Genomic DNA, 72089 nt, shown 5'->3' with positions numbered 1-72089 from the left:
GAAAAGGAGGAAAGGTGGATCTGATGGATATGGGAAGGATCTGAACTGAGATTTGAAGCCCATGGAGACTGATAATTCAGGAATCCAGCGAAAATAAGAAAATCAGGGGTGGTGACCCTTCTGGTTTGGCAGAAACAGCCAGAAAGCCATGCAGCCCTTCTGTGGGCTGGTACAGGCCCTGCTGGCTGGGGGAGAAGCTGCAAGGAAGCCGAGAAGCCTCCCAAGTACGCCAGCAGAGGCCCTGCACGCTGGAGAGAAGCAGTAAGAAGCTACCTCCACCTTCCTAACAAACCCTGTTGGCAATTGGACTCAGCTCAGGCTGGGATGAGAGCAACTGAACTGAGGAGCAACCTGACCCTTACGCTGTTCGACTGACTTTGTAAGCCTTGGGTCAGTAGTCTGAGCAATTATTTAGAGGATAACAATTTAGAGGATGCAATATTACTATTGTGAATTTCCTACTGCTCCTATCATTGTTTTGTTTTGGTTCCTTTTACTGTTCTATTTTACTGCCTCTTAAAAAAACCCCTGATTTTCAAAGTAAACATATGTCTTGCTCACTGAACTTTATTTGAACACGTGTGCCAAGCAGATTCATATAGCTTTTAAGATAGAGTTATTTGGAAAAACAAATCTCTTGTAATCCAGATCTTTCTGTTTACTGTCTCAATGTAAGAACCCAACAATATAGGTAATCAGTGTCGATTCACTCAAGAGCCAGATAAACTTAGATGACGGTGATTGTTAACATTGTTCCAGAAGTAGATAAATTTGTAATTTGTGCTACTTCAGAATTCCAGTTCCACTTTTAACTACAGGTCAACTTTTTCCCTTTTTTTTGGTACTAGAAATCAAACTCAGGACATTGTGCTAGCCAATCAGGCACGGGTCTTCTGAGCTATACCCTCCACCTAACTTTTTACATCTTATTAGGAGTACTTTAATTGAAAAGCTGAATAATCCTAGATCAGAGATAGGAATAACGGGGAGTGAGAATTGGTTAAGAGAGTCCTGGTAACCAAGGCAACAGGGCAGGGAAGATGCACCCCAAAGAAAGGCAAGAAGGAAAGAGAAAGGACCACATGTCAAGGTTATGCTAGCTGTAATCTTGGGCGAGGACAAAGGTGTGGCAATGTAGAAGGAAAAGAGCTACATTTAAGGTCCTGCACTGCTGAAGATTAACTAGGGGATCTTCAAAAAATTCTGTATAGGCCTGTGCATCTCAGTTTCTTTGTTAGTGAAACAAGGTAAGAATAGCACTTACCGCCTGCTGCATAATATGCAGAAAATGCTCTGTTAATCTGGGAAGTATCCCAACACAAATGGTAGCGGTGATTGTCACAGATGATAGGGGATTTCATCTTTAAATACTTTAAATATAGAATATCATTTAAAATTGTTTTCTTTACATTTTAAAACTTTATGATCCTTCAGGGTTAAGACTGTTTTATGTGGAATGTTAAAGTTTGTGTCTGGATGTTCCTCCAAAGCCTCATTTGGTCATGGGAGCAGAATTTCTAGAGTTTGTGAATGATTCATGGGTCCACTGCTGGGATTATGGATGTGAGTGCTACACCCAAGTGGGTGTGGCCTATGTAAAGTACAAGGAACAGAAAGTCTTCTTTGAGTGTTCCTCCATATTTGCTCTTGTGGTTTTTGCTGTGTTCCACTGCCATGAAAAGTTGTCCTTGTGCCATGGAGCCCTCTGATTATGGACTAACAACCTCCACAAACTGTGAGCCAAATAAAACTTTCCTGCCTTAAAAAAACCAGAAAGCAGAAATCAATCAGTAAGTTTGATCCCTGATACAAAAAAAAAAAAAAAAAGAAAATCAGTCAATAACAAATGTTGGTGGGAATGTGGAGGAAAACAAACTCTTCTCCATTGTTGATGGGAGTGTAAATTGGTATAATTACTATGGAAATCTTTGTGGAAATTCCTCTAAAGGCTAAAAGTAGAGGTTCCATTTGACCTAGTTGTTTCCTGTTAGGTATCTTTCCAAGAGAGTTAAAAGTATCATATCACAGTGATTTATGCATAACCATCTTTATAGCAGCACGATTTACAATAGCTAAACAGCCTATATGCCCATTAATAGATGAATGGATAAAGAAAATATGGTATTTATATACAACAGAGTACTACTTTGCTATAGTGCAGGGTAAATTTGAGTCACTTGTAGTTAAATGGATGCACCCTTGAGACCATCATTTTGAGTGAAGCAAATCTGATACATGAAATAACATTGTTTCTCTTGTGTGAGAAACCCAAAGTGTAAATAAGGAGCAAAATGGAGGACAGATATTGGGAAATAGAAAGAATATGTTCAGATGGGAAGGGGAACAAGAGAGGGGGAGAAGGAAAGAAATGAAGAGAAAAAGATTTAAAAAGGGAAAGGAAAAATGGAAATAAAGCTTTTGTAAATGGAGAGGATAAGAAGCACTAAACAGGGGTGTGGAATGGGGAAAAAGAATTAAGCTGTATTTTATGTATAAGTAAAAATTCCCTATGATGAATGAAATCATTCTGTATAGCATATGTATTAAAAAGCAAAGCAAAATAAAATGAAACAAAACAAAAAACCTAGATGTGTGATTGGAATTTTGGCTCTAATGTCCATGTGGTTCCCAGTTTACACTGGTTCCATAAAATGTTCAGGTATGGGGTTGAACACCCTTGGGTTATAGGATAAGAGTGTGAAGGCGAGAGTATTCCAAAATCCAGACTGTTACACTTGACCTAATTTGGTGAGCATCAGTTGATTTCACTGAGGAACTTTAGTCTCCTCTTTTGTTCAACAAAGGAATAATAATAGGACATTAAAATCCTTTCAGGGGCAGCAATGAAAGATGATTTGGGCAAATTAGCTTTCCTGATGTGTGGATTACTGGTTTCTGGTGGAAAAGGCCTCCTATCAGGGTAAAGTATTTAGCTGGGAGTTTGGGGCCAACTCTGTCACATGTTCTACTAAAACATCCCTGGAGTTCAGGTTGTCTAGCCAAGTAATACTGTAACGCTGACTTTATGCTTAGATACTTTGCAGCTATGGCATCATTCATTGCAAAATATACTTAACTAAAATTTATTACCTGTTTTCCTCTAAAAGAAAGGGGGGAAAACCTTAAAAATCTAGAAAAAAATCAGTTTCTTGGAGTGCTGTGATTTTTTGACTGTGTCTCATGGATGTACCCTTAGGCTTCTATGATGCACTGATGTGAGGGACAAGGCTATGAATGAGACAGAGCCATGTAGCTTAGGTAGGAACCATACAGATGATGTTAGTCTGATTTTTCCAGTTGTAAAAACAGTGATCCTTCTAGGTCAACTAAGGAGATAAGTTAATATGAACATGTAACTTTAGTAGAACAGGAAATGCAGGAGATCCCTCAATCTATTATAGGAATAAACATAGGAATCTCACACAGGCCTTATAAAAACTCGATCTCATTGGGACACTGGAAGGTTCAAGACCTCTCCAGAACATTACATGACAACTGCAACTGGGTCAACCACTACCAACAAATCTCTCTTTAATAGCAATCATCCTTACCAAGGCTCAGGTACTGTGCCAAACATTTTCTAATTCTAATTATTTTATTAATGTCATATTGTCTACTGCCTCTTGGATGTTATTTTAACTCCCTTCATGCATTTTTGTTGATTTGTTTCTGGCTATGTCATTAATTTTCTCAGCTTCCCGTGACTGGATTTCAGATGATCATACGAATTCCTGACTAGCTCATCCTGTTGATTCATTTGATCAATATTTACAGGCCCTTCTGTCATTTGACAGTGTTGAGCTAGGTTCTGAGGAGTGAACATATTAAGAATTATGGATCTTGATGTGGGAGAGACAGAGAGAGAGAGATTAGTAAACTAACTGGTCTAATAGTCTAATATTTTGAGGGGATGGTGCTGGATATCAAACTAAGACCCTGCATATAACAGGAATTGCTTTACCACTGAGCTATACCTCCAGCTCTAATGTAATCCAATTTTTATGATTCCTCTTCAAAGATAGAGATGCATCACAGATGAGGAGGAGGCAGTAAGGGAGACGTAAAAGTAGACGGAAACTTCTTCACTAATCAGGAGAGAATGGTGATTTAGATTACAGTGCAGGCAATAAAGATGAAGAGGAGAAAAATGAGAGATAACATTAGACAGTAGCAGAAGCCACTCGCTGACCACTTAGCTGTAGGATAGTAGTGGAGGGTATGTTTCTGGTTTGATTAAGCAATGTTATGGTGACAGATCTTACCAAGGAAGGCAAGTGGGGAAGATGATGAAATAATGAATTATGGATATTTATGATTTACAGTGTCAGGAAGAAAATGTCAAGTAGTTGAATTTGGAATAGCGAAGCTCACAATGTCATTTGGACTTGAGAGATGGATTTGGAAGTTTTGGCACACACTTGGCCTTGAAGCTCTGATGGTTAGGGGAGGGCTAATGGAAGGAAATACTATAGAAAGAGAAGAGAAAACTCCAAAGAGTCCTGAACTGGAGACATGGAGGGACCAGGAAGCTGTATGGCTCCTTACGTGTATGTGGAGATTGGTGCTGTTGGAAAACAGAAGCTCCACTGAGAAAGATGCCCCAGGAGAGTGGGAGGAGAAAACCAGGTGACTGTGGTTGTTGTGAAAGCTGAGAGGGAAGCACATGGTATGGAGGAAAGGATCAACTGTGACTAGCACTGAGAAATTGAGTCAAATGAGGAAAAAGAGATGTTCAGTGGATTTAAAACTATGGGATTGACTAATGACTGTAAGAACAGTCTAGTTGAGTGGTGGGTGTGGAAGCCATAGACCAGAGCACTGACAACAAAGAAGGGTGACACTCAGCTCCCTGCTTGTGCCACATTTTAAGTTCTATTCTACTATCCTTGACATAGTGACCGCTTCCGTTGTGAATCCCTTTGATACATTCATACATTGGCAAATACCAAATCCTTTCTCCATATTTTGAAATTTTCTAGACTAATGTATTATAGTAAAATAGAAATAAGGAGAAGTGAGGACATAGACATTTTGTGTACACATGACTCTTGGGGATTTTGACTGTGAGTGGGGATAAGGAAATCGTGCAGATGCTGGAGGTCTCAGGGTTTGTCTATTGGACAAGGTCAAGCCCTGACACATGTTTGGTTGCAGATGATTTAGAAGAGATTGAAGGGAGATTGGTCATGTTACTGGGGTGAAATACTACAAAGGAAATATTGTCAGTCAGAAGAGATCTATGAAATGGACTTAAAGGACAGTCAACCTTTACTACAGTTCAGGACTCTTCCACCATTGTGGTGGGCTAAAAGTAGAAAATGGTGTGTGGGAAGAAGCTGAGGGTTTATTTTTGGTAACTTTTATCTCTTACAGTAGGAGGTAAGGTCATTAGTTGAAACTGCTTGGAGGAGGAGGTGTGAGAGTCACAGGGAGAGACAACTCATTATGTAAATGAGGGGGAGAGTGAGCCTCTTAGAGAAAGATGGTCAGCTCTCTGGGAAGCAACGGGAGCCACTGATCCTTAAACTATTGTGTTGATGTGAAACTCATTCTCCCAGTTTTGTGATTGTTTTCTCTAGCATCATATAACTGCCTGGGTCAGAAACTCAATAAAAAGAGAGGTGATGACTGGTGTTTGCATGTGAGTATAGAGGACGAGATATGGATGAAAGAGTAGAGGAGTTTTGCCTGGAAACCTTTAAAATGACTGTTTATAGAATCTAGGGTGTGCACGATAGTCAGAGCAGAGGAGTTTAAGCTGATATTCCACAGATGATGTAGTTTCTGTTGATGAGAAGATTCAGGGTTGGCTATGGGTGTGGGTTGCTGAGACAGAGAGGAGGAAAAGGTGTTGGACAGTGGAGATCTGTGGGTTGGATGATTCTTTATGTGACGTTGAGATGAGGTGTTGATGATGAAACTAGGTGAAGGGGCAACTGAGTCAGGAGCTTACGTCTTCAAGATTGGGGGAGAGTGATCAGGAAGTTGATAGGTAAAAGCATCAAGGTGAGGGTGTGAGTTTGCAAGATGCATTATAAGAGTAAGTGGAAGGAATGATACAGAAGAAGAAATGGAGTGCACCTAGTCCATTTTAAGACTGTATGGCTGTGAATATGAGGGAACAAAATGCCTTCCCCCTGAGGTGGCTACGGGAGAAATATGTCTCAGGGAACAGACAGATTTTAGGTAGGCAGAGAGTTGTAAAAATAATTTACCAACGGATTTAAAGTTGTTCTATGGTGGGAGTGGGGGAGCTTATCTTGGAGGGGTTTATGGTGGATTAGGTTGGATTAGCAGATGTACAATCCACATGGAGATGTGAATCCACTTACTGTCTTCCCTTTGGAGCCGAGCTTGCACTTTTATAGAAACTGGATAGTGTATAGGATTGACCAGAGGTAACATGTCCCTAGTTAAATCCTCTGAAAGCCAGCTGAGGATGACTGGAATGCAGAATGATGCTTCCTATCCCTAAGAGTTTATCCAGAACCATTTCCCTCAGCAAAGGCTATGGACAGAGCAAGTACCTTGGGAAATGAGTTCCTGTATGAAATTTAACCAGTCCCAAGAATTTTTCAAAGCAGAAGTCTTCTCTGTAGTGTAGTCAGTAGCTTGAATTTAAAATTATTTAGTTAATGTGATTTTTCTATAGTTGGTCCTATTAGTGTTTCACACAGCACAGATATGTAATTGAGTTATCTTAAAAGCCTCCAAAAAATGTCAGAAATATCATTTCTTTCTCTTATTTAATGGAAGTTTAAAGATGGTAGAATCCATGGGTGGTAAAGACATGGGAAAGACACATACCACTGCATACTTTTGTGTGGGTAGAGAATTTGTTCAAACCACGTGGAGGTTAATTTATGACATCTCCTGCAACTTTTAATATTCATTTCTATTGGTACCAAATTTCACTTCCAGAAATCTAACTGAAAATATTCTCACCGTATTTTAGATGCACAAAGCTTTATTTTTAGAAATGTCAGTTGTAAGACCATTGGAAATAGTGAAACATTTCAAAGAATATGCTTGTACATCAGTGAAGAAATGTTTTGAAAATTACCAAGCTTTTATCAAAAAACAACAACAACAAAAAAATAAGACAGTCATTTACAAGAAAGAGAAAGAACAGCACCCCCAAAAAAGACTGGTAAATATTGATGTGAAATGTTTTCTTTTGCTATATCATTAAACAAAAAAGTCATAGACTAAATATAATAGTATGTGATTGCAGTTTTTGTAAAAGAAAATACATGTGTACATTATATATCTACTTATAAATATATGGTAGATATATTTTGTCTACCTATCTACTTCATCAAGTCTAAGATATATTTTGGTCATAGTTCCATGCCTCTGAGCATTCAGTCTGTGCATCTTTTAATGTGTGATGTGTTATATTTGTTAAATGACAGTAGTGTTTGTTTTGGTACAGAAATTAACGGTGAATTTTACAATTGCCAGAGACATGGATGTAATGGAATAGGGCAGTAAGTAGATTAGTAGAGAGAGGTAGAAGTGGGTAACTATAGGAAGCAGGATACACAGCAAACAGCTAGTAGAAGTTGAGAAATATGTTAACAGTGTTTTTTTTGTCTTTCAAAAATATTTTAAAATTTAATTTAGTGTTTTCACTGAGGTAAAAATGCTCAAATCCTTTCTGAGAAGCCCAGTTGGTTTTTTTTTTATTTAAAGAAAGAGGAAAAACAAAACAAAACAGTAAAAGGGTACAAGTAATACAGAATTAAAAAAAAAAACAGTAAGAACTCACTAGATAATAGATTACATATTGTCATCTTACATATTGTCATCTTTTGTTCAAGTCACAAAATTAAAGCATACAAAGTGGACATTCAAACAGTGAGACTGCAAACAGTTGTGTTCAATGATCCAACAAAAACTTAGTAATATGGTCATCTATCTTAACACACCTAAACACACTTGCAGTTGTATCCTTTAGAGCACTTTCTTTTCCTCTCTTTTTTACAATAACAACTACACATTTTGGATTTTATTACTCCCACAGTTCTTATCACTTTTTTTTGGGAAGAGAATAAAACCAAATGTGACAAAACAAAGCAGAGTCAGTCAAAACAAAGGATGGACATAGTACATGACGTAATCTCAAGTCACAAGCCCAGTCGGTTTTTAAGTGTTGCACGTACCTGAGAAATCACTGAAAACAAATCTGCAAGGTGTTTCATCATCCCAGAAGCTCCTTTACTGGCTCTTCTCAGGTAGTAATTACTCCCCTCAAAATAAATTCTGGTCTGACTTCTATGCACACAGGTTAGTTCGGCCTATTCTAAATAATATATACATGAAATCATACATGAATTTCACTCATCAAATGGGATGCACTATTTTGTAGACCTCAACAACGCATAAACCGCTATGGGTTATGTCTCTCTAGGAAATGAAACGGGAGACCACAGCGTGGCAAAGAGGCCAGATAAGGGGGTGCGACTTGTCAATCACCGAGAACTGGAAAGAAGGTTGGACAATAGGGTGTGATCAGCCAGTCTTGGCAAACTGTGAACCCGCAGCCAAATACACCCACAGAACGACTTCTGAGGGTCCTGGTCTGAGGGCGAGAGAAGATACAAAGACGGCAACCAATGACTTCTCTGCCACTGCCGTCCTGTTCTCCTGGTGGCCCATCCTGTGCGCGGAGACTCATCTCCACCTTTCTTACTTTTTGTGTACTTCACTTCTTTACTACAAATAAATGTTATGTTTTCAAGTCTAAAAAAAAAAAAAGCCAAATTTTTCTGAGATTAAGTCCTCTTACTGTGTGTAATTAATGTGAAGTAGCTTTTTTCTCTTTCTTTATTGTTGACTGGTAATATGTGACGACACACTATTTCATTTACCCAGTTTTCTTCTGTTGGAGATTGGAGTGGTCTTACTTCTGGAATTGTTGTGAACAAAGTTGCTTGCTACCATATATGTGTATGTATATCACATATGTGTGTGTGTGTGTGTGTGTGTGTGTGTGTGTGTGTGTGTGGTCTTGCTGATTTCTCCTAGTATATGCATAAGTATAGAATGGTTGGATCATAGGCCAGACATAAATATTTGGCTTAACTGATATTTGTCAAACACTTTTCCAAAGTAATTAGAATACTTTCATTTCCTCCAGCAGCATATGAGATATGGTTGCCTCACATCCTTCCCAGCAACCACATTAAGCAACTTGGTGGGTGTTTGGTTATATCTCACTGTGGTTTTTATTTGCATTTCCTTCATGACTAATGATACTATTAGGGAATCATTAACTTACTGAACCTCTAAATAATATCTTTTTTGAAGCCCTATTATAACATTAGCTCATTAGACAATGGATGGTCCAAATTAGAATGCTTTGTCTTTTCATTTGCATTATGGGGATCTTTATATATTGAAGATATCAATTCTTCATCATATAGCAAAATCATCCTAACCTATAGATTTTCTATTTATTTGCATTGTGATGCACAGAAATTCTTAATTTTAATGAATATTAAATGTTATGTTTTATGGTTGTGCCTTTTATATGCTGTGTAAAATGTTATCTCTACATTAACATGAATATACTCTCCTATATTTTATCTCAGAGAGTTTATTCTCATTGTTTGCATTTACGTCTATAATCTGTCTCAAATTTTTATATGTTGTATAAGGTGGAAGGATCAAGGATCTTTTTTAATACAGATGTCCAATTATTCTAACATTGTTTACTAAAGAGAACATTGAAATTATGTCACAATTCAAATAATACATGAACTTGTGAACTCATTCTATTTACCTATAGATGTCACGTTTCCAGATAGATCACAGTTTGTCCATTTTCTTTGCTTTTTTTTAATTTTTATTTTTCCTGTTGGTGGAGATCAAATCCAGGGCTTGATTGCGTGCTGGGAAATGCTCTATCACTGAGCTAATCTCTCAGCCCAGTCTGTCAATTTCCATACCCCAAACACAGCTAGGGATTTTAATGGGGATAGTATTCTTTCTATGGATAGAAATTTAGAGATAATTTATATTATTATATTACTCTTTCAACTTGTATACCTTCAGTGTTTCTCCATTAAGCCTATTAGTTTCTTTCAGCAGTATTTGATAATTTTCAGTTTAAAAGCTTTTTTTTTTTACATCTTTCATTAAAATTTATTTTCCAGTATGTGATATTTTGGAATACAACTACATACAATATATTTCTTAATTTTTGTTTCCAATTATTTGTTTGTAGTATGAAGAACAGAACTGATATTTGCATTGACTTTTTATCCAACAACTTTTCTAAATTCATTTCTTTGTAAACCTACTGCAATTTTTAGACACTATTTTTGTATCAGCTGTTAGTAAAAAAGAGTGTTTTACGGATTTTCCTGTCTTTGTGCAGTTTACATCTTTTCCTTACTTTCTTGTTTTGGCTAGACCCTCGAGTTCAGTGCTAAATAGAATGGTGATAACAGACATTGCTATCTTGTTCCCAAATGGAAGGAAGACATTCACTATTTCAGAATTAGTATGATTTTAGTTGTATGCATATATATATATATACATATATATATATTTCTTTGAATAAAATATTCAATAGGCAGAGGAAAAATGCTTTATTTTTCAGATGTCTGTCTCACACAAGGAATGCTTGGCTAGTACAACTCAGTGAGTTTCCTGGTTCCTTTGTCCATTCTGGCCCAGGAAGGTGGAAGGACCGATTGTCCTGGCAGATCTGGGAACAGTGGGAATGCCCCTGTCCACCACTCCCTTTGTTGTCCTTCTAGGAACCTCCTGCTTCCACCCAAGGGTCAGGGATGGGATCACCAGTAAATCTGTCTGGATCTAGCATTTGTCTAGTAGAGCTGCCCTGTTGGGCTCTGAAACTAGGTCACAGCCCCAGACTTGAAGTTGGTGTTGGAGCTGCTCATCTTCCTTAATCTTTGTCTTAATCTTCAATTGGCTCAAGAGTCCAGATACTACTATCATACCATTTATTTTTCTCTCCCTACCCCTGAATCTTTATTATTGGCATTGAATCTTCATTGGTGGTATTAAAAGTTACATCACTTTTTGGTTGGACTAATTTCAGGGTCTTTTTGGACTAAAACTTGTCACAAAGAACTTTAAAAAATGTATCAAGACAACAGTATTTCAAGGTATGACCTTTAAGTGCCCTTTAAACCTCCTCCCCTATTGGGTTTATCCAGCCTCTTCCTCCAACCTTTCCCTTCTCCACCTTCTTTCTGCAGTGACCACTCAGATTTCATTCCTGGCAGAAAATTGCAAACATTTCCCCCTCCTTGAAGCCCTAGGTATCTCCCTCAGCACTGCCACCTCTGCGCAGCTGATTGAGCTTGTAGAATCTATTTCGCCCTGGACCAGCTAAGGGTGAGGTCTCCAAAGCCAAATCCCACAGAATTACTTCCCTGGCCCTATCCTGGAAATCCTATTCCTTAGTCTAATGGTACTTTGAGGTGCTCTGAAATAAATTAGCCATGCAGATCTCATTTCCTTCTCTTTACATCAGCTAACATAATAGAACCAACCTTACAGGAGATCTGCGAAGATAAAAAAGAGTTATTTGAGTGCAAAAGTACTTAGACCAGTGCCTGGCTCATAGCAAACCCATTACTTATTAGCCTTTATTATTAGCTGATACTGCGTGTGTTGGGCTTTTTAATGTATCATTCTATACTTTTATGGGAATGCTTTGTGTACACATAAACTATTTTTCAAATCACTTTCTAAGATTTCATAACAACACCTCTGGGTCTTATACTTTTCTGTCATTTCTTTTGTGCAACTTAAATTTACTGTCTGAGAGTACCATAAAAAATCAGTAATATTGGGATTCCAGTATTTTTTCACATATGTTTTAACATACTGTTAGCATCATCCTTTATGAAGTGCCAATGTTCTAGGGGAAGTGTCTTTATTATATTATACAAAAATTTTACTTTTTGGAGTTTTTAGAGAAAGAGATGAAGAAAGCTTCTATCAAGAAATAGAATGAAAACTAATTTAGCTTTTGGAAATCTGACTTGGAGTCCTAATTCTTGTATTTATATATCAGTTAGTTGATCATCTCTAATTTTCAGTTTCTCTAACTCAGTAAAATGATGACAAAAATGCCTTACTTTTAGTACAATATCTTTCTCTTGTATTTCAATATTTAGATTAAAAATATTGACATAATCATATTCCATCAAAGTACTATTTAAAACACTCACTGAAGCACTTGAATACTCGGCACTAACTAGTGTGAGAATTCGCGTATAGGAATGTGTGGTTGTGTTTGTTTTCATCTGACATTGATAACAATTGCATAAAAGAATGAAGATCAATTTCATCAAAGCCGCTTCTGTAGAGACACTAATAGGAGCTCCTGGATTGGAGGGGGGTCACAAAAATTGATGAAAAACTTGAAAAATGGGCCAATGTCCATAGTGTGAAAATTAGTTCCATTGCGTAGGACACACACTGCATTTTTGTGGGCTAGAATTATTTCCTTTGCTATCGATTTCTATATAGTTTGGAATTCGAGAAGTTCTTAGAAACAATGAAAGCTTGAATTGGCTCAAATTCATGAGAAAGTCAGTATTCTTGTTAAATTTTGAAGTCTCACGATCTCCCCCATGTTACGTGTTTTCTCAAACAGCACGTCACTCTTGTTAATCCTCTATGTAAAAGGGTCCTTGAGTTAATTATTTTACACATACATAGTAGGTCTACACGTATGCAGAAGGTACATAGTTCACTTGACGAGTATTTGCATAGAATGTAGAATAATTTCAACTGGAAAAGAGCTTCAGCCCAGAAGAAAAAAATTCAGTACAGGAAGTTTCAGAGAAAAGTGATTGCAACTCTTGTTCAAATCAAATATTTCATAACTAGTTACCATGAGATTCAAAAAGAGATAATGATATCTTGTCCTTATTGGTCACCTACCATGTTTCCTGCCCACGGCTATGTGGTTTAGCATAATGTTTGACCAGGTCTTGGTGTCTGATAGTATATTTCCAGATGTCTGAGAAATTCAGTCTAGAAAATAGCCATGAACTGGGCTTAGTAATTCGTGTAGAATTCACTTAAGTTCTCTTTTGTAGTGTAAACAGAAGACAAGTTTTCATCTGCTTCCTAGTCACTGTGCTATCTACATTCACTTACAGAACTGATTGAAGAGAAATTATATGTATTGAAGAACAGACAATAATTTTTCTGGAGTGGTACATTCTGTCCTGTTTTTTTTTTTTTTTCTGGTGCTGGTTTGATGCCGGGGGTTGAAGTCACAATCTCATGCTTTCCAGGCAGGCACTTATGCTGCTGAGCTAAGTCCCCGGCCCTGTACTGATATTTTAGAAAAAAATTTTAAAAGAAAATCTTTTCATCACTAAGAAAAATTCAAATCTCTACATCCTTAACCTCTTTTTAGGACATAACCCTTCCTTTTTTTTTACGTATCTAAAATGTATATTAACCTGTTTTTTCCCTAACCAAAAGCACTCTCAATTGCCAAAGACTAATCCAAGCTTCTGTTATTAGAAAGCATTTGGTAATTTTTTTTTCTAACTCAAGCCACCAAGATTAAAAATAAAGATAATAATGCAAAAAACCTGTAAGCCGGCCAACTGATTCATTGAACTGATTCATTGTAAAGGTGAGTAGGCCTTTGCTTCTGAGACAAGGTCTCCAAATTATGACCTTATAATTATTGTTCTTCACCATTTTTCTGTCTCTTTCTAAAACTGGTAGACACTCTTTCTTATTGTTTTGGTGGACTTGCTTTGGAAGCATTTTCCTCCTTCTTTATGTTGCTACGATAGACATAGCAGGTCCATGGTTAAGGCCTGTGTGCTTGCTTACAGAATCTTTGCTGAACTCTCCCAGCCACCTTCTGTACACCCTTTCAACACACTTGGCACCGTCTCACAGCTGAGAGTATTGAGACCTTCAGATGGGGCAGTGGCTGGATGTTCTGTTTGTGGATGAATTTATAGGTTGCGTGTGTCCATAAATGTGTGTGATAAGAGTACATAATCTAAACATACACGGAATCATCAATAATATGAAGCCGAGTAGGCGAACATTTTCTCTAATACCCCTAATAGTCAACACAGGATGTTTTGCAGCACACAAGATTTTGCCTTCCGGGGCAGCCTCTATCACTGTGGTGCACACCCAGCCATGACCTGGGAGTGGGTGATGGACACAGCTATGCTATAGAAGTATGTGCCCTATTTACAATATTAGGCAGAGGCCTCTGGAACTATAACTTACTGACCTCAGAACATAGTATAGTACTGCATAGAAATCAGAAGACTGGCGGCTCCCAGTCTTTCTAGCTGTTAGCACACAAGAACGCAGCTTAGTCCTCCAACCGGTCACTTAAAAGAGCAATTCTATAAACTCATAAACTCAAAAGCGCTATGAGATATCTAAGATGGTGTTCATCCAGTCTTTGATTTAATCGAGAAGTAAATACCAAATGCTCACTCTTTGTCAAGCACTGTCCTAGAATCACAAGGTGATGATAAGAGTGAGTCACATAAAGTTGTAAAAGGTACCACACTGAGAGGGGGGCTGGACAGGGGCCAGTGTTGGATGATTGTCAGGTTGGGGTCATAGGGCAAGATGACAGACTGGTAAGTGGGGGAGGGATTTTCCCCTGAAATGAATTGATATTCACACGGGCATTCGTTTTGGGAAGTGGTTAATTCTGGGCAGGAAATGAGCTGGCATTTTGGGCTGGACATGGTCAAACTTCCCTCTTTGTCTTGGGCCAGAAAGAGTTGTGCCAAAGGGCGAAATCACAGAACAGTCTGGCTGATTCTTTCTGTGGGGATTAAGCTGTTTTTTGGCTATTGGTTGAGTTGAAGTGTCTCATATCATCAAGTTCATGATTTCCCATGCAGTGCTGACTGTGACAAAGGAGAGAAGCATCCTTTTTCTGGAGTGGTCAGGTTTGGGCTCAGGGATTGTAGAGTCCCAAGGCAGTAATGTCTCTTTCCCAGGGCCTGCAGAAGAATGGAAATGTGGGGTCAAGCCAGAATGATGGTAAAGGAGACACATTGTGCTCAGTAGACAGTGTCAGGACAGGTGTGCTGCTGCTGCTCCTATGGAAATGCACGGAATAACAGCAGAGGCAAATGGGTGGTGGTACTATTAGAGTACAGTGTGTTTGGGGGTGAAGGTGAGGGCACCATGGCCCCCGGTGGGTGGCATGTCTAATTTAGCCTGGGAATGATTATTAAGAAGTAACATTTGACTTGAAATTTTATGAAAAAAGGTCCAGTGAACCATGCTGAGATGGTAGCTGGAGCAGGATTTTGCGGATAAGGGATTCACCTTGGACAATGTCAAGTGGCCTCAGAGCACTGCTATATATTGTGACTGGGGGTGTGGCACTGGAGCCAGCCTCCAAAGAGCTCTGTCCTGGCTTGTAAGCTTACCAGCTGCTTACAGTTGGCCATGCCTTCACATTTCTTCATGATTCTGCACCCTGCTCCATAGCACTATGGAGCTGGGAGTTACAGTCTCTGCATCTCTCTCCTAAGGTATTGCAAGAACAAAGTAGGCTATGATTTCTGGGGTGTGATGCCTGGAACCCAACAGATATTAGCAATGATGCGCACACAAGTAGCATAAAGCTGTTTAATGAATCATAAGATAATCCATGAAAGAGGAGCATGGAAGGAGGGCTGTGTGGGTAGGTGTGCAGTGAGAATGGGAACAAAGCTTCCCTGAGCACTGTGGCTTCCTTCTCTTCTTTTGCAGCCTCTGTGATGAATGTGGCCTTCCTTTCCCTTGACTCCTGCCCTTGATGCTGACTGCTTCAGGTCAGCTGGTAAGGAGAAATGGGTGTGTGAGCTGGAGGCAGTCAGGCGGTCATAACTGCTATGTCATCAGTGGTCCTACCCGTGGGAATACAATGTTGAAATGCTTCAGCTGGTTTTCACGCGGAGCTCCTGTTTGTGGAGGAGGAGCAGCCTTCATATCCTGAGCTAGATTAGCTGATGGGCTTGGCTTGCTTCTCATCAGAGTCACATTTCCAGAGTGCTAACTTCATGTCAGGCACTGAAATCTAGGTATTGACTCACAGACGGATCCTACCCTTTGCAGTAATTCTTTCTGTGTGGGCAAAGTGCTCATTTCCAGTGTGTCCTGTGCTGCTTTGAATGAGACACAGGGAGAGAACCCTACCAGTACTACATCACCCCAACAGTCACTTGGCTTATCCCCTCCAGGAGACCTTTTTGGTCCCATGGCTATTTTTTCCAGATGTGGCTGGAAACAGGCTTCGTATGTTTGAGATACCTTCGTTCCTCTCAAACTTGCATTGATTTATTTTTTTTCTGTTCATTTCCATGCAAACTCCTTCACATATGCTCAGTATAATAAAATATTCATAGCTACATATTTTTCAAGTTTGGTATGTGGTATGTTTCTTCTCCCAAAAACTTTGAGAAAGAGCAATTTCATGTTACAGCTGAGGAAACTTAAGTGTAGAGGATTTCTATGGTTTTCCAAGGCCAAAGTGTCAGCAGTTACTTCAACTAGGATACACACTTAAAAGTCCAAATGCCTTGGATACTGTTTTTTCTCTTCTACCATCTCCAGACTTGTTCTCTCTTACTTTGGCTGCAGGGAAAGTACAGTCCCCACTCAAACAGCTGGACTGTATCCAAAACTTTCAACATCCTGGCCAGATTCTTGTCCAGGCTCTTGCCTAAATGAAGAAGAGAGAGAGAGAGAGAGAGAGAGAGAGAGAGAGAGAGAGAGAGAGAGAGAGAGAGAGAGAGACAGAGAGACAGGCAGAGAGAGAGACAGAGAAACAGAGACAGAGAAACAGAGATGGAGAGGGAGAGAGAGGGAAAGAGAAAACATTTCCCCCACTCAAACAGCTGAACTCTATCCAAAACTTGCAACATCCTGGCTAGATTCTTGTCCAAGCTCTTGCCTAAATGAAAGAGAGAGAGACAGAGAAACAGAGAAACAGAGACAGAGATGGAGAGGGAGAGAGAGGGAAAGAGAAAGCAAGTTTAAAAAAATTTGGCGATGTTACAGATAAATAGCAACACACTGATTTAATGATACTTTCTACAGTGTCTAGACCCTCACATTTGCATAAGTAGCAGAGAGGGAAAGGATAATCCATTTACTAAATGAATCTTAGAGAAAATGAGCTTGGGGGAATGAAGTCTAAGTTTTCTTCTCCACTAAGGAAAGTCATGGAAACCAGTACTGTGATGTGCTCAAGGATCTCCTACAAACCTTGTGAAAATGCAGGTTCTGTTTCAGTTTGAGTCTGTATGCCACACATCAGGATAACAATTTATTTATGTTTTGATTTTATTGAGACAGGATCTTGTTATGTAGTTCAGGCTGGTCTTGAACTCATTATGTAGCCCAGATTGGTCTGGGGCTCAGGGTGATCCTCCTGCCTCAGCCTCTCTAGTGCTGGGATTACAGGTGTGTACCACCCAGGCAGGACACACTTTAAACAGCAAGACTTTAAACCACTAACTTGTAAAGTTGCTTTCAAATTTGGGAGTTTAAAATAATCTTGACACCTGGGTTCTAACTCCAGAGGCTCTAATTGATCAAGGAAGTGGCTTGAGATTTCAGAATTTTAAAACGTTGATGGCAAAGTACACCAAAGTTTGTTTTAAACTTTTAAAGGGTAGAAATCTCATGATTTTTCTTACTCTTACTTTTCTTCATCTTCATCTTCTTCTTTTGTGGTGTTGGGAATGGAACCTCGGGCCTCCCACATACCAGGCAAAGCCTGTCCTCCTAAGCCACATCCTCAAGCCTTGTTTCTAATCACAAAATGATTGTAGATAGCCATCGCCGAGGGAAAGGGACACAAATGGATTAGATCGCAAATATGCTGCATCTTCCTCTCAAAAGGAGCTAAAAAGTAAATGAAGATTTGCCCTTTTCCCTGCAAAGTTCTCAGCACAAGTAGATCCTGCTTTTTGAAAAATTCCATCTTTCTGTACCAAACATTCTTACTCTCCTGAGTGCTGAAAATCATTTCTGATAAAAACGGTGGGTTTGGGGCTGGGGATTTAGCTCAGCGGCATAAGCGCCTGCCTTGAAAGCAGGCAGTCGTGAGTTCGATCCCCGGTACCGATAAAAAGGAAAAAGACAAAAACAAAAACAAAAACAAACAACAACAACAAAAAAACCCCAAAATGGTGGGTTTTATTCAGTTGTCTATGATTTGTAGAATTGCTTTTCCCTTTGGGAGGATAGTAGTGGGTGACTTATGTGATATCTTTCCCCTAAAGTGGATCTTTGCCTTAAGTGGCTTTTCAACCATTTATTTGGAAATATTTACCTGTAGGAACTATGCCGTGTATGAGGAATTTTTTTTTTTTTTTTTTTTTTTTTTGGTACCAGAAATTGACTCAGGACCTCATGCTTGCCAGGCAGGCACTGTGCTGTGAATTAGGTCAATGGGATTCCAATCTCTGAGAGTTTGACTATTAAAGACGAGCTGTAGGGAGAATACAAGTGACCCATGAAGTGCTCTGCCATAAAGGATGAAGGAACATGGAAGGAGATAAAAAGGAGTTAGATAGGATCAAAAGAGTTCAGAAGGTATTTATAAGAAGGCAATATTGGAATGGAGATCAGAACAATGATAAGGGTTAATCAGACAGAAAACAGTGAAACATACTCCATCCGTGAGAAAAAGAACATCTGCAAACAGCTGGTGGAAAAGGAAAACATGAGAGAAGCTGAAAAAAAATTCAATGTAATTTGAATGAAAAGTTCAGGCATCTGGATGTGGACATGAGCTGGAGAGATGCACAGGATTGATATGGGGAGGGACCTGGTAGAAGGAACTTTGATTTGGGGAGGTTGTGCTCATGTGACTGGAGCAGGGACTCTGAGAAGACAAACTGGGCCTGAATCGTAGCTCTGCCTCTTCCTGGCCATGCTATCTGGTGTCTGGGGCACTTATGTTCCTGACTGGAGTCAAGGTTAATAATGCCTACTGCATAAAACTGCTGTAAGGGTTGAATGTGTGAGTATATGGAAAATGCATAAACTGTAAGAACTTGATACATGATCGTCAATACTACCAATCCCCAGGACAATGAACAGTTAATCTTGTTGTTTGGAGATGGATTTTTAAGGAGTGAGGCTGCAAATAAGACATTAGTTAGGATGTACTGAGAGTAGGAGTGAGTTAAGGGTGGCTGGAGCTGGAGACTGGAAGGATTGGTGAGATGTCAACCGGATAAGAAAGGAGAAGAAAGATCATTGAAGACTGAGATAGTCCATGAGATTTGGGAGAAGAATAGAAATGAGTTTGAGGTGAGTTTCATGGAGTCACTTGTATATATTGGTGTAGTACCCATGAGGGATCAGAGGCAGAGATCCCTCTGACACAGTAAGGGATTTATCATGGAGTTTTAAATGGCTTGTAAAATTGTTAAGAAGAATGAGGAAATAGATAAACCTTTCAGGAGTGACTTTGTTTTTTCAGTACTAATTGAACCAGAGACTTTGCACTGAGCTACACTCCCAGCGCCAATATCCCTTTTAAAATTTTGAGACACTATCACTAAGTCCCTAAATTCTCAGGCTGGACTTGAATTTATGATCTTTCTGTCTCAGCCCCTCAGATTACAGGCATATGCCACACAGCTAACTCAGTAACAACTTTCAAAGCCTCTCCTAGTCTGAGAGGCCATGGTAACAGCTGTCTCTTCAACAGTGTTGCCACCAGAAAGCTAGACTTTCTAGAATTATAGCATTATTATGGAGAACAGGAAACCACTACAAGCAGGAAGCTGCTACAGCTAGGACCAAAACACTTCTGCAACAGATTATGGTAGCAGAATGGATGCTCCTTTCCCTTCTGCCTAGACTTGCCTCGACTATGAAGCTAGCAGCTGGACAATGGGAATTTTTGAAAGTGCAGCTATGGAAAAGTAAGTGACTGTACAGCTGTGTTTGCAGGCTGAAACAAATATCGCCAAATCCTGCGCGTCTCAGGCTCTATTATACTAGATCCTGAGCTGCAAGCCAACAAGAAATGTACATTTTTAGCTTTGCAACATCCAGAGCAGAGAAAGGCAAACTGAGAGAGCGTTTTGCAAGTGACAGCATGTGACTGAGGAGAGCAGTGTCAAGTCGATTCAGGTGGTAGAAAAAGATATTTTTCTTCATCCTTCCTGTCAGCGCAAGGTGTCTCTGCCTCTGCACCATGGTGAGAAAGAAAAAAAAAAAAAAGCTGTAAGTCCACTGCACTTTGCAGTCTTCATTGCAAAGTCTCAAGCGAGAACTCTGGGAAGATTCCAATAGGTGATTCGAATAGGGTTTTACAAGAAAGTCAAAGCTGCGGATAGCAGATGTTGTTGAAAAATACAGTAAGTGTTTAATTTTTTTTTACAAAGTCATTTATTAAGTAAATGACATTAATGTCAGTAATCCTCCTTGTTTCAACACCCTTGTCTCATTGTTCTGGCCACCTCTGAAGCAGTCCTAAAGTCTTCTTTTGCGAGTTGCATGATCACACCTGCCTTGATATCTGGAACTGATTCAGAATGTTTAACTTTCATGGTCATTTTGACTTTGGAGATGAGCCAGAGGTTGCACAGTGCCAGACCTGGTGAACAGGGTGAATACAATCCAATGTCCCTGTTTTTTTTTTTTTTTTTTTTTGTCTTTTTCCTTTTTATCGGTACCGGGGATCGAACTCATGACTGCCTGCTTACAAGGCAGGCGCTTATGCCACTGAGCTAAATCCCCAGCCCCTGTCCCTGTTTTTTTAAATTAAAAAAATTTATTTACTTTAAAGAGAACAAAACCCAACAAAACAAAATAAAACCAATCAAAACTCAGCAGCTAAAGTGGTACAGAACTTCAAAACAGGACCACAGAAAATCAATAATGGCTATCGTAATATATTTTGCTGTCTTCACCACAGTTGTCCATTCCATTAGACATAGCAAAATCAAACAAAACAACACAGAATAAAACCAATCAAAACATAACATCGAATAAAACAAAACAATAAATTGGAACAAATGAAAACAGTGAGAAAAAGACTACACATTGTTACCTTCAAAATAATTGCTTAGGTTACCAGAGGCAGGAATAAAATGAAACAGTAAAATGGAACAAAACATTGGATTTCAAAAACAAGACAGGAGGAAATCCCCCGCGGTTGACACAATGCACACTGCCTTCCTCCAAGCAGATGCCCAGACCACCAGCCCAGGCCTGCAGTCAACCAAGCAATACAAGCATTGAGCTACTGCCTTTCCCTCAGTTGCTGTCATCACATCCTGAGTCCTCCGAGTCAGCAGCAGCCGTGAGGGTGGGGGCTTGGGGGGTGGGGGGACCCTTTACCATTTTTAGCCTGCCCACTTGCTGGCTCCCAGGAAGGTGTAGTTTCTCTTCTGGCTGAGGCTCTTACCCATCAGCACGGTGGTGCTTACTTCATGGGAAGGCATACATCCTCTTCGGGCTCAGCCTCTTTCCCATCAGCATAGCAGAGCTTACTTCATGGGAAGGGGTAGTTTCTCCCACACTGTCATGGTGTCATGAGCCTGACTTTCTGTTGGACGGTATTCAGCAACAACATTCACTATATTTTTGATACATGAAGGCCCTCATGAAAAAGCGCCTTCAGAGATGCTTCATAAAGTTGCAAGAATGAGGAGACAGGAGTGTTAGAAGACAGGGAGCATTTTGAGGGGGTATTAATAGCAATACATGTTTTGCTGTAATGAATTTTTCAAATACCCACTGTATTTTTTGATCACCTCATGCATATTTACAGTTATTGGAAAGAAGAGGTCACTTACATTTATGGGAGTACATGAAGAGAGACTGGGGAGCCCAAAGAGAAAGAAATCTAGGCTATAACTGAGACACGTGGACATTAGGACTTTGATGGAAGGAATCTCTTTCTGAGCACTGTTTGTCATGTAAGCACATTCTGATTCATACTCACTCTCCAGAAACAGAAGTGGATCCAGAAAAACCAGAATGCCTTTCAAAGTTTTGTTTTAAAAGCACAGACAACTCAGCATCATAAAGTGGCCCTTGGCATGTGTCACTGGCACTTGGGGTGGAAGTGTTGATAGTTAAGCAGACCATAGTAATACTTGGCAGACGTGGGAAGAGCCTCCAGAGTTCAGATCACACAAGCTATGATCATGGAAACGTGAACCCTCACCAGCTCTGATTAACCCCACAGCCTTGGGGCACTATTTATATTTTTCCAGGAGCACTCATTTTATGAGTTTTGTTTTGTTGTATAGAAAAATGGCAACAAAAGGTGGAAGTTGTGTAAGAAGATGTGGTCACTGAAGCATTGTGCTGAATAACAAAAATTGGAAAGCAAATTACACGTTTATTCCTAGGCATAGAGACAAACAATAGTGCATTCAAACAATGAAATACATAGCATTTAAATAATGAGCTAGCGCTATATCTATTAATTCAGATAAGTTTCAAAAGTTTAATGTCATGTGAAAAGTGCAAGGCATAAAATGTTATATGAAGTATGATATTGTTTATTAAACATTTCAAAGCCACACAAAATTTTGTATTATATTTTCTTACAATAAAACAAATATAAGATTAGAAAAATGAAGGGTGTCGACAAACTTCTGGCAATGTCATACAATCTTAGGATAGCAAGTAGGGAGATGGATAGAAGGGTGAGATTTTAGCTCTCTATGGATTATTTTAAGACAAGCAGAAGGAAATATAGAAAAATATTAACAGTTATTAAATAAGTTGATGAAGTACTGAAGAAATATTATTTTCTATTTTCTTCTTAATTAAAAATAAATATAAGCATATATAAAACTTGCAATTACCAGAGCAAGAATCAAGCTTTCTTCCCCGAACTTCCCTTAAACAGATGACTAGGGGAAAATATATACAGTAAGTTCCTGCCTTACAAACATTCAAGCTGTGAACTTTCACAGCTAAGAATGGACCTTGCATTACAAACATTTACAGACATGAACACATGGAAGTAGCTGGACATTGTCACAGCTGTGCTTTTGTTGCTTACTGTACAGTGCAATAGTGTACAGTCTTTTGTGTGTGTTTGGTTTTTTATGCTTTACATTATATATTCGTATATACTTATGTCAAAAGTGTGTAAGACGCACTATGTTAACCCTAACCCTAACTTACAGCTGTTCTCCTAGAACAGAACTTGTTCCTAAGTCAGGAAGTCACCATACATGCACATACATATATACATATATATATACACATACGTATGTATAAAAGCACATATATATATACTTACACATATACACATGCATATATGCATAACTTCAAATTTAAAAAAAAGTTCTACTTTATTGGAAAACATATTGGCTTTATCATAGTTTCTTTCTGAGAGTCATAATATAATTTAAATGTGGTGGAACTTTAACCATTTTCTGGGATTTGATCATGTGACAAATCTATAGAAAACATGGACCTTCTGTGTCTCAAGTAGAACGATGATCTCAGAGTGGAGGTGGAGCAGGGAGGGCCAGAGAACATTGCTGGTTGCTGGGAACTTTTCCATGTAGGGCTGAGAAATTATAGAAAAGCCATAAGAGGAGTCCAGTCAAGGTCAGTGAGGGCCGGGAGGTGGAGTGCACATTCTGGGGAAGCCTCAAGATATGTGTTCTCCATGGGTATTCCATCCAATAGCAATCCATTGGCTTTGCTGATCTCTCTGGAACATTCCAGAGATGATTCTCAAGTGACTTCTCTATCCTCCTTTTAAAATTTCATTGAGCTGGAATACTTACAGGGAATCCCAAGATTTTGGAAAGTTCTCTTATTTGGTAAATGCTACACCGCTTCCCTTGGTACTTCCTTCTTTCTCTGCTTGTTCATACCAAACCCTTTCTGAGCACCCAGCCATACACCGAGCCACTGTCTTTGTGACTGGGAAATTCTGAGGAGGAATGAGATAGTGCAGGAACAGGAGGCATCAGTGGGTGATGGGAATTCAGGTGAAAATGACGTTCCTGAATATAGAGAAAGTCGTGTGATTTTTTCCAGGGGCAGAAAGACATTAGTCTACATTGAGCTTGTTATTTTTCATCAACTCATCCCTCACTTTTCTCTGTAAGTTTGGCGAGTATAATGAGGTGTGTGTGTTTATATGTGTGTGTGTGTGTGTGTGTGTGTGTGTGTGTTGTGTATGCTTTGGGGTTGGAGTGTGAGAGGAAGGGAAGAGGGCAGCCTGTGAGGTCAAGTTCAGTGTTCACTAAAGAGATACATGCTTTAGGTAGCCACGTTTCCAGTAAGAAAAGTGACCTGTTTCACTTACATAGAAGTGTCATTAACTCATAAAATTTCCAAGATCTGGTTAACCTTCCAGAGTAACAGAATCTAGTTTTACACTTTCTGGGTTGTCCATTTTCTTTGCTTTTACCACTTGACTTTTGGTAATTGTCTTCTTTTTTTAAAAAGACAGATTAATCTTTTAAATGATGCTCCCCTGTGTCTTTAGCAACTATTTTTCTGAGCATTGCTAGACAGATTGAAATTAGGCAACCCTCATGCTACAAAAGTCAGGTACTTTTGCTCAGAGAACAGCTAGAAATGAGAATGGGATCTTTCCAGAGTTAGGCTGTGAGAGGGTAGAATGCTTGCTTAGTTTGCATGCACTTAGGCTCCAGTTACCATCAAGAATGTGTGAGTTGATTTAATCAAGATTCTGTTGTGCTGTTCAGTTAATATACAAATCCAGACCCAGGTGTTTCCTTATCTCTAGCTTTTTTTTCTATAAATTTGCCTGTGTTCTGACCACATAGCACTTGGCTTGTGGGATTCACCACCTTTTCCAAAGTCTGATCCTCCCAAAGAATCTACTCACAGAAAGTTAAAGGCCTAGCAGGCTTACCGAGAATTTATGATGAGACCTAGGAGGACGATGCCATAATGCACTGCTCAGCTTGTGACCTAACATTTCTCCTGAGGTGTTCTTGTTTCTCCAAGCCCCTCTCATCCTTTTCTTTAAATATTTTCTAGATTGTAACAAACCTTGCTGCATTCTCAATCCTTTCTTTTCCTTGAGAAAAATGGAATTTTACTTCTTTTGGTATTTTTGCACAGCAGTGGAGGGTCTCTCTTTTCTTCCTGAAGCAAAAACCTCAGAGGCTTCCACTCTGAGCCAGAGGGTTCATTGAAGTACTTCACCAGGTAAGATGCTTCTTCAAAGCGAATGCAGCAGTGTCAAGTTTGATGACTCTGGACAAACCACACAGCAGCCTACGTCAGGATAGAAGGATGTCATTGCTCAGAAGTTCTTCTTGCTGTTTTCAAGTCATCATTGTCTATTGAGGGCTTTTTCTGGGGACTCATAAGCCCTCTGGAAAACTGATTTTCTGAGAGGAGTTTGAAGCAGGGGACAGATGTATCTCATGCAGGGAATGGCAGCTGGTCCCTGGCTAAATGACAGTGTTGCCTTGATCACTACAAATGAATAGACGGTGTGTTGAACATACACGGTCACTCTGGAAAGCATCCTGAACCTTGTCACCATATTCTGACCTGCTGCGGTGACATTCAGTCGATTGTCGCTGATACCATTTGTTGTATATCGATGTGTTATACCTTCATTTGGTTGGGAGCTTCTAGAGCTCTGCTTGGAGTCTCAGCTCACAGATATTATGAAGTGAAATGGATTTTGGAGAGGTTCACACTTAGTCCCCAATTTTTTTAGGCCTGGAGTCTGAGCTCCAGCAAGGAGAAGGAATGGGTCAGAGTGAAGCAATGAATTATTAGTTTGGCTGGGGCAATCCAACCCCTTCTGATTGCCGTATGGGGTTTTATCGCCACACTGTGGCACTTTGTTCCTTAAAAAGATACTTCATTTTTAAACCCTGATAAGTACTTTTCCAAGAGACAGAAGGAGAGTGAGTATATTATTTAATATGTTTTGTGGTTTCTGTTTTGCTCTAACGTTTTCTTGTTGTCCCAGTGTTTGGATAGATGAAGTACTGTTTGGTAGAGAGTTGTTTTCATCTTGCAGTCCAGGAGAAGCTGTTCAGTCTAAACCACTGTATAAGAAGATGGATAACACATTCTCAACAGGAAAGGTGTTTGTATCCACATACTGGAATTTATTCACTGTGACCGATATGGTGGTGTTGACCTGCAAGTAATCCAGCAAGAACTGTGAGAGATTCTGGTATATATTTTTAGTTTGTATTCCAGACTCACACACTGTTACCATGGCCTGTCTTTTGACCTTCGTGTTGACAAGAAGTTCCAACTTCAGGTCCACGGACTGATTTGAGCACTGCACAAGAAACTGCAGTTGACAAATGACGAAGTACAAGCCTGGGAACTGAATCACCAGGTTCCCATCCTGGTATCGGACTCCGTTGAGAATGCCGTCTTGGTTCCAAGAAATCTTGGTACTGTTGAGATGCTTTGACACTGGGAAGAAAAGCATGAAAAGAAGAATTATTAACCAGATTTTATCTGCAGATTGGAAAACTCCATCTTTACTCAAGATTCCCATTCAACAGCTTTATCTTTGGCAGTGTACCTGTTGCACCAGTCACCTGAGTACCTTTCGTTTACACCTTCTTGGTCTGTTTATTGAAGTCGCAGCTAGAAAACCACCTCTTTTCCTTTTCTCCAAGGCCCAAAGACAAAGGGTCAAACATATGGTACTACCTTGTTATTATTATCTTACTGTCTTATTATGCTGATTAGTCTCTTACTTGTTATACTATAAGCTCCTGAACTGTATTCTGCACAAAGTGAGCATTATCGTGTTCACTTATTACAGATGAACAGTCAGTGAACTGCTGCTATTTGGTCTGTGTTACGGAAAGTATCAGAGATAGGACAGTTAATATTGTTCAGTTAATAACCACTTATCAAGTTGCCCAGGAGAATCTCCATTAACTTTCATATTCAGATATATCTTTTTGTGGGTTATCATCTGAGATTCTGGATGCTATCTTTTTTTAAAGGGCAGCCTGGCACAGTTGCATAGGCCATCGTGCGTACAGGAGGGAGCTCTGTCATCTGTGATGCCTAGCAGAACCGCCGAGCAGACGTGTTTGTGTCAGAAGGCTTGTCTCTGAGTCCTAACAAATGAAATTTAGCACTACTTATTAAGGATGCCTTCAGAACTGGGAACCTTGGCACGTTTGTTTTAATCGCTTTTATACTTTCCCTTTAAAGCTCATGGACATTCACTTGAAAGGTAAGAACTAATCTAACTGCAAAGTTGAATTTTTAAAATGAGCAGAATGGCTGTTCAGAGAATCTTGGCCACCTCCTCCGTACCTCATCCTTTGGCCATGTAAGTGCCTCTTGTGGCTTCACTTATGAGGACCACTTACGTGAAGCACACTGTAATGTGCAAAAAGCACACTGCAATGTGAACTGTGTCAACATGTTCATTAAGCTGTCATTCTGGGGACAAGGCAGTTTTGTGGTTCCCTTGTGGATAGTTTCATGGAGATTAACAGCCTTCTTCCCTTGCTTTGGGCTGTGCACTTGGTTAAGGCTGGTATGTAGGAGTAGGAAAGGTGGTGGAGGTGCAGAAGAGGCAGGGTGGTGGGGAGAGCAGTTAGAAGGGAGAAAGGGGCTGAAGAAAGAGCAGCCTTGTAGCTTGGGACTGTAACACTTGCCCCTGCCTTGCAAGTATGCAAGGTCAAGTTATAAAAGAATATTCAACTATACAGAAGAAGACATTTGCAGGTTCCCTCCAGTCCTGGGCTCTCAATGGATCTTCTGGCTTAAAAGTGACTGAAAGGGCACAGAAAGGAGTTCTCATGTCCTTGAGTTGGTTACTGACCTCTGAGATAGGCACTTGACTTCTTGAATGGAGCCTTTTCCAGGATACACAAGAGGTCATCTGAGCAGTTTCCTAGAAACAAAGAGATCAAACATAGTTCTCAGGGTTAACCAGTTCAAGGTCAAGAAAGCTGGTGGAAATGTAAGTTTCTGGAAATGTAAATCTGATTCCAGAGGTCAAGTTTCCTCTTTAAGGCCATTTTGTTAGGTAACAAAGACAAAAGCCTCTTTGCACTCAGCTTTAAGAGACAAAAGATGACAATATCTCACAAGAAGCCTACTATCTGGAGCTTTTTTGGGAGGGTCAAGGAGAGCATTCAAGAAATAAACATATTTTTAGTATCTTCACCAGGGATGATAGCTGAGTTTTTTCTTATTATAGTAACTATTCTGTATGTGAAGAACCGAATGATACATTTTCTGTGATGACTTGTGAACTCAGTGTATAGTATTTGGAACAAATCTCTCCTTTGCTTTGAGACTTGGCTTCCCTATCTATAAAACTGGGTGGTCTCCAACCTGACCATTGTTAGATTGAGGTCATCTAACATTGTTAGATGAGGTCACTAGAGATGACCATTCAGTCCACCCAGCAGAGACACAGCAGCCACAGGCTCTCATACCTGGGTAGCCACACCCTCGTGCATTTGCTCTCTGAGTAACATGTTTGGGCTCACAACCTCCCACATGACTCTGCCCAGGCTGGAGAAAGTTCCTCTTGGTCCTCACAGTTCTGTGGGGATTCGGAGCAGGTGACAGTTGAGTGAAGAGTTCCCTCTGCTGTCTGAGTGAGCTTATTGCTGCATGCATCCCCAACAGAAGGAAGGGCAGTCTTAATCCTTATCTTCCTTGACTCACACAGAGCGTTTACCGCCACAGCCTGCCCACAGGCACGGGGTGAGTAGAAGCAGAATCACACAGTTCAGTCTCCTCGTGGACTGCGACTACTCTTCCAGAATCCTCGCGGCCCAGCCTCCCATTTTGAGCAGAGAACATCAGTCAGAAGGAACTGCAGAGAGGCAGGGGTGCCTGGCTCTTTTTGCCTGGCATCCCTTTCTGCTTTTTTTTATATGATCAGGTCTGAGCTCCTCTTCACAGTATCCACGACCCTTGTGCGTCCTGACCCCTGCCAGACTCTGCAGACCCCTTTTACTCTCAGTCCTAACAGTGGTAATCTTCACCAGCAGCACAGCAGTGACAGTAATGTTAATAATTACTAATAGGTGTTGCACAATGTCTATATCTAGGCACTTGGTTCACATACTATGTGCAGCATTTCACTTGGTTTTCACAGTTACCCTTGTATACTATTTCTGTCTTATATACAAGGAAGCCACGGCTTTAAAACAGCCCGTGACTTGATCGCATTCACATAGCTAGTTGTTGATAGGGTGGAGATGCAAATTCAGGCTGTGACTGTAATGACTGAGTGAATTGCTGATTATGGTGCCAGCATTTGGGGGTTTGAGGTGCCCGGAACACACTCTGTTGATTTGTCACTCCGCTTAGACAACTTCTCCTGTTCCCTCTACATGAAACCCCCACATTCCTCAAGCCCATTGCCATTTGAAACACAGCCTAGCAGTCATCCCAGGATACCTCCTCTGCCCTTCCTTGATTGCCCTTCCATGAGGCCATGAGCTCACAGGGTAGAGACTGTTGTCCACACAGCCCCAGCTAGAGGGTGCACTATGTATGTCTGCTCACAGATCAGCTGTCCGTCCCTTTTATTCCCCTCCGTGGAGTCCAGCTTTGTACTCAGAGCATGAGTGAGGTGAACAGGAATGTTTGACTGGGCTTCCCCCAGGCCTCCTTCCCCCCAGGCTACAGGCCAGGTTAATGGCAGGATGAGGAAAATCAGGCTCCGGCCATTGGCTGAAGGCCACCGGCACTGTGTCACTTGCATGGTACCTGCATCAAGTGAGAGGCTACCAGCAAGCAGAAACACAAGCCTGGGCTTGTCTCTTACACACAGCTTCTTGTGTTGTTTTTCCTCTTTGATCTTCACATGTTCAGAGGGGTAACCTCAGCTGTAATTCTGAGAAACCCAAGGATGGAAAAAAAACCCTTATTTTGAAGTATTTGCGTTTCCTGAAGTCAAATGGCATGGCATATGTTAGTTTTGCTTAACGAATGTTATGGGGAGTTTCAAATTAAAGGAAAAACAAAGGCAGCTCCTTTTAAGAACGATAATGCCAGCAGAGCATGGTGGCACATGCCTGTAATCTCAGCATTTTGAAAGGCTGAGGCAGGAGGATTGCAAGTTTGAGCAGTTTAGGGAGACCTTGTCTCAAAATGAAAACAAAAATCTTTTTTAAAGAACTGGTTGGGTATATATGCAGCTCAGGACAATAGCCTTGGGTTTACTCCTCAGTGCCTCAGTATGGAGAGAAGGAAAGAAAGAGAGAAAAGAGATGGTGGGAGGAGGAAGAAAGGAAGAAAGAAAGAGAGCATAGAACAATGGAACAAGTGGCATTCAGGTAGGGGACACAAGAAGAGCTGTTAAGGGAATTGGGCTGTTGGGAGAAGTGGAGAAGACTCAGAGAAGGGCAGTCTCCGTCTTTTAGTATGTGACAGGCGTGCCAGTGGGGACAGTGTGGCCTCATTGTCAAGGCCCGGGTGGGAGCCTGAGTCCCTGAGTGGGAGCAGAAGAAAATCAGTCCCCAGCTAAAAGCTAGCACTGCTTGCATCCCATTTCTCAGGTAAGGCCATGTTAACATCTACAATGAGAACTCCCAAGTCACACATAAGTCACAGAGCTGGAAGTGCAAGTGTTCGTCTCGTCAGTGCTGTTCAAAGGTAGGATGTGCTGCTTTGGGGGCTGTGAGACTCGTCAAGAGCTTGATAACACTGAGGATCACCAGCCATGTAGTTCGAGGTTCCTCACTGCCTGGGTGTCCATGACGTGCCCTTCCCTTTTGGTATGAAGTAAAGGAGGAGTCGTTGGTAGAGGACCTATCTAATAGCTGGTACTATGAGCAGCTGGAATTTGCAATGTCCCTAGAGTTTTGAGGACCAGGTGCATAGAGACCAAAACACATCCTACTTCTCTTGTTGTCCAGCTCAGTGGGGTGTCTGGTGGGCTCAATCTGAGAAACAGAACGTGAAAGTGTGAAAAATACGAGCCATGTGCAGATAGTGGCTGAGTTGGCCTGAGAGTCAGAATCCTGGAATTTCCCCTTTATGGCCTTTAGTTTCCCTATCCACATGGAGATTGGGGTGGCCTGATAACACAGAGGCCCTTTCTAGCTCGTTCTAGAAGGTGAAACGGACTCAGTTCTCTACTGTTGGGACTGATGAGGTGGACATAGAGAGGGGCAGGCCAGGCCCAGTTCTGACTCTTCTGTGGACATATTGCTCTACCACAGGTAGGAGACTGTTCCGATTCTTCAGATACTCACAGTGATAGAACAGAACCTTCTAGCTCTGGGGACAGTGTAAGTTATGAGTAGGCTGGTTATGCTGCATGGTTGTTAGAAGTTTCCTGAGACAATCTCTGGTCCGGGTGTGGGAACACATAACCACCTGCCTCCAAGAAGACTGATTCTAAGTCATCCAGCAAATTAGTAATAGAGGCATTCTGTCTTCTGAGTAATTGGAGCACTCTGAATTTCTCTGAGGTCAAAGCCTTCAGGTGCACAGCGATTATATACTGTAGTTTTGTCTCCAAGCTCTGGCCTTTTCTAGAAGGATCATGGACTTCTCTTTGATGCTGTTTAGAAGACAGGAAAGGAAGGTATGCCAATAAAATCCTACTGATGAGAGAGATAGGGGGGAAAAGACATAGTGAGAAGTAGCTGAAAGAATCCTGGTCTAGAAGCTCAGGATTATGGTAACCTTAAAACCAAACCCTAACTTGAGATTCCATAATGTTTGGTCGAAAGGAACATCACATGCTGTGTTAAGCTTTATGACTCAGAAGACTGAACCCAGAGAGAAGCTGTTGCTAGGTCCCATAGTGAGTAAGTGGCAGAGCTGGGCGCAGAGCACAGGGTTGCAGATTCCTAGTCCAGGGATTTATTTCTGTCTTTCAGTTTTTCCATGGAGCAGGGAGGGTTAAGTACAAGAAGTGGGTTCAGAGTCACAGCAGACACTGGAGCTGAGATCTGTCAAAACAGCTGGAGGTGCTGAGAAAACAAGCACTAATGAGCCCTCCTGGTTCTGGCTTGTGGGAAGATGCCAGTAGATGACTGCAGGCATCTGTGAGGAAAGCTGCCAAATCACAAGTCAGGACAATCAACTCACCATAAAGATGCATCAGTACTTAGGGCAGCTCGGCTGTGGCATAAGAAACTGCAGGGGTCATTCCAGCTAGAAGACAGGTGGTCTGAGTGTCAGCTCTACAGTATCTTCCCCGCAAAGACAAGGAAGACTCAAAGCATGGCAAAATGATCACGTGGGTTCAAGATGAGACTTTTAGCACTGCACCTGTCACTTCTTACCATACCACTGATGGGCGGGTAGCAATAATCAACAAGATGTGCCATTTGAGACTATGGGTGCCAAGCAGCCAGTACCCCACATAGCTAGAGACTCTGCAAATGGGAGTTTCTTTCTCCTTTAGGTTTCTTTTCATCACTGTTTCAATGGCTCAGCTTTAGCAATAGCAAAATGCACTGGCTAATGAAATGCTCATTATGATGAAATGCCTGACTTTATCTGATGGATTGGAGTCTCAGTAATGCGCCTGAGTGTTTGAGCCCAGCCAATGCTTTTAGGAAAGCATTCAGAATCCTCCTTTCATCTGTTGAAAATGTTTTAATCCTTTTAAGAAAAAGAGGCATTATTTTAATGACTCTGCCTTTTAGATCCAACTTTCTTGGAGAATATACAAGAGAGTTCCAACAGTGACATCTAGAGGAATCATTGTTATTAGTAGAACTTGGGATCTATGTGAATCTTTATTCTATCATTTCAAAGGGCTGGCAGCTGGATTAATGGATACCCCCAGATCAACTACTGATGAGGAAGTGAACTGAGTCATTGGTTAAACAAAGGAGAACACTATGACCCTAGATTTACAACAGCATTTGGAAACTGTCCATTCTAATATGGTTTGTGTGAAGCACATGGAAAATGACTCATAAATATAAACTCAGATTAAGTTGAAATTCATTTAAATCTCCTGTAGACTTTTCGAGGTTTGGAAAACTTTTCAGTCCTATTGTAGTATATAGGTTAAAGTTATCTGACTTTATGGATGTTTCTTTGATATACCTTTACACTAAAAGTGGTTGAATTGACATGATTGGGAGTGTTTAAGAAGAAACTTTGAAGTATTTAAAAGGGAGAGTGAGTCTGAAGCTATATAGTAAAACTACAAATATTTTTAACAACTTGGCAAACTCCCTTTTGCAACACAGAAGTATGTCAGCCCGCTGTAAGAACAATAATAATCCCTACATCAAGGACTGGCATGAGGATTACATGAAATAATGCATAACAGTGAGCTGGTGTCTACCAGTAATGGTTGGGTAGTTCAGGGTCTGTGCTGCTTGGATTGTAGCAATTCAAGCCAACACATGCTGTGACCAGAAACCCTGAAAGAAATATACAGTGAGTCCAGTTTGAAGAATATGCCTGCTTTGCATCCCTCGCTCCCTTCCCCAAAGTCTCTGAATTGTATAGAACTCTGAGATTTCTCTTGGACTCAGACTTGCATTTATACATAGTAAATTCATGTGTAAATTTTCAAATATGCCTCAGTGATCTATTTGTTTCCTTTGCAGCTTCCTTTTCCACTCCTCTTTTACCCAAAATCTTCTCTTTTACCCTTCCTTTCCTTTTGGGTGTATGGATTAGGCTTCAGAACTCTGAATGATCTCCTGGGGACCCAATTGACTTTATTCTGAGGGGCTCATTTCCTAGCTATCTCCTGCAGAGCGAATTCTGATTTCTGTTAATGCTTTCATGAGAAAAGACAGCGAGTTTTAAGAGCAGGGAGAGTGTGTTTAGTGTGAAGGAAGCAGCAGATAGTGGCCTGTTACTGTCTGGAAATCAATTTACTCCCTGAGAGGGAGCATTCCCTGTTGTGCAAAAGGAAAAAAAGAAGAAAAAGAAAATAAAAATTTGAGATTTAATAAAATTGGTGAATTAGGCATTCTAGATGCAGATCTGTGCATCTTGTAGAAGAGAGATCTGCTTGCTGGTACTTAGTCTCTCTAGGGGAAGCTGCTAGGAAGAAGAGGAGTGATGTGGCTCTTTCCCCTTATCTTTTGTTTGCCTTCATGGTGGTGCCCTTGGAAGGGCTGCTACCACCTGGATTTAGCCAGAGAGCATCAAGAATACCACAGAGCATCAAGAGGAAGAGCCAGTCTCTTAGTCCAGTTTACTGGACTATATAAGCTGTCCACTTTCAATGGGCAGCTTGTATTGATTTTCTGAGGTGGTTCTTTGGAGAGCCACTTGGTCATTTTAATGCCCATATTTTCTTTTTAATGGGGGAGGAGCTAGAGAGTGCACTCCCAAATCATGTAAAAATTGTAAATGTTAGAAGAGTAAGGTTGTTAAAGAATTCAAAAGATACTGGTTTAATTCATGGAGAATTATATGCAAAGCGACATCCATCCTGAGATTAGTCCTCTGGTTCATTGTCTTCCCTAACAGTTTAGAAACAGGAATCCCAAGACTCAAGAGGAAGAGTGAGTTGCTTAAAGTTTCGGGACTGGACTGTAGGTGGACAGAATTCCAGCTCGGTTCTTGCACTTGATTCCCCATCTTCAGCTGTGCAAGGGTTGCAGCTACCTTGAAAGGATCTTCAGCACCCTCCCGTGGTCTATCTGTGTTCCCATTTCCTTAGAGCCTCCAGGAAACTGTCTGTTAGAGGCCACATAACATTTGCTTGAAAGAACTCTCTTCCAACTGACACCTAACCCTCCCCCAAACCCACATGTGAAGATACCTTGGCCCTTTCTGCCTCAGAGCAAGACAACAGGCTGCTTCAGAGACATGGAGACAGAGAGTTGGAGGCTGGCCTGGAAGAGAGGTGACAGCGTGGGCAGAATGTCTACACTTGGAGAACAGTAGGGGTCATTGGAAGGAAGTCATTCATAGTCTAATCCTTGGTTACACAAAAGGGCTTCAAGGCAGATAAGACAGAGATTTGCGCTCTGCCTCCTTCTTGACTGGCTGTGAAACTTCAGACAAGTCAGTAAACTGCTCTGTGTTCTGGTCTTCTTACAGATAATGCAAGACTCAGGATAATCCTTGGGCTTGATGTGAGGCTGGATGAGCACATCACAAAGTACTCAGTTTTTGGTACATTCTCGGGACCTATTAATGCAATTATGCTTACTCTGCCAGTGCCTCATATATATGAAGTGGTTGAAGAGGGGCATACAAGGAAGCTGTCTTAAAAACTACCTATAGAATTTATCTAGTGCAGGTCAAAACTACTGGCTGGTGAGATCCTATGTTATGAAAAGAAATACTGGGAGGTTTGATGATGAGACTAAAGGCACAAAATCATTCTACAAAATAAAGCTAGCAAAATTTAAATTTCTGCAGATTTTTTAAAGAGATGTATTGAGGTGATTGGAAACAGGGAGAAGGATTTAAATACAGGTAGGAAGGTAAATGAGTTTTCTCATGTGGCAGAGGACTGAGACCCAAGGAAAACTGTCCTTTCAGAAACTAGCAGTGGTTGGAATAGCTGAGGCCTTCCTTACAGGAACAGAGAGATCTCAGATTTAATTCTGCATCACTTTTTGCTGGACTTCTCTGTAGTGTAACATGCTGTCCTAGCAGCTGGCTGCATATCCTAAATCCTTCTCTAGATGTTTCTGGATACAAATGTGAGGTCTTGTTGAAATTCAGGGTGTTCAGGGAAAAGGTGGCTATGTTCTTTGATTTGGACAAGAAAGTCATATACCATGTGCCTGCTTCTAAAGCTACCATGAGGAGCTTCTAAATCTAACAGGAGCATAGAACTAGAATAAGTGCGGAAGAGATGCATGAGCCATGTTGTCCTTACTCGACTCTCCTTGGTTTCAGGCTATCCGTGGTGTGAGGTAGGGTCAATTTATTTGGATATGAACCAGTAGCATGAAACCTGTATCAAGGATATGGGCTCTACCAGGTGGCAGATGTTCTGTGAGGATGACCCCAAGGTGACTTCATGCAGAAGCACTGTGAACTTTCTCTTCTAAGTAAGAGTAAGACTCAGAGGAGAAGGGGGTGGAGAAAAGTTTTCATCCCAACTCTGGTTCTAATCTGCAGTTCCAGCCGTTTCCCCAGAAATGTCCTCAAATCTTGAGCCCAGGGACTGAGTGTGAGACGGCAGTTGGCTAGACACATTTAGGACCAGGAACTAGAGGCTGTGTTAGGCCTTGTTATTAAAATAGATATAGTTTTCTGTGGTTTCCCTGCAGCTAAGTGTATCCTGTGTTCAGTTACTTTCACATGTGTGCAGGGCTCTGCATCCCAGGCTCAGGCTGATGTTCGTTTCCTGCTGACAGAGGATGATTTCCAGCAGCAGCTGCAACAGATGGTTCCCTGGAAGGTTCTGCTCTTGTGCTCTCCAGTGACAGCCTCTTGCTGCTTCTGGAGCCTTCTCCAAATAGTTTCTAGAAGATGTATCTCCTGCCTGGAACATTTGCAATGGCTTTTTCTCCAAAAGGAAAAACTTGCTGCTTGCGCTGGGTTTACAAACTGCTTGTTGTGGAATGGGACTGGGGTTTCAGATTCCCTCAGCACTGTTGTTATCTTCTTCCATCTTTACATATCAGACAAAATTATGATCGCAGAAAGCATCAACTCTAGACAGACTCTTCCAGTTTGTTTAGTACATTACAGTTGAGTTACAGGCGAAATTCAGAGAAGAAAAGACTTGCCCAAGAAACCAGTTCTATAGCCCAGTTCTTGCCCTAAGGTAGTCTTCCTTCCACCTCACCCCACAGTGTCCATAGTTTGCTGAGCAAAGGAAACTGTAGAATTGTATTAGAAGCAGGAGAAGGACTGGGTCACACACAGCAGAACACTGGCATCTCACAGCCTGAGCACACCAAACATGGGCCATTGGGAGGAGCCCTGGATGCTCATTCTTGCTCTGTCACGGACTGCTTGTGAGATCTCAGACTAAGCATCCTGATTCCTTGAGCTCAATTTCTTCTCTGAAATGAGAATACTAAGAGAATAATAATCCTTACATTGTTTGCATTCCAGGTTGGGGCTGAAGTGTGAATGTTCTGCAATAAAATTTCATAGCCCTCTTGGGGAGTGTTATTAGCATTTTCAAATGTCTGATTGCAGAAGCAGTGAATTGTAAACTGAGGCTAGTTTGAGTTGATGTTCTTCTCTTCCTACCTATGGGCGAGGGAAGATGGGATCTGGTAAGTGGTTTAATCCACAGTGTCCAATTCTGGATATTTTATGAACCAAAGAACTTTTCTTCAAAATGGAAATTCAAGAACGAATGTGGGCGGGCAGGCAGCTTTTTATTTTTCTTGTTATGATCATTAATATAAAGCTAATAAATGGACAGAAAGCAGATTAATGTGGCTCCCATTCGCATCAACTTCTTACTGTAAGAGGATATTTCACCGAAGAGCACAGGAAGGACATATTCTCAGAGGCAGAAGGCTCTGATGGTAAAGGCAACTGACCATATGAACAAGGCCTAATATGCCTTTTCCTCAATTCTATTGTGAGCTGATGAAAGCTGTGATTGAGGTACTCCACAGGAAAGGACCTGAGATTCAGAATGGCTAAGGGCCTATTGTCTAATCAAAGCAAACAATGACCTTGACATCACGACCCTATTCAAGATTGCTTCTTTTTCTTTAGGCAAATGAGAGGTCCAATCTTACTGACACAGTCCAGGTGGACGTGATGGGGAAGGATGGCAGTAAAGGATGGGGGAATTGTATTTACATGGTGCATTTTGTTTTTTTGTGAGGCACTACAGGAATGTGTGTCACAGCTGAATGCCGGCCTCTGACTCCAAAACCTGTCCTGTTTGTACTACAGAGATTAGCAAACTGATCCACAAGTCAAAGCCAGCTCACCACACCTCATTCTGTAAATGAATGAAGTTTTAGGGGAAAGCAGCCATGTCTGCTCATCCGTGTGTAGTCTGGTCGCTTTATCACTGTGACAGCAGAGGTGGCTAAATGCAGCACAGACATCAAGGCTCACAAAGTCTAAAATATTTACTCTCTGGAACTGTAAGCAAGAAGTTTGCTCATTTTGAATTTTACTTTGTTCTTGTTTTACAGTAATGTGATTGACTACATAGGCATTATGGGAAACGAGGCCACATGTTAATTAATTTAGACCAACATTGAGACATTGTTTACATTTTATGGTATTTTAACTGCTTTCAAAGATCCAGAATGCTTGCTGATGGGGTTCTTGACCCAACTTTCTAAGTCTCTGGTTGACGCACAGAAGGAAACACATGATCAAGAGTATCCTAAAGGAAATTCCAAGTATGATGAAGTTTGTGTGGGATGTGCCAGATCTTGGTTCCTGGGATGTTCCAGTGTCCCTACCCTGGTATTGGTGACAGCCTCCTGCCCTCTCTTTTTCTTCTTCACTCTGTGCTCTCTGGTTGTTCAGCTGTGCTTGCTGAGTAGGTTCTAAAGATTGTAGGACTGAGATGGGGTATAATGCTACAATGTTACTCAGCGGAAAAGAATGGTTTAGAGATGCAGACCTCTGGGCTTAGTCCTGTACCACCTTGGGCAAGACACCTCACTTTCCCTCTCTGAGTTTTACTTTTCCTCCTTTAATGATAAAAGTATTAATCAAATGATCTTCACCTATTCACCTCCCACATTAACTGGCCTTTCCTTGTCACATTTCTGGGGCTAGTAGAGACAAGATGGAGTTGATAATTTCAGTAATTGGAAAGATGAGGAGTAAGTCTCCCTTTATAAGTCCTCAAGTTCATTTTGTCCTTGGCTTTTACCAGTTATTTAATGATTTTTGCTATCTGGTTGCTATGCCAAACCATTTATAGACAGGATCTGATTGGCTTCTCTGGCATGTTAATGAGGTGCATACTATTATTTAAGAGCTCAGGGGTTGAGGCTCCTAGGTGGAAAGTCAAGAAAAGACTAATACACACATGTGCCCAGTTTAGGGCTTCGAGTTCTCAATACAATACTGCTTTGCACTTCCATCAGTGTCCACACTGAGGGCCTTGGCCAGAGGGAGAGGGCCCATTAGGGGGAATGTAAGGAAGGGTGGGAGGTTTGGGGGATGGGAGTGTTGATCAGGGACTTCCTGGGTGAATCAGGATGCAGCAGCTCTGTCTCAAGCAGATTCCTCCTGTCCCTCACCCCCTTCCTGTTGGGCACAGTCACCGTGATTAGTAACGGGTCCCACACCTTTGACATCTCAAGGATGATTTAGTGCACATTTATTCCTAATTCCAAGTTCTTACCTCCTTTACGGGGGGAGTTGTCAGGTGTTCTGGGAATGGAGTCCTGGAAGAAAAGAAAGAAAGCAGCGAGATGAGGATGACACTCAGTACAAAACAAAACAAAACAAAACAAAACAAAACAAAACAAAATAAAACAAAACTCATCTCTTTTCATTTATATTTGGGGTACAATTTAGGATTTACCCTCTATCTGGCTCTTCATATTTAAAAATTAATTTACTGACATAGTTTACAATAGGCTTCCTACTCATTGTTTGGCAACCTATCAGAAACACAAAACAAGGGTTAGTATCTACATTTCATGGGCAAGAGGCAAAGAGCTGAGCCAGATAAAATAACTTGTCCAGAGCTACCGAAGGAATTTATGGGGTTCAGAGGCCATAGCTGGAACAGTTACTTCCCAGTTGATGGCTTGTCCAGATGTGGACATCCTCCAGATGTGTTAATTTCCTCCCCTTTAGTCAACATAAGAACAATCAATGAATTGTACAAATGCATGTGGGCTTTTTTCCATGTTTAATTAATCTGCAAAAGTATGTTGTAAACATATCTGGAAGGTACATTTCTAGCTCTCCTGTGGTTGGAAATTCTGAATTAACTGAGTGTTTATATGCCAAGAATTGTGAAGGTATCACACATAAACTGAATTATTGCCCTTCATGGATTTAATACAAATTTATGTCTAAATACAACACATAAATATTTACAAATATATAACATAAATAAATGTAAATTTATATTTTTTATAGATTCACATTATTCCATAATGAACATAAACACTATAAATTTTTATAGAAATGAGTAAGAGGCTGAGTGGAACACATTGTTGAAGGAGGAAGTCTTGTCTGGAGGACTGGAGAGGATTAAAGGAGACTCTGGGCAAGTAGCCTACAGAATTGAAGGGACCCAGATCTCCTTCCCTGATAAATTCCTCTGAGACTAACTGGCCTGCCTTCCTCCTCCTCTTTCCTTCTGTGTCAGCATGGAGTCACCCTAAAATGTCTTACCAGGAAGGAATGAAGTATCTTATTCACCTTTTGGCCTGCACAAATTGGAATCTCATGTAATGCTTTGAATCAATATATTAATATCAAACATGTAGAGAGGGTGTATGCACAGAGAAACACACTTCCCAATCTCTACCAAAGGTCAGTGGAAGGTAAAGCCTGGGCACCATGCTGACCTGGAAATGGGGAAGTCAGTCTAAACATTTTAGCCTCCATTTCTTATGGGACTACGGCTCCATTTGGTCTGGAAAGTCCTTTCTCCTCTGCTGAACCAGTCTATATTTTATAGCCTTAGTTGAAAGTTCTTAACCTAGCTTAACAGTGCTTTACCTCTGCGGTCATTTAACTACGCGTGCTGTGTGTAGGAAAACCTGACATCACAAAATTCCCCTTTGTGTTGCTTCTGTGAACAACAATCAGCATTTCAAAATTTAATAAGCAAATAAACATGCCAAGCATTACTATGAATTAGTGGGATGCGCAATTGCACAAAGAAAAACATTTACATTTCAAGGTGGTGCTAAAATTGTAGACTCCATCAGCAGCCCAGGGCCTATCCAGAAACAGAAGACAAAATAGCCGGACTGGCAGAGCCACCCCAGCAGAGGACATACGGGAATCACTCATTCAACACACAGTGGACAAGCACTGTTCTGTGGTAGGTGCCGCAGAAAGGCAGCTACCAATGGAGTCATTAAAGAAGTCACTTAAAGAAGACAAATGTAAAGTTAGAATGGCAAGTTGCACCGAGAGCTGTGAAAGAAAAGAATCAGAGTGCTTTAAAACAGTGCTTCTCAGGCTTTACTATGGACGTAAATCACTGGGGTCTTATTTAAACACCGATTCTGATTCAGCAGGATTGGCTAGAGCTTGGGATTCTGTATTTCTGAGCACCTCCTAGCTGTTGCCAATACCCCAGTCCAGAGAGCACAGCTGGTGCTGGCTGTTCATGGTAATACTGGGGAGAAAGACCTCATCCGTATGCGGGCCAGGGACAGCCTAGCTTTTCCCTCTCTTGAGTGCCTCCTGGCTTCTACACATCAGACAAGGTGATGTTAAACCCAAAACATCTCAGTATGGCGGAGAATCCTGTTGCTTAAATTTTCACCCAGCGCTCAGGAATGTGTCTGTTTTCATTTTGAGAAGCACAAGATCTTTACAGTTCCTTCTGGCTACCAACAGTAGACAGGATTAAGTCCAACAAGCTAATTTTACAGGAGGAGGAAACCAATACACTCACAAGTTAGAGAAACTGGACTAAAATTCTCCAGTGCACTTTTCTTCATCACAGTACATGCTGCCTTCAGAAATCAAGAGTGGAAAAGCATATTTCTTTCTGCTTTCCCCTTCGCCATGCAGTCCTTGCACTTGAGAGTGGAGAAACAGTGTCTCAAGACCTAGCTATTAAAATTTACTGAAGGCTGTTTGTGACCCAGGAGCAGACGAGTGCTGTCTGTCAATTCTTCTCTGGCATGATATCCTTGGTTTTTGAATTCTGCCCCAAATTTCACCTGGGCATTTGGGCCCTGGCTGGGAAAGAATGAACCATTTTGCTTTGTGGCTTTGAGTATCATGGTACACAGTTTTGACTCTCCGAAGTCTATTTATCCTCAGTTCCATTAAGTAGCACAGAAAGTTCCATCTCCATGGCTACCAAACCTGATAAACTTCCTTAAGCATACTTCCTCATTCTGGAGGAAGTGTGCTGATGTCTGATAGTATCCCAACAATACAGAAGTTCTTTCTGTGTATGGAGGGAAGAATGCTCATATTCAGCCTGTTTATCCCCACCCCAGTCATATTCTCTGAGTAGAACTGTTTTCTCTCTCCCTTAATCACTGAGATGAGAGGGCCAGCAATCCTTCTCTCCACTGGGTTGTTGCAGACATGATGAGACATGGCATAGAAAGTGGTAGCAGTTGCTTGAAAATGATAGCTATTTGGGAGACTGCCTTGATTTTTATGATGTGTTTAATTTGTCCCAATACCTTGAAAGACCTATTTCTTTTCACAGAGCAATGATGTACAGCTGCAATCAGCTGCCAAATTTGCTTTTGATGCAAATATCCTCTGTGACTGGAAATGACCAAAGGGAACTAATGTCTGGAATATGCCATAGGGAGTTCCATAGCTCCTTCTCCTCTGTCCTCATATTGTCCTGAAAGGTGAGTTCTGGCTCCTGGCCCATGGTCCAGAACTCTCTATTATTTTCAAGCTAATATGATTAAGCTTTTTCAGAAAAATTTAAATTTTGATTAGCACATATTTGTAGCACATTATAATTACACTCATCCTGGGGAGTTGGTATATGCATGTAACACACTATAATTCTTTTTGTTTCCCTTTCACCTTCCTTCTCTCTTTTCTCCTCCCTGCATCTCTTGGTCCCCTTCCCATTTACAAAAGATGAGTAAAGGTAATGAGGGTTACTCCGGAGACAGCTTTTTATGTGCATTATCGTATTTGACCTTTACCTTGACCTTGGGACCTAGAAACTAAGATTTAAAGGGGTAATGATTGCAAAAGGTCCCATGGGTGACAGATAGCAGATGACAGACTCAAACCCAGGGACAGTGGCATCGAAGGCAATACTGGTCACTGCTCTGCCTTGTCTCCTCTCTAAATATGACAGGATAAGCTGGCCATCCAGTGAATAGAGGGGAGAGAAAACTCCCAGTGAAAAAGACTGCTTTTGGTGAGAGCCCGTTGTTTGACATGGTCTGTGAAAGTAGGAACTGGGTAAATGACTTAAAGGGGTGCCTCTCTGACTTTTCACCACCTGGAGAATCTTCCTGTAAGGCAGATTCTGACGCAGTGGGCCTGGGGTGGGGCCTGAGGTCTTGTGGTTCTAGTTAGCCTCTAGCTAAGGCCTCTAGCTAAGGCCATGGACCATACAGGAAGTAGAAAGTGCTTGAAGATATTACCTAATAGGCAACTAGGACACTTGCGGTCTTCAGAGACACCTGTAGGAGGTTGAATGTGGATTTGGGCTCTGATACAGACTTAGAAATTCCCCATGTCTGAAAATCCAGGTGTCTTGTTCTTGTTGTCTCTTCTCTCAATCTCAATTTTTTTTTGCCCTTTAACTCCACTTCCTGTCATACCCCATCTAGTCAGATGGACACTTTCTCTACTCCCACCAATCCTCTCTTCCCCTGTGGGTTGCCTTCCTCTGGGCTGGGCTTCTGCTCACTCTTTGTTCCATCTGGAATAGCCTGCCCCATTTTGTCCTGCTCTCATCCTATCAAGAGAGAGCAATTTATACTCATAAGTGTGGAAAGGGTGACAGAACGAGGCCATCATCATCTTCAGCCCTCAACACATGAAGTGAGTTAGACATGAGTTTTCAAGAAATGACAAAACCACCTAGGAAAGCACGTTTGTGACGTCAGAGTACCTCACGGCTTACTTTGTAACAAGGAAGAACAAGCATATTTTGCAAAAGACATATTGGTGGCTATCACCTTAATTAAGTAATTAAACATAATCACCAAAAAGTGGGACAACTTGACATAAGCCACTGGCTTTGTTACAAGAAGAAAAGCATAACATTACCTAGGTACTATTCTCGTTAAAAATGCTTCAGAATCAAATACCAAGACAACTCCAGAACATGAACTCTTTACAACAGTACTGGCCAGGATCTTTCCAAAAAGTTAGTATTATGAAGAAGAAATAACAAAGCGTAGGGAAGATTGTTAGATCAGTGCTTCTCCAACTTCATTATTCCTGTAGATCACATGGGAAGCGTGTAAAATGCAGACTTAGATTAAGTAGCTAGAGAGCGGGGCCAGTGACTCTGGGTTTCTAGCAAGCTCCAAGGAACACCCATTAAACAGTAACTTGTTAGATTAAAATGGACATAATCCTTAGACATAGTGGAGTGTGTGACTCTAGACTGGGGTCTAACTACTTAAGAAATACAAAATGAAACAGCTATAGAAGACATTTTTGTTTAAGTGGAGAAGTTGAAATATGGACCACATTATTCTTATTAGGTGACAGAACTGAAACAGAAAATTCTTCTGGCTATGGTAAAAGGATTATGCCAAATAGGAGATGGGGGCTGAAGTACTTGCATCTGAAAGGCTGCACTGGCTGTAACTTACTTTTGCCTGCTTATGCAGTAAATACAGCTGCGGGAACATATGGGCACTTGCCAATCTAGTGAAAAGTTATACAGTTGTTTCCCAACATTTGTGTATATTTTCAAAACAAACTTTGGGTGTAAGATGCGATCTTTATAACCCTTGCAGACTTGGTTTTCATTCTAGTTCTTCCACAAACATTTCCATACACTCAAGCAGAAATTGCCCAGCTTGCCACAGTGTGTGACATTCTGCCTGGAATTTGGATTCCCGGACTTCCCTTTCCTCAGTTTAGCAGAGCACCTAGGACCTTGCTCAGCCCACGTAGTCATTCTCCCACAACACAGCCCAGGGCTTGCTCTCGAGAACATTCTCAGGGGATTTAAAAAATTTGTTAGATGGAATTAATATTAGATGTATGAGAGTTACTTAGGTATAGGGAAGCATCATAGGTGGGTCAGGTCATTCCTGTGCTATATCTGAGAACAAATAACCCAAAAGATCCTGCTACCACTGCCAACAATCACAGCCCTCACACACATTACTGGTGAGAGGTATATGGTGTTGTGGGAATATCTTTTCTCTTTTCTTTTCTTTCTCTCTCTCTTTACTTTCTTTCTTTCTTTTTCTTTCTTTCTTTCTTTGTTTCTTTCTTTCCTTCCTTCCTTTAATCATTCTCTTTGCTTACAAAGAGAAAAGAGGCAGCTACTTCCTTTTTTTTTTTTTTCTAGAAATGTCTACAGTACTTGGAAATAGAACCATTTGGAACTCTTGCTCTGACATTCTGGAACGTGACCTTAATGTCTCTCCTGGACTGGCTAAGAGGAGGCACCTACTCTGGAAATAAGCAGTCTCTAAGCTTGAGGGTCTCAAAGCCCCCTTGAAATGTAAGCACCTATTTCTGGTACAACCCAGAGCCTGTATCGTTGTGTATTCCTTCTTAAAAGGAAGGAGATGAAAGAAGTTGGATTTTTTCTTTCGCGTTGCTGTATAAATCTTGTGAAATCCTACCTGGACTCTGTAGACTTTCTCAAGCTGCCTGATTGCTGGCATTTGTGTGCTGACTCAGTAATAAATAAATTTTCTCTCTTTTCATATTGATGTGACAGTGTGTCTCTTTGTGGTAGGATTTTAGTTCCTCAACGGGACACTGCTACAATCTCTTTGAAGGCTGATGAACAGCATTTATTGAGGGGAAAATAAACAATTTAATTTCACCTCTAGGAATTTATCCTAAGATAAACTTAGAGGTGAACCCAGAGGGCAAAAATCTTAGAGAAAATTACAAGTGTCTCTCAGTAGACATACATTTAACAGATTTTGAAGTACTGGTACAATACAATATTATGTGGCTCTTCAACAAAGTGAAATAGACTTCTACATATTGACAAGGAAAGATCTTTGAGACCTACAAAGCAAAGAATAAAACTATGGGTTTATTGGAATAATATGTGTACTATGTATTTTTGTAGATGCTCAGATTTAAGGGAGGACTATGAAAACCTATTCATGGTGGTTATTTCAATAAAGAAGGATTGGTGGTTGGAGGGGGTGAATATGAGAAACTTTTACGTTTCCCCCTTTATTCTTATTTACTCATTACTTTATGTAAATGTAACATTGGATTAGAATAAACAGAATTAAACACAAATAAAAGTATGACCACCAGGGAGACTTTAAATATATCACCACAAGAAAGCTCCCTAAACAAGGCAAAAGCAGGAATTTATTGGTTTTCTTGACTATGAACCCAATGTTTAGAACAATGTCCTGTCTAAAGTAGTTATTCAATAAACATTTGAGATTGAAACCTAAATTCTTCCTTTGCCTCTCCTATGGAGCTTGACCTTGAAGTTATTTTGTCTTTAAACCAAACCCCAAGGCAATCTTTTCATGACCCTATACAATCTGTACCATTTCTCCTCTATCCTTTTGCTGGTAGCAGGAGTGCCAGGGCTCTGACCTCCCTTTCTCGCCTGTTTGAAATTGTTCATGTTCCTCAAGCCAACCAGTTGGAGAAACTTCAGTCCCCAGTGAGTTTTTAAGCCTGCTGAAGAGACACACTGTCTCTAAATCTTATGATCTTATGTAGCCCTATATGCCTATCTTGTGTCATTTATTATATACCATGATTTAACTAGCTAACATTTTGTGGATAGATGTGACCTTTCGTCAAGAACTGTAGGACTTCTTATAGCAATAAGATCATCCTCATGGTTTGCCTCTCCTGTCCCTGCTACACCTCAAAGGAGCTATGTGGCCCTTAGTTCTTCCCAGTTTTAATAAGAGGATGTGAGCTCAAGCATCTTGAGTTTCTCTGCCAGAAGTCCTGGTGAGCCTCTTTGCTGTCTAAGTTCCACCTGCTCTAAGGTCCATCCATACTCCTCCTTCTTATCAGATACTTTCTTCACAACGCAGGCTGCAGGGATTACATGTTCCTAATCCTGAACACAGTTAATGTCATATAAATTATTTTAAAAAATGTATGTGTAAAACACTTAACATAAAATATCACAACTACTACTAATAGTAAAGGCCATAGATTGAGAAAGGGTAACAGAGATTTCTTCAGTTATGAAAATCCCAGCACAGTCAGGTAGGGTGGTGCATGCCTTAAATCCCAGGGAGGCAGAGGTAGGAGGGTTGCAAGTTTAAGACCAGACTTAAAGTTTAAAATTTAAAACAAGGACTCGATCCCCAGTCTCACATTTATACATGAAAGAGAGAAGAAAAAAAAAATAAATCACAGCACATCAAATCATAGAATCAGGTTGAGATATGCCTGTTTTCATAGCCAAGCATGAAGAGTAAGTCAGGGAAACAGATTCACCAGCAGGTAAAGCTTCAGCAGGGACAGAGTTTCTTGATACTTCTGGGACCATCTATATCATCAAAGTGAAAGGTTTCTCATTAAGCAGCCCAGCAGTCTTGACACTAACACAGTCTTGGGGTGGCCTAGTTCAAGCTGTTTCCTTTTTGCTCCTCATTTTCTATATTTATAACAATAAAGCAGAAAGATCCACTTTAGTTATTTCACAGAAGAAGTCAGTTTGACTCCAAATCGGATTTGAATGAGGAGACTTTGAAGTTCTCTCTCACCCTTTGTCATTTTTTCTCACCACTGCCTGGATTTCCCATCCCATGCACAGGTCCTACCAGCATCCTTCACCTAACTTCAAGGTCACTTCAGTTCCTTTCCCTGGCCAACACACTTCTGCTTCATCCCAAATTCCAGTCACAGAAATTATAGTCTGTACTGATAAAAGGCATCCTAGGATGTTTCTAGAGCATCGTTTTTATTAGATGGAAACGAGCCCATAAAATGATGAGTTCTACAAATTCCTCCATCCAAACTGAATGTTCTCAGCCCCCTCCCTTTCTCTTTACTTATACCGAGATACAAGCTTCAAAGCTTCATTTAAATTTCAAAGCTTAAGACACTCGGGAAATAGATAACAAAGCCTTTTAACTCCCAGTTCTTTTCAAGAAGAGTTATGGAGCATTTGGCCTGAGACCGCTGAAGAAAAACCAAAGCGAATTTTACAGGATTATAACACTATGACGGGTGAGGTCGTAAACAGAAACATTCTCACTGTGGCAGGATAATATGTTTGGGTACAGTTATTACATGATCCAGATTAGCAAACACTTTACCAGAAAAATAATGAGCCGCACATACTGTTGTGCAATATTTCCTTATTAATCTACAGTAAGGGAGTCTTGGTGAACACCAATAGTTGAGAAAAACTAAGAAGAGACTTTCTCCATCTCTTCTGTTTGCAGAAACAAATCTTAGCCCTTACTTCAAATAAAGTAAGTCTCCCCAGACTGTTTGACACTGCACAACCTATATCTCATGAATACTTAATATTCTGAGGTGTGTCGGAAGAAACAGGTGTCAAAAACATTTCTCTTCTCTGCCCCTCTGTTCTGTGTTTCTTGTGATGCCCTGAACTCTCCAGAGCAGTGGTTTGCAAGGACGCTTTCAATTTGTTTTGTGGGTTTTGACACTGAACTACCCAAAGTTCAGAGAAACCTTGGCCTTTTCTCTTGCTGTGTTTCCTGCCATAATAGGCTTCAGAAATTCAGTTCTTTGTTAAATATAAACAAACACAAAAGTGTTAAGAAAAACTCTTGACAATGAGGCATCAGAAACCTTAGGAGCACTGGACAAAACTACAGACCCCTGGAACCTCCTCTGAGGACACAGAAGATGCAATACCAGGTTGTACAAGCAAACTGTCTGGTTTCCTCAGTGCCTTCTTCTCTGGGACAATGAGTCTCTGGCTCAGCAGGATTTCAATCTTAAATTTCTCAAGGTCAATAGCTTCCCTCCATTCTTTTGGCTCATGCAAGCTTGGAAAGTTTTGAAATAATGGTCCAATAATATTTCTCTCAAAAATCTAAATTATTTCAGGGAAGAAAGTTCCTGTTTCTTTTATTTATTTTTAGTTTTAGTTTTTGGTCGCAATTAACATGCATTCATCTGTTTCCTGAGCCCTTTCTCTGGGGAATGTGGAACCTAAATCGGGAAGGGAAACCAAGGCAGACCAATCTACTCACCGTCCTCTGAACCACCAGGACCATAATGGTTGCCACCGTGAAGATAAGACACAGAGCCAGTGTGGCGGTGGTGAAGTAGAAGTAACTGCGGCTGGCACGTCCCCAGTGGCTGGCCACGGAGCCAGGAGGCACATGCATGGCTGGGTCTGGGCAAGGGGTCCCGGGGCCGCGTGTGTGCAGCAGCCCTGGGTCCATCCTTTATATAGTCTTCCCTGCATCACACCTTATCACTCCTCATCTTCAGTTCTGGCCCCATCTCTGTTCCAAGAAGGATTTTCCCCCTGCATCCTGGATCATGTGACTTGGAAAAAAATCTTCATCGACTGTCTGGCGGAGAAACACTTCTCTGGGGGCGTGAGGCAAAAGGCAGCGGCAGCAAGGGAGGGGGAGAGGTTCATTTTTCATTGCCTGGGATTATTTTGAGTGCAGAGAAACTGTAGCGAGAGAGAAGGTGGCTGATGTCAGAGGACGCGTAGAAAAATGACAGTTCCTCTGGGTGCGCGCGCCTGTGTGTGTGCGCGCGCGTGTGTAGAAAGTAACTTCTGTTTCTTTCCGACTCAGCCACAAATATCCTGCTATTGGAGAGACTGTATACACTCTGCAGAGGAAGGAGGCTCAGGAGACCTCAAGATAAAAATCCTTGCTAGGTCTGAGGAAGCTGTTTTCCTTGGACGGTGGTAGAGTGACCAAGGGTTCAGTTTGATAACAACGGTGCCTTCTGAGAACTGGAAGTGCCACCCACTCTCTGGGAAAAAGGAGCCCACACTTGTGGAGATTCATCCAAAAGGCAAAAACCTTATTCTTTGCAGCAGAGGAATTGAGGACAGGTTCAAAGATCCTGGGAGAGGACAGAAATCTGGAAAATTTGAGCTTTTGAACAACAACCTTTGCTAAATATTTTGGAATCTGTTAAACCAGAAGATGGCCGTAGGACTTCCGTAAAACTGAAAAAAGGGAAGGGATTTAGTGTGAAGAGGAGAGATGGGGTGCTGGGAAGTGGACAGAGAGTGGGGGTGTCCTGTGTAGTGTACTGTGTGGGGCACGTGTGTGGTGTGCAGGTGTGTGTGGGGGGGTGTGGTATGAGTGTGTGGTGTGTTGCATGTGTGATTAGTAATAACCTCTGCTGGCTCAGGTATGGTCCTAGAAGCTTTACGTATGGCCTCCTTCAATCCTTACCTTTTCCCTCTGAGCCAAGTAGTGTTTCCTCTTTGAAGATGGGAAAATCAAAGCTCAACACAGATGAAAACACTCTCAGCAAAAGTTTGCTAAAGGGTGACAGAACTTGGCTGCATGTTTAAATCCACCTGGCTCTAAAGCCCACACTAAGCTGTCCAAACTTCTCTGCACTTGCTGGCTGACGCTGACCAGCTGAGGTCCAGTGTGAGCCTTTCCCCTTTTAGCTCTGTGTCCTTGTCTCAGTCCTTGTGGGCCTTCCTTTCTCTTTCTGCATTATAATCATCGTGAAAATCAGCCCAAATGATGTAAGATCACTTCTTGAATGGGAATAGACTTGGCAGATGGTGTCGGACAATTCCTGTTAGACATCCCAAGCAGTCCCCAGGGTCATGTCTGGAATTTACATATAATAGATTGCCTAGGACACAGAAGTGAGTCATATTTGTAGTTACTAATGATCTATGTGTCAGAATGACATTTATAATATTAATCACTGCACAGCAGCTTCCTCCAGATGCAGCTCTTGGAAAACTTTATGTGTTGTCACCCTGGAGATTGCCCTTAAGGTTTGCAACTGGTCCCTTTCTGCTCATTTTTTTTGCTGAAAGCCAGAACCCACTAAGGAAATGCCCCATACCCAAAGCCAAGTTTTGTGCATTACCGTTGCATCACTGCATCACTGCATGCGTCTCTAACTTCTGAGTGCCTCCTGAGTTCGTTGCAACTTAGGAATTGGTTGGGTTCCTTCCTTGTGAATCTATGAAATCATAAACCCTAATTTGGTGAATTAATGAGTTGTTTTCTTGGGCTTAGTAGAATGGTAGTCAGTATGTCTATTCTATAATCCAGGACACTGAGGTCCCCTTGGTCCTGAGTTGAGCTTGGCCTGTTACTGGAGATGGGAATGACACAAGCCAGTGTTTTGTAAGTGTGTAACTGATCTAGAGAGAAAGCTGTGTTCTCTGGTGGGTATGGACAGTGGGTGGGTAGCAGAGCCTCTTGATCTACCCAAGGTTGCTGAGAACAGGCTGAACCCTTAGCCCTTTCTGTTGAGCCCCTTTGATCAGAGTGGAAAACTTCTGATTGTTGAATGGAAGCTGTGGGTGTTGAAAATTAAAAAGGCTTTGCTTGAAGTTCAGGTCTTCCTGAAGGGCCGCGAGGTTGAGAAGGGCAATGGAAAAAGTGTTTGTCTTACAGTTACTCGTTTTGCATACTGTACAATGTCCTGGGAGAGAAGGCTGACAAGGGGAAAAATCACCCTTTGTTTTTATTCAGAACCTTTGAACAGTTGAGATTTCCAGATCAGTCTCTAGTACTTTTTGGCCTCAATTTCACTCTACTCACAGACCCTCAGTGGCTCCCTATTCCCTGCTCCCCATTATTATAAACTCCCCTATGCGTCCCAGAAGTTACAGAACTGACCAGCTGATCAAGCAATCCACACTCAATCTATGTGCATACAGAAGGAACCTATACAGAGGTTCTTGTTGAGTGATGGCCACATCCTTTCTGGAAACACAACTCTGCAGAGTATAAAAATGCAAGAAAGTAGAACTGCTCTAGTTGTAGCAGAGGTGGGGCAGAAGAAGGACTGGACCCAGTCTGGTCATCACCCTTTTGAGGCCTGGAGTCTACCCAAGAGGAACACAATTTGGAAAGTTGTGATTTTTGGTCCAAATCCTTCAGGTCTAAAATAAGGAAATAGAGACACAGAGATGGATGTGACCCAAAGGAATTTATTTTGTGAGCAATAGAGACAGATTTGTCAGTTCCTTTGCTCACACTCAGGCCTTCTTTGCTAATATTCCAGGCCCACACAGACCACCTCTCACATTTTACTTACTTTTCCCCCTTCGGTCCTTCCAGACCTCCAAGCTCAGGTCAGCCTACGTCACCTACTCCAGGAAAACCTGCCCAGATCTTTCCAGTCCAGCAGTGCACTCCTGGAACCCCTACCTCTAGTGCCACACAGCCCAACGACCCAATTATCTCTTAGTCTCAATACACACCTGCCAAGTGTGTGAACACAGGTGAATTTCACCTTCCCCATGATGTTGAGATTTCCTGGGGACAATCTGTACTTTCTCAGCCATAAACCCTACCCTGAGCATCGTGCCATACTTGGTGCCAGGCTTATACATGATGGCTAGCTCTTGTGTTAACTTAGTGTGTATGGAAAGAGAAGTTGGCTGTTTTATTAATTTTCTCATCACTGAGACACAATATCAGATACTTACAATTTAAAGAAAGAGAGGTGAATTTTGACTCACATTTTAGTCCATGGTTTGCCAGCTTCCAGGAAGAAGCGGGATGGTGGGAGGGCAGAGCAAAGCTGCTCATCTCGCGCAGCCGGGAAACAGGAAGGAAAGAGAAGGGCTGGGGCAGAAGATGTGCTCTTCGAGGTCATGCTTCAGGGACCCACCTCTTCTAGGGGACCCTACTTCCTCACACCAAGCCAGCTGTAGTGCTTTCCTAACCCAGTTACCTTCCACAGGCCTCATCTCTGAGTACGTAAGGACCTTTGGGGCCATCTAGATATGAACTTCTCAACTGTTCCACACTTTCCCAGCCTTCGCCAAATGACTCTCTGGCTGCTCATTCATCCTCTAAATTCCAGCGTGTCCCTCAGAGACTGACCACCAGCCTCTTTCCAGGCTGTAATGAGCTGTTGGGTGTGACTCATGCAGCCAACACCCAGCAAACAAACCAAATCTATCCTCCTTGCAAGAGGAAATCCCGTCTTGCAAAAATAAAGAGGAACCAGTTGTAGCCTCCCTTTTCAATGTGTCACCACATGGGATTCTTACAGCACAAACCAGTGATGGCCCAGCAGCATTCATGTCATCATACCCTGGGGACCTGGGAGAATTAAAAACCTTCCTAATTCTCCTGAGTCAGAAGCTCAGGCTAAGGCTCAAGGAATTTGTGTTTTACCAAGTACTCCAGGGAAGGAATTTGTGCTTTAGCAAGCACTCCAGTAAATTATTAAATCATTTGAAAATATAGATTATGCAAATAACCCCCAATAACTTTCAGAAAGAACCTCTAAGGGATCTTCTGATCAAGACTCTGGCCTTTGGGCAGGTAGAGTGCTGACCTCATGGAACAGGAGAGAAGAATAAGGCACAGTAAAATCATTTGCCGGGGTCAGGTGGCTGGGTAACAGGGGTGTGAGCACTAGTTTACTACATCTTGGTTAAACCACCTGTCTAACCTGTTATGGCTGTAGGTCTGACAGTACTATTGTATATGTGGATGGGAATATATTTGAAATTCAATTGAACTATGAGTAGTTGTAGCAGAGATTTTATGGTCCACAATGCTGAAAACATTTACTATTAACTTTCTTACAGAAATGTGCTGACCCTTGATTTAGGAGTACTAAAATAAATTGGAGGTAGTATAATCAAAAGGATTTGGGGGAAAATAACAGAAATGTGCTTCTTAGACACCTCCATAAAATTTCATTAATGTATACATTGTTAAAAATGGACCAAAATAAATTCGAGGTAGGATAATCTGGATTTCTTGTGAGAAGATTCTTTTGGGAATTCTCTAATTGGAGAAAAGCTATATGTACAGGATGGCACTAGGGTGGACATATGTGCTGAAAGGGAGGTGGGGCTGAAGACATTTAGGATATATATATATATATATATTCACTATTAAAATATGTGTGTGCATGCATGGGTGCCTAAGTGTTTATTAGATTGCATATGAAACTTTATTAATGTTTTCAGACAATTTAAAATAAGTGCCCAGGTTTAAGAACTGAAACCATTAATACAATGTAAAAATAGGATCCAAAATGTGAAATAGGAGAGTAAAGTGAGTGTATTTAAGAAATCTCGGCGGATGCTGTTTTCAACAACTAAGCATAGCCTGTGTACCTAGAGGCTTCCTGCCCCTCGGGACAAGAAAAGAAGTACAGTACGTTACAGAACTCTGTTTGGCGGTAAAAAGCAAATGAATTCAAATGGAGAGATGGGTGTTTTGTTGATTGTATGAATGCTTTGAAATACAACAAATTCTGAAATCCAAGTCCTTATAATCTGTGAATTGAAAGCAATCCATTGCAATGAATTAGCATAGGAGTCTCTCATAACAAGTGAAAATGCTGGACCATTTTAAAAGAAATGTAGTTTTGTGATTTTCACTTATAGAGAAGCAATGAGAAACATCAGAGAACTAATGACAGTGAAATGTTGAAAAATAGAACACTGCTTTCCTGATTTCCAGGGCCTTGCAGGATAGTTGAGGAGCCAGAAAACCCACAGAGAGAGATGAACCTTGAAACACCATTGTCATTCCAAAAAACTTAAGAATCTGATCTTTTTTTTGTAAAGCTGAAGAAAGAACCTAATACATTGATAAATAACAGGTATAGGAAGAGTCATTGTCCACCGGGGAGTGAGAAGTTCCTGGGTAGCAGGCACTGATCACAATAAGCCAGACAAATACCAGCCTTGCTTTCAGTATGAGTGGCAAGATGACCAGTTAAGTAAGTTATGACACAGCACCATTATTCTATAACAGACAGTGCAGCCGTTAAATACACAGTAGGGAAACTCACGCTGGTCTTTCTGTCACTAGGAGGTTTTCTGAGGTCAAATCTTTAACCTCTATACTTGCATAGCAAGGACAACTCATGCTGTGCTCTTATTAGATCATTCCATACCCTTCCTCTTCCAGTTAAAATCTTTTAGTATCTCCTCTGGCCTGCAGAATCCTGGTCATGTTTCTTTGTAAGGCTCTGAAAACTTCATTTTCATCCTCTAATTCCACTAAGTCCCTACCTTTGTTTCAGGCACACAGTTTAATCCTGACCCTGTGTCTGCTAATCTCTTTCCTGACTCTGTGGGTGTGTCCTCACTGTAACATCAAATGCCCCCCCCCCCGCATCTCTTGGTCCTTTAATTCAACACCTTTATTTTTTAAAGTTTCAGTTCAATTGTTGTCTCATCTTTACATTCACATCTCTAATTCTCAGTAAGAAATAGGTCCCTCTCTGTAGAGCTTCATAGGACACTTTTGTCCCTTGAGGGTAAGGAGATTAATAATTATTTTGTAGTTCTGACAATTGCCTGCATTTAGTGAGCGCATTGCTGCACTTAATTTCACAGTAGTTTCATGTGTACCTTTTAAATTTTAGCCTCCAAATTCTGGTATCTCTCCTACTCTACCCGCTGCCTCTACATACATGCACACAAACCTGTCTTCAAACAGAAACAGATTGGTGCTGTTTTCATTGGTAATATGACACATGTCTAAGGGAATCGATGCCTTCTTGGAATATGTCTGGGACATAACTGATACTCAGAGTGTTTAGATGAACAGGTGTTATTTTGACAAAAGGAAAAACAATGAAAGGATGAGGAGAGAGATCTGGATGTATCTTCAACGCTGAGGAATTTTTTAAAAAAGAATATGACTCATTTCTGAGTTACTCAGTTAAATTTTTTACAGATAAAATCAGACATGAATCTTCTAGGTGGGCTAGATTTATGGGCTTTACTAGAGAATAAGGCAAGGACTGAAAGATGTCATAAACTAAAACATTGTTTTCTGATGCTAGCAAAATCAGGAAATGACCTTATTTTCTCTTTAAAGTGGGCTATTTTGTTTTTTCAATTTCTAGGAAATAGTTAGCTTGACAGTCTTAGTTGTGAAGTACAAAACCACCATCTCCTTGGATGGTTAGGATGACTGAGCGAACTGTTTCTGATTGGACTGCTAGGTCCATTGTACAATGGCACATTTTATCAGGTGTGAAGGAACGAGCAAAAGAGAAACAGATGAACCATAACAGAATAGTTGATTCACTTTTCTAAGTGATCTTTTTTTTCTAGGAAGAAGAACAAAGTCTTGACCTAAGTTTGCCTTGCTTACATCAAACCGTCAGCATTGCAAATAAGAAGGGTACTGGCAGTCAGAAAACACCTGTGTGATGTCCACCGGCAGGGAGGCTAGAGAGGAGATGAGCAGTGTGAGGGGGCCCAAAAGGCCCTGACAGGTGGAGAAACAAGGAGTGGAGCACCTATCTGGGAAATTCTTCTTCCCCGAATCTGTGGAAAACTGTGGATGTCCTCTCTCCCCACTTTCTATTTCAGAACAGACATTTGATGAACACATGAAGTAGGGCAGGAGTCTGTAACCTTTGGATGTCTCCTTAGTCACTCGAGTCTGAGCTGTTTTCATTGGTAATATGACTAGAATCATTTTAACTGTGGGGGTGGTTAAAAGTTGTGTGTTGAAAACATTTTAAGATATTTCTTGGTAGTTGGTAGACTTTTGGTTTACATTTATTGAAAGGATCTGAGCCTTTCTTCTGTTGGCTTGAAGTGTTTAGACACCAACCTATTCAGATAAACCACTGGGTCTCATATCTGGACAATACATGGTAATTCATCAAAGACATCCCTTCTCCCTTCTCTCCATCCTGGCTGTTTTCCTCTTTGTTTTATCTCTTGGCTTTGTTCCCACCTAGATTCTTATAACCCTTCTGCTGAATCCACCTGTGATTTTACAAGAATACTTACCCCTTTCATTTTGTATTACATTTTTAAAATTTGTCCTAAATTATTTATAATGACTATGTATTACTTGTTATAGAGAAGATACCAGAAATCAGTCATAATCCCTACCCACAGGGAAGGCTACAAAATGGCATCTTAAAGTTATAGTGAATCTGCTACACTGTTGTTTTCTTTGTAAGCATATGCAGTTTCCTATGTGTCATGGAGAATTCTAGTATTTTTTTGTCTGAATGCCTTTTACTACCCTTCTAAGAATGTACAAAAAGTAAGAAACAGAATTATACTTCTCCTGTTGGAACCATCCTTCAGTTGATTGACTTAGTCTTGTACACTGCTTTCTTTGTCTATTATAAAATCATTTTTGAGTAGTCTCTCCTGTCTTTCAGCTCAGAGGATATTAGTATAATTGATGCATAGTGAGAGAAGCTGCACATCCTCAGTGGCAACTGAGAGAAAATGTGCTATCATTCACAGGACTCAGTATGCCAATCTGACGGAGCTGTAGATGATGCCTTTTGACTTAGGAAGCTGGACCCTGGAAAAGACTCTCTTGGCTATAGCTTCTCCTGTGAAGTCCAGCCTTTGGTTCCTGTGCATACCTGCTACAAGATCCAGATTGAACTCAACTGGTCCAGCTTTCCTTGGCTTCAGTGGACCAGGGAAAGCCCACCTCCATATAGTTTTGCCTTTTTTTTTCTCCTTCTGTTGCTTTGATGTAATAGAGCTTGATAAACACTTTGGAGGTGGGCAGGGAAATAAAACATAGATGTGTATATATTTAAACTAGGGGAGAAATTGTTGTCCAGGCTGCAATGGGTCTGAGAGCTGATCCATATAAAGAAAGATCTAAATATCACTATTTACAGAGTCCTTTAGGGAGCATCAGTAAGGTTGTTGTTGTAGTCAGGGATTGTGAGGAGAACAATTAGAATCAGGACACATAATTTACAATATTATTTTATGATGGTCATCCAGAGTTTAACACAAGTGCAGGAAATCTGTCCATAACACTAAAAACCCGGAATATTCAGCCAAGGGTCTGGATCCCACAGCAGTGTCCTGCATGAGTCCAGATGAAAACCTAGACCCCATGACAATGACTCCATTGAGTCCAACTAGAGATCTAGAGCCCACAAGAAAAGTTTGTCCTGGATTTAAGTGGCATATGTCTTCCCCTCCAGAGCCAGGAAGCGATACTCAATGTAAGGATCAGAGCTCCCCCAAAGTGAACCACAGCCACACTCACCAACAAGATCCTGAGCTCCTCCGATGACAACGATAAAATTCATACTGGGGAAGCTAGTTATGATGAAGTCCCCCAGGAGAATCAATGGCTCAGACAGCAGCACTTAGAGAAACCCAGTGTCCAGCTTCTCCTTCTCCACATCTCTATTTTTGCCAGCAATTTTCCTCAGGTGGACCATCTATGCTCAGCACCATGCTGATTTAACTCAGCTGACCACCAGTTTTTAATCCATAACAGTTGTGATTAAGAATTAAAAACTAGAAATCATGAAAGGAAAACATATACATAAATGTTGATTCTACCTGGCAATGGGTAAGCATATCATGAGGATCTCAGAATGTGGCTAGTGTTTGCTGATCACCCACTCTTGGACTACCTTTGGCTCTGATCCTGGTTTATCCATTGTGGGCCTGTCAAACATTAACTGTGCATAAGAGTTGTCTGCAGAGCTGATTAAACTGTAGATTTTAATTCCAAAATTTTGGGTGGAGACAACTGCATTTCTAATAAGTTCTAGGATTCTACTTCTCATAGGGCCACACTTTGAATAATGAGAGATAATCAAATTTATACATAGTGGTTTGTTCTGCCTAGTAGAACACAGCAGAATGAATACAGAAAGCCATCAAGGCAGCACTGAGAGAATCTCTTCACTAAGGGTCTTCCTAAGCAGTCTTAGGCCTGGTCTCCTCCTCCTCCTCCTCCTCCTCCTCCTCCTCCTCCTCCTCCTCCTCCTCCTCCTCCTCTTCCTCCTCTTCCTCCTCCTCCTAACAGATGCTGGGTTGTAAAGATGCCACATAGCTCTCTTGTGTAAAAGCTCAAAGCTCTGTAGGAACCACTGTCTGTTATAAACCCTTCTGGGTCCCATCTTGTAGGAAGCCCAGATCTAAACCTTTTTCCTAGATATTTATAGTTCATTCACAGCTTACCAATCAGAGATCATTTTCCCAGTTAATAATGTCTATATTTATTGAGAAATAGCTTTTAGAGGATAATGCTTTTAGATTAAATATAGGCGTTTTCCCTTAGAGAAGAAGGTATTTTTTAAAAAAAACTTTACTTCTGCTCCATGATGTTTTGTTTTCCTTTGGAAAACAAAGTCTACACAAGTCTACCAGCAAGTCAATAATCACCTGTCTCCTTTTTAGTTAGGACAGGGCCATGTGTGAGCTTGGGGGAGAAGGAATATGACATGAGCTTGAGAGTTGGGTGTTTCTGTGAGCCACTTCTCAGGTAACTGCTGGTTAGGGATGGAGAGTGCAGTAAAGAGCTCCAGGGAAGACTTGAGGAGCAGGGTGGAACCTCAAGCTGTAAGGAGAACAAGAACATGGACTAGAGATGTCTGGTGGGAGTTGCTATATGTTATGCACAGCGCAATAAGCTCAAACTTATAAGCTGTTTAAATCAAGATGCCCAAGAGGCAAAGGGAGTTCTTAAAATAATTACTTTGAGCTAAACCTGAAAGCTAGGTATAAATGAGAATGGTTCTAGTGCAATCAGAACACACAGGTTCACTCTAGGTATGATCTATTTTGTTTTCTCCAAAGAAATTTGTCAGTGAAAGCAATATAGCGTATCATTGTGTTGAGGGCTGTGTGGACGTGTGGGAGGGAGTGATATAAGGCAACAATACCAGCTTCTGGTAGGTGTAGGGAAAAATTAAGGACCATCCATTATTAGGATGATCAGAAACAAAAGTACTTGATGCACAAATCCTCATAGCTATTTATTTTTTACTTAGAAGCATTTGCATCAGTTTCGTGCTTTTTTGCATAGTACCCGACTATGAATTCTAGTTAATGTTATGAAGAAAACCTACCATGTCATGTGCAAGGCTATAGCACAGGCACCAATCCAATTTGGGGAGCATAAAAACATCCTGATGCAAGGTATGTTTGATTAGAAATCAGAAGGAAAATTTACTGGTAAGTAAATTACTGATAATGACAATAATGTTGATGATGGGGTTGGTGCTGGTGGTGGCAGAACTTACTCAGACTTTATGCCAACCTCAGTGTTGTGCGCTTTTTATGTATTATCTCAATTATTTCTCACAACCACTCTTTGGTCTAGTTATTAATATTATTCTCCCCCATGTTTTTTACAGAACTAATTGGAGACAAGAGAGCATCTTCTAGTGGAAAGGAGGCAGTACAAGGTCCCTGTGGTTAGAGAGAACAGAGCATATGACTCATTTGAGGAATAAAAAGAAAACACTTGGAATTGTATTGTGTAAAATGCTAAATGAGAAAAGATTTAATTCCTACCATAATGTGAGTGCTTGTAGGGAGAAAAGGATGGAACAAGTGTGAAAGTTTGTGTTGGGGTATAACATTTCACTGACTAAAAATACACCTGTTTTGCAATATGAAGTTATGGAGGATTTGATGTAAAAATTTGGTATCTTGATGCCTCACAGTGTTACCATCAAAAGAATGCTGTGTTAAACCTCAAGACCTAGGGGAAGAGATTTCAGAGGTGGAGTACTTTCCTTTTTTGATGATATGAAGCTAAATGTGGCAAGCTGTGTCTTAGTTATTTTTTACTCATCAATGAGACCAAACAGCTGAAGCCCAAAGTTCGGAAAGTAAAGGTTTGTTTTTTATAGCTTTTGGAGGTTTTAGACTATACTTAGTTGGCTCCAAGGCAGGGTGGCATGGCGAGGCCTCGGTTTAAGAGAGAAAGACACACCTTTTTTGGCCATTACATTATATCTTGGCTCTACCCCTAGGCTGGTGTAGCACTCACACTCCCAATCCAAGTGCTAGACAATGAACCAATCACAGATGCATAATGCAAAGGCATGAGGCTTGGAGGCCACCGACATAAACCATGACAAGCTGTAGAAATGCGTTAAGAGAACAGAGTTCAAGGTGGAATACTTCCACTTGATTTTTGTTTCAATTTTCAGTGTGTATTGGAAAAGATAACTTAGTATAATGCAGTGGTACCTCACCTAATTTGGTTCAAAGAGTCTCCATATGAAATTAGTAGGAAAGATATTTTCTTTCTTTTTATATTTGGTGGGGGGAAGTATTGAAAATTGAACCCAGTGCCTTCTCACTGAACTACATTCTCAGCCCTTTTTAAAAATTTCAAACAAGTTCTCAAGAAGTTGCTAAGTTGCCCAGGCTGAGTTCAAACTTGAGATCTTCCTGCCTTTGCTTCCCAGAGTGCTCAGAGTACAGGTATGTGCCACCACATTGGGCTGATCAGCAGTTTTTGAAATTAAAGTTTGATTCTCTGGACTAGATGACATTTTGTTTCATTGGATTTCCTTAGATGTGAAATGTCCTGGCATTTCTTACTTCTGCGTAGAAGACTTCTTCCTTTGGAACCAAGATGGGTAAGTATAGGTATTACATGCATGCTCATGGCACACAACAATGTCTCCGCAAGATCTACAGTTTTGCTATTTACTAGTATTTCTTGAACACCTACTATAAGCTAGAGCCTGTGAAAACTTTCATAAGCTTGCAAAGCAAGTCTTTCATCTTATGCTATGTAAATGATCCTCTGAAGGTCATCATAGATATTAAGCAAAAACAAAAAAATAAATGTAATAAAGGGTCAGACTGCTCCTGGAACCTGTTCATGCTTGGGTTGCAAGAAAAGAAACTTCCCAGAACTGTTCCAACTGCAAGAGTCAACCCTGCCCAGGAAAGTACCTGATGACGATCATGTCTCACTCTGCTGCTTGCACCTGGCTCACCTGCAGAGCCTGAAACCCCACTGCCCCCGAAAATCCCTTAAAAACCCTTTCCCTAGGCCAAACAGCAGCTGTCTTGGTCCACAAAACAGTTTAATTCCAGCCCAATAAAGCTTCTTTCTCGAAGCAGAGTGTCTGGTCTGGCTTTGTGTGGATTCTGGTCCATCACATGGGAGTAAAACTTTTATGAAATACTAAAAAGAAAAAGAGCAAGATGGTAGGGACAGAAGAATGAAAAGGCCTGCCTAGGATGGGTGCGCGCTGGGCAGCTTTGTTTTCCTGGCAATCCTTCCTTCCAACTGTCTCCCTCAGCCCTGGGAGCCTGCGCTGCATGAGCTGGCTTCAAGCGTTTCTCTGCTCTGTTGGGGACTGGCTCTGAGATGAGGAGAAGAGCCAGGCAGGAATTCTCCCTTGCTCCTTTCTTACTGATCTTACCACCTTTTACTGAAGGACATCAATTCTTCAAGGTGACCCTCTTCTTCCGCTTCCTCTCTCTAGCTTTGGGACATGCTCCCTGGCCTGCTCTACACACTCCTCCCTGCTTGTGCCAGCCATGGGCTATTGATTGTGTGTGTTAGTGCCCTCAAGCCTTGCCTATCCTTTGCACAAAATTCCTTTGTGCACAGTCACCCCGTTTGGTATATGACACCTATTGACTGCCATTGCCTGACTATATATTATATTCCAGAAGGCCTTTGTGAGGATGCGACGGCTCAAATTTCAGATGACAGGGGCCAGGAAATTAATGAGAGGAAGTTTTAGAAATAAGCAAGAACGTAGGTGAAGGTCCTAAGCCCCGCCAAAATTTTGTCTGCTTAAGGAACACCTGGGGGACAGATGTATACATAGGGACAAAGAGGAGTTAATGCTGGATGGTCCTGTGGAAACTAAGCACAGAGACAACAGAAGCTGGCAGGGAGTTTGGTTTTAATCTGAGTACAATAAAAATCATTGAAAGAGTTTAGGTCGGCGAATGTCATGATCAGATTTGATCGCTTAGCCTGGTTATTGTGCCAAAGTCATTAATTGACACTGTGGGTATGTGGGGGCACATACAGAGCATGAGGGCGATGGGAGGTGGACACAGAGGCACATATAAAGCATAACCCTTCCATCATGCCACCTTCTGGAACCATAGAGAATGCTAATGTGAGGTGAAGTGCTAGTGATGTAAGAGGCAGCTCCAGCCAAGATGAACCGAGAGTCCTTGTGGCGGGGGGTGTAGCATTTGGCTAGAGCTTTAATAGCTGGTAAATCTGGCCAGGGATATAACTCAGTGGCACAGTGCCTACCTGGCAAGCACAAGGTTGTAAGTTCAATTCCCAGTACAAAAAAAAAAAAAAGTTGGTAAATCTTATAGATTGATCACGGAAATGGAAATGTTGCCAGTTTCTTTCCCAAGATGGGTCCTTTATCCCTTTCAGAACTGTGGAACCAATAGAAGACTGAGGGCCTATTGAGCAGTGAAGGACCCTTTTATTCTTGGCCAATGGTAGATGAGATAAAATCAATGCTCAACCCACTAGGGGTTGGGAAGTTACAGTGTGAAAGAATGAGAAGGCGTGATGGGCAAATAAAAAGAAGGCATACTCCTGTCTTCTCTGGGAACAGGTGGAGACTTTCTGGGTCCAGTACTGCTTGATTGTATGTCTTTTATGGTTCTTTTTGCTCTGCCTCAGGGTCCTTCAAGGGTGTGCAACTGACCATGCAAATAGAATTACAATGAAGACAGGATGTCTTCTAAAACTGAAATCCAGCCACTTTCAGCCAAAGCATCTGCATAGGACTTATGGCTTGCAGAATTTCTGTCCTCAAAGATAAGACAGAGTTGGATAGATCCAAGGGAAGAAAGTGAGGGACACTGATTAAGAAACCACTGTAGGAGCCACTGTGGAGATTCAGTTCTCACTCTCTTGTCTCATTAAACAGTTATTTTATCTTTGAAATGCTGGCTGTAGTATAAAGTGCTATTACTTATTTCTCTTCCCTGCGACTTTCTGGTGGTGATGATTTATTTATTTTCTTGTGGTACTGGGGATTGAACCCAGGACCTTTGCACTGAACTATATCCCCCATCTGATGGCAGGTGGAGGGAAGTCCTCAGTCTGTGAGATCTGATGCAGACTGCAGGCAGGAAGTGTCAGGATTGAACTGAATTGGGGGACCTATAACTAGTGTCTGCTGCTGCAGAGTGGCTTTCTGGGTGTACAGGGGTCTTAGCAGTGCTCTGTGTAGTAAATGCTCAGCAGGAGAAACTGAGTCAGAGTTGGAATTAGTTTACCTTTGATGTCTTCAGAAGCAGACTCCAAGATCATTCTGGAGTTGTTTCCCGATGCTATTCCTGATTTGTTCCTCTCAGAGCATTCTCCATTTTCTAAATGTTTCCTAATAAATTTATAAATATGTTTTCCATATATTTCATTAATTAATTAACAGTCATGAGGATTGAACCCAGGATCTGCTTTTGTGCTGAGCTACATCCCTGCCTCCACCCTACTCTTCCTCCTTTGAGTTTTATTTTACTTGGAGGCAAGATCTCACTGTGTTGCTAAATGGCCCAAACTAGACTTAAATTTATGATCTCTGCCTCAGCTCCTGGAGTGCTGGTTTTACAGGCCTGTGATATTACAACTATCTCTTCATTTGTTTGTTAAACGTTTTGAAAAGTCTCCTCTGTTATTTTAAAAGTCTGATGGTGGCCAGCAAGCAAAGCTTTCCTTGTAGGATTCTAGGGCAGGGTGAGACGTGACAGGTAACAGAGGGGAAGCGATGGGGGAGCCTGCGATGACCACAGGACAGGGAAGGAAGAGACACCGATGACTTGGAGCTAAGAGGTGAAGGTGCCTTGTTCTCCCCCAAGAGAAAGATGTGTGCCTGTAGGAACTGGGAGTGGAGAAAGGATGCATTAGAAGTGAGATCCTGAGTAAAAGACATGAGACAACACTTTGGCCTGTGGCAATAATAAAGTTTCAGAAAACAATCTACTTGACCAATGCAATTCTCCTTGCCACTTCTTTATGGATTAAAACTGTATGCTGTAGTAATTGTTAGATGTTTGACCTTGTAACTATTTTTCAATCTTCCAAGACTCTGATGTCCCATATATAAAATGGGGCTATAAAAACAACCTCCCAGGGTTTTTGCATGGATTGAATAAGGAAATCTGTCTACAGTATCTAGAATAAATCTACACAGGATGAAAAATAGTGGAACAATCTATAGAAGATTGAAAATGGGAAAGTTTCCTAGAGATGCTTGACAAAGTGAAAAGAGAATGGATTTTGGAGTCCAAAGCACCTGGTTTTGAATTTTGGCTCTGCTCTTTGCTGACTTTGACCTTAGGTGATCTTTTTCTTTTTCTGATTTTTATCCCTTGTACAAGTTTGAGATGCTGGTGAAGTCAGAAAGGTCATGAATATGCAGTACTTGGCTCAGAGGAACATATGAACAAGGAGTAATTATTATTATCATTTTCCTAGAAGATTTGGGGTAGCTGATTCTTTGAGAGTTCTATAATTGGGGACTTTTACCTGTGCTTTTAGCCAATCCATGTGGTATGAAATAGAGTGACAGCTTCAGGGGCTGTCTGAGATTCGAGTCTTTATCTTGGCAACTAAATAGAAGCTGTTTTAAAAGGGGGAAGACATAACATGGTTATACAATAACTTCATCAGTTGACAATATTGTGAAGCATCACTGAGTCCTCTGTACATCTATGGAGTGGGGGGATTGTCTGGTCTGGGTGTTTAGGACAACTTCTCAAGTAGGTAAGGTTTTATGAGCTCTGAAAGGTAAGTGGCTGGATCATTCTCAGTGTGGAGCACTTTAGTTGCAGGTAGAGGAAGGGGAATTAAAGAAGTTCTGATCCCAGAAAGACAGTGCAGGACTGAGAATGTAAAAGATAGCTTTTGTGAGCAGAAGGAATGCTGTTATGATTTAGATCTGAAGTGTCCCCCCAAATCTTCCTATGTTTGGAAGGTGATTGGGTAATGTGGTGATATACTCATCAGTGGATTCATGGCTGATTTGTGAGGCCTGGTGAGAGGTGAGTCACTGGAGGTGTGACCTGGAAGGGTGACTCTTCCTCTCTGGCTCCACCCTTCTCGCTCTGCTTATTGGATGCTGGAATGTAAGCAGCTTTCCTCTGCCCAGTCCCTCCCATGATGCTGGGTTGGTTATGGCCAACCATGGACTCAAACCACTAAAACTGTGAGAAAAAATAAATATGCTCTTCAAATTATGGTATGGGGATAGTTTGTCCTAGTGAAGAGAAAGTGACTGAGAAAAATGCAGAGAAGGGAAGGGGTGGCTAGAGCTTCTGGTTGTGATTCTGAACCTTGCTACACAAATGCCAGGGTTGACATCACCATAGTTTCTATCCATGGAGCTCTCATTTCATAGGAGCCACAGTGTTAGGCACTTTCCATGCATTATCTTACAGGAACATCCCAACACCCCTGGGAGACTGGCATGGTTACCCCATTTTACCATTGAGGTTGCTGAGGTTGTTGAGGTTCACAGGCTGCTGAGGTGCAACTTGTGCAAGTTATACAGTTAGTAAGCAGCTGGGCTAGGTGGGAATCCAGCTCTACCTTTCTGCAAACCTCTTCCTGTGACCTTCTTCCTCCTCAACACAAGCACTCAGAAGAGTGAGGAATGGCAATAGCTCCACTGATGATTGTTGCATTTGTTTATGACTTAACTGAGTGGATGGCAGGTATAAGGTCTTGCCTCCTCCAAAAATGGTACAAATAAGAAATAGGAAGCATTGGAATAAAATATCCTGCATCCTAAATGGGAACTTATATTCTAAATGAAGTGGAACTGTGAAAAACTATTGAATACTGGATGCACGTGAACTGTCCATAATGCACAAGGATGCTCAAGGAATACTCCAGGATGGGCTAAACTACTACAATAAGTTCAATGCCTCTGAGTGACGTTGCTTTGGTCATTAAGTGTCACACAAAGAGTTTCACAGACCCTGAATCCTGATTTATTTGTTTGAATATTTAAGAGCCGTTTCACTGACTTACTAATCACTACTGCTTTATTTGCAAGTGTGTGTAAGTCTTTCACCTTCTCCCTGCCTGATTGGGACTCACGTAAAAACAGTATTACGGCCATTGAATTTTGCTATACTATTGTAAGTAAGCCAGAGGTTCTCAGAATGTGTCTAGGAATTGCTGAGGAACCCTTAAACCCTTTTAAGATAATTATGAGGTCAAAACTATTTTTACAATAGCAGCAAAAGTTCTCTTGTGTATTTTATTGCTCATTTGCTTAAGTGTAATTGTAGAGTTTTCAGAGGCTTCAGAGTATATATTCTCTGTAACACACACAAGAAAACAGAAGTGTGAGAATCCAGTTGTCTCATATTAAATCAGATATTAAAGGAGATTTGAGAAAATGCCTTTGTTTTTAAAAACTATCATTATTTCTTTATAAAATGTTCACTTGTGCAATGATCTTATTATTGGTCTTTTAAAATAAATTAATAAGTAAAGGTTGTCAAAGTTTCTCAGTTTTATTTTTAATGACATTTAGAGATAAAGCCACATATAAACAACAAGTTCTTTGGGTTCTTAGATTTTAGAAAGCTAAGAATTTTTGAGACCAAAATGATTCAGATTCATTGAGTGCATTAATGCTTAGGGAACATTACTAATTCAGTTCTGCCTTGTCCCAGTACAATAAAAATAATTTGTAATTAATCCTAGTGATTCTGACAAGAAAATGCCAATAGTCATGATGTAGAGGCTTCCTGCTGCTTATAAAGGAAGTAAAAATTAATATGTAGAGCCTAAAGTGCTATTTCACAAGAATAATTACATCTTTAACCCGAGGGGATGGATTGTAAAATGTAATTAGAACATATTTTCTCAAATATTAACCACGATAGGGAACATAATATTCTAAAAATAAGCAAGGAAATTCACCTTTTTGGAATTTCCCTGCCAGGCTCCTGCATGTGGCAGCTTGTTTTCTGCAGTCTTGAGTAGGGTGTTTTCAGAGTAAAACAGTGCAATTTATATTGTGACCTCAATTCTGCCATCAGATTGCTGGGTGATGTTGCTTGGGAAGAATCACTTTCCTTTCTGAGATTCTTTTTTCCTCCTGGAAGTAGGGAGGAGCTATTTTTTGGTCCCCTACATGAGAAATCCAAGCCTGAAACCAAATGAGGAAGGGGTGAGACCAAGGAATTCATGGGCCCATGAGATGATGGCAAGGATGAGGACTTTGGCTTTGTTCAAAAATGACAAGTGAGAGCCCAGGAGAGACGGTAGGTGATCATACATCTGACCTGGATCCCACCAGGGTTTAAGAGAGGGTTTCAGAAGGGGTAGGAGAGTATCTTGGAGAAATCATGAAGTTGCTGCATGGTTGACTAGGGTGGACACTCTTCTTATGCAAGTGGCCATCGGTAGAGCCAGCAGGCACATTGGGAGTTCCCTTCTCTGGCTTATGGCGAGTTTGTCACATCATGTTGAGGGAAACATAGTCTGGTTTAAGCATCTGATGGTTCAATAACGTTTTTTTATTGGATTGTGCTTTTGCATTATGCAAAAATCATGAAAGGAAGACATTTACTCCAAGTGTAGGTCTTGAATCCTTTTATGTTATTATCATGCTGTGACTTAGCATTGACTTTAGGGTAGGTCACCAGTGCTTTCTCATCTTTTTCATGCTGCCTTTGCTACTTTGTTCCTGATGCCCCCTCATCCGTACTCTCCCCCTCAGTTTATCACTACAGGTCCATGTCATGATGCTCCATCTCACATGTAGGCCTTGGAACCTGTTTGCCCCTACTTGTGTCTGAGACATCTGTTCCTCCATACTGGCTTACTAGTTTTCAGGTTCTCACTTTGAGCATCATTTTCTTGGAAAGAATACTTCCATCTCCTCTGAAAATGGACATAGTTTATAGTTTATTGACCAACACTCTCCTTTCATGATATCTGGTGTGGGGATTTCATGTCACAAGCTATAATTTGTAATTTTGTGAGTGTATTTTTGAAAATTAAGTGCTTCTTTGTCAATTATTATGTATTCATGAGTTTTAAAACATGCTGGAAATTTATAAGGAAGACAGCACTGTCCTGATTACTAATCCTTGTTTCATTCAGCCCTGATTACCTGATTTTTCTTTTAGCTATTTCTTCTCACTTGAGCCTTTTTATTGTTAACAAATATGCTTATATTGCTATCTGTTAGTCTATCATGCTATATTTCTACTAACATTTTGCTGTAAGAGACACAAATTTAGATCTCTTACATCTCTTTTCAATTCTGAATACTTATGATTCTTAGATAAATCAGAATCACTGTTCATGTTTTGATGATAATGAAAACATCATTCACTGCAGAGTCCAAGTTTTATATACTGTGATCATTTCATTTCTTGTACAGCTTTATATTTCCTGAGCTAACAATTTTTCTCTTCCTCCAGCTGGTGGTGTTTTAAGTTTATTTTTATCTATTTGCACCTACTATTCCATCAGATCAGCAATTTTTTCCCTTTTAAGTCAGGGGTTGACAAATTGAAAGATCAAACTGCAGTAATTTTACTTCTCAGTCCAGTCCAGACAGTCTGTTGTAAATACTCATCTCCGCAGCTCTGGTGGGAAACTAGTCACAAACGTGGTATAACCCAGCTATAGACAGCCTGGAAATGGATAACTGTGGTCGTGTTCCAATAAAGCTCTGTTTATAATAACAAGTGACAAGCAAGATTTGGTCCTTGGACTGCAGTTTGAACTCTACTCTGCTCTAAATAGTAAAATATATCAGAATTAACTTTTTCCATTTTTTTCTTTGCCACAAACTTTTCCTGGAGTTCTCTGCTCAGTTGCTCTGTCTCTACTGGTCATTGTCTTTGTGTCTTGCCCTGCTGGATTTCTGGAACTTCCTTCTGTTGTTTTTCTGTTTTGATCTCCTTGTTTCTCGGCCACTACATCTTCCTCTTTTTTTGCTTTATCTGTTTCGAGGATTTCTCAGATAACTTCCTTTAAAAAGAGTGTATATTGGAAATAGAAAGTCTGAAAATGACTATATGTTCCGCTTATGTTCGTCCATAGCTCAGCTAAGTTATATGTTCTAGGTTAAAAATTTCTTTAGAATTTTTGAAGGCTTTTTCAAGGTTTTTTAAAAAGACAATTTCTAACATTTTTATTCTTTCATCCCTTCTTTCCCTCGTCTTTAGTAATGGGCATTGCACCCATAGCTTTTACACTAAATCAATCCCAGTTCTTTTTCAATTTTAATGTTTTAGGCAGGCTCTTACTAAATTGCCAAGTTACCTAAGCTGGACTCCAACTTGTAATCCTCCTGCTTGACCTCTCAGAATTGGCATTACAGATGTGTAATGCTGCATTTGCCTTTGCAGTTGTGATAGAAGCCTGGTTGCCATTTTCATTCCTGTTTATTGTAATTTTGATCTTTTTCTCTATTGTCGCCTCTTTATTGTAGGCCAGGTGCCCCAGCTGAAGAATAAAAGTGGTCTCTTTATTCTTGGAGTTCAGAAATGTATGATGATACCATTCTTGACCCCACACTTCACTTGTGTCTAACTCTGGAGTTTCTTTTTTTAAAATTTTATTTAAAAGGAAAAAGAGAAAAAACAAAACAAAACAAAGCAGTGTAAGGGTACAATTAATACAGAACTACAAAAAAAAAAAAAACAGTAAGAAATCACCAGTTAATAGATTACAATTATCATCCTAGAGACAGTTGCTCAAGTCACAGTATCAAAGCATACAAAGTGGACATTTAAATAGTGAGACTGCAAACAGTTGTGTTCAATGATCCAACCAAAAACCTTAATATGGGCATCTATTTAACACCCCTAAACACACTTTCAGTTGTATACTTTAGAGCACTTTTTTCCTCTCTTTTTTACAACAAAATTTACACATTTTGGGTTTTATTACTCCTTAGTTCTTATTACTTTTTTTTGGGAAGAGAATAAAGTCAAATATGGCAAAACAAAGCTGTCAGTCAAAACCAAGGATAGACATAGCACATGACGTAAAAACAGAGTACACGGTTATCGACAATGGTTACCATAATGCCTCTTGCTTCCTTGAAAAGAATTGTCTATCTCATTAGGTATTATAAAGTTGAACAAAACAGTAGAGAACAAGACCAATAAAACCTAAACCTTATAAACACTACAGGACTTCCAAAGAAGATAATAGTCAAACCAGAATGGGCATCATAGTGAATCTTATTGCCTTCAAAGTAGTTGCCTATACCTTCAAAATTGATACTATCATACAGAATGGAACAGAGTCTAGTCAGTCAAAACAAGTTCGTGGGAGTATTACAGGACTTCAAAGCAAGTTAATAGGCAGTCAAATAAGTTACTATAATATATCCTGCTAATTTTTTTGGTTTTTCCCCTTAATTAAAAAATCATAAAAAATAACTAAATAAATTTTTTAATGAATAAGGAAGAGATTAAGATAAAAGAGGACATAGCATCATAACAGTACAGGTCAAAGCATGAAAGTTTCAGCAACCTAGTGCTTCACCACCAAATAACCCGGTTTAATAGTAGTTACCATAGTGTCTTTTTCCTTGAAATATTTGAATATAACTTCATATACTATCGCTTCAAACATATCAAGTCAGTGTAAAACCATTCAAGTGGGTGAAAGCATTGTATAATTTTCTTTCTTTCTTTTTTTTTTTTTTTGTCTTTTTCCCTTTTTTTTTAATCGGTACCAGGGATCGAACTCACGACTGCCTGCTTACAAGGCAGGCACTTATGCCACTGAGCTAAATCCCCAGCCCTAACTATGGAGTTTCTTTTGCTATGGCAAGCAGAAACACCTAAATGACACTCAGGATTTGGAGGCAGATTTATTTATGTCAATGGGGACATAAATGTTGATGGATAACTACCAAAATATCAGGCCCTGATCTCTGGTGGTCTGGGCCTTTTATGAGATAAACATTCAGGGAGCACAGAGGGAGAATGACTTGTCATTTGGGGATTTGTTTATACAGTGTGCATCATTGTGACCAGTTATGCATCACAGTGACCAGTCATTTCTGAGAGACCAAAAGCAACTGGAACTGGAACAGGAACTATTACTCAGACAACTAAGAAACTGAAGCATACTGGCTGAGAGGGTCATCTTCTGTTACACTTTGTCCCTCTCTTAAGTTTCCCCAGCATATTACATGTCATCTTCTGAGATAAAGCACAACTAGAACAGTAACAGTAGGGTTGTCAGTTATCCTAGAATGGGCTTTAGCCAAGGTCTCCAAGATTGTCTTATTACAGATAGTCCAAAAAGGTTTTGTGTGTGTGTGTGTGTGTGTGTGTGTGTGTGTGTGTGTGCATGTGAGAGGAACAGTAGAGTGCAAGGTGATGTTTGTGCTGCTGAGGGCACAGAGGTCTTGCCCAAGGTGATTAAATGTTGGGCTGATGTTTATTGGGCTGATGTGTGGCTGGATGCTTGTTTGTTTCCTGTGACATGTGACAGCAATGCTGGTCAAAATGGTTGATGTCCAGGCCCCAGAGGTAAGTCCTTAGTTCATACTTCTGGGGGAAGAATTTTCAGAATTTCAAG

General features: G+C 40.8%; 1 protein-coding gene across 2 annotated transcripts; it reads right to left on the bottom strand.

The window, feature by feature from the left end:
* Positions 1–20644: 20644 nt before the first annotated feature.
* On the bottom strand, positions 20645–49396 carry Tnfsf8 (TNF superfamily member 8). Of its 2 annotated transcripts, XR_010051238.1 has the most exons (5): positions 48843–49396; positions 39185–39227; positions 27800–27871; positions 24881–26421; positions 20645–23999 (listed from the first exon to the last, which is right to left on the bottom strand). XR_010051238.1 is itself a non-coding variant. In XM_003479143.4 (4 exons), the coding sequence occupies exons 1-4, from the start codon at positions 49035–49037 to the stop codon at positions 26027–26029; spliced, it is 705 nt and encodes a 234-aa protein (XP_003479191.1). In that variant the 5' UTR covers positions 49038–49396; the 3' UTR covers positions 20645–26026. The 2 variants fall into 2 exon arrangements, 1 of the variants encoding a protein (XP_003479191.1); XM_003479143.4 differs by having other exon boundaries at positions 20645–26421.
* Positions 49397–72089: the final 22693 nt, after the last annotated feature.

This window comes from Cavia porcellus, unplaced genomic scaffold, assembly GCF_034190915.1.
Source record: "Cavia porcellus strain 051 isolate PalLab524CR breed Dunkin Hartley unplaced genomic scaffold, mCavPor4.1 scaffold_1, whole genome shotgun sequence".
Lineage (NCBI taxonomy): Eukaryota > Metazoa > Chordata > Mammalia > Rodentia > Caviidae > Cavia > Cavia porcellus.
This window is presented reverse-complemented; position numbering and strand designations above follow the sequence as displayed.

Bases quoted from the DNA above. Each gene is read 5' to 3' on its own strand.
- Tnfsf8 (XM_003479143.4), bottom strand. From the start codon at position 49,037: ATGGACCCAGGGCTGCTGCACACACGCGGCCCCGGGACCCCTTGCCCA. The intron at 27,872-39,184 runs GTAAGAACTTGG...CTTTGTTTCTAG, and splicing joins CAACTCCCCCCGTAAAGGAG to GAAACTGCTCAGATGACCTC. The intron at 26,422-27,799 runs GTCAGTAACCAA...TTTTCTTCCCAG, and splicing joins GTCAAGTGCCTATCTCAGAG to TGTCAAAGCATCTCAACAGT.